General features: G+C 39.2%; 1 protein-coding gene and 1 pseudogene across 1 annotated transcript; one reads left to right on the top strand and one right to left on the bottom strand.

The window, feature by feature from the left end:
* Window positions 1-5,099: 5,099 nt before the first annotated feature.
* LOC130021117 (synaptojanin-2-binding protein-like) lies at window positions 5,100-5,375 on the top strand (annotated as a pseudogene).
* Window positions 5,376-26,951: 21,576 nt separating this feature from the next.
* On the bottom strand, window positions 26,952-52,450 carry WDR75 (WD repeat domain 75). The gene is made up of 21 exons (XM_056111752.1): window positions 52,364-52,450; window positions 49,972-50,101; window positions 48,031-48,096; window positions 47,016-47,106; window positions 46,306-46,430; window positions 44,277-44,347; window positions 43,966-44,085; window positions 42,118-42,206; window positions 40,896-41,054; window positions 40,004-40,063; window positions 39,786-39,901; window positions 38,140-38,315; window positions 36,495-36,652; window positions 35,319-35,499; window positions 34,440-34,534; window positions 33,552-33,647; window positions 31,617-31,786; window positions 30,956-31,015; window positions 28,434-28,580; window positions 28,053-28,144; window positions 26,952-27,561 (listed from the first exon to the last, which is right to left on the bottom strand). Exons 1-21 carry the CDS (start codon window positions 52,447-52,449, stop codon window positions 27,357-27,359), a joined length of 2,493 nt encoding a protein of 830 aa, XP_055967727.1. The 5' UTR covers window position 52,450; the 3' UTR covers window positions 26,952-27,356.
* Between the last annotated feature and the right edge of the window lie 19,639 nt (window positions 52,451-72,089).

Genomic DNA, 72,089 nt, shown 5'->3' with positions numbered 1-72,089 from the left:
AATGAGAACACGAGGAGGAAGACAGGATTGGAAGGGAACGCAAACTGCTGGAAGACCCAAAATGGAAAGGAGGTTCTGAGAGGGACCCATCTGCTGAAATCATAATGGCAGAGGATCTGAAGAAAGACAGGTGAAGAGAGAGACAGGTGAAGACACTGCATTGAGAACTTGCCAGCCAGGAAACAACCCAGACTTCTATGAAAGAGAACTTAATAACCATAGTGCTGGCACCAAGACACTATTTGTGCTGATGTTGTCCTATTCTGCAATTCAGAACTTTCCTGTCTGTACCAAGTTGTCACCAGCTGACTGACTAGCACAAGGCGATGCCCATGCACCTGTCTTTATCTGCCACTGCACGCTACACACTGTAGACTTCTCCTTGCAATATTCTTAGGGTTAGCTCAAGGGGACTGTTGGGTATGGTAGTGTGAGAGTGGTTGAAAACAGATTGTTCTGAGGATCCTAAGCTGCAGCAAGGGGTGGGGAAAAGTGGACCTATGATTCATTCTGAAGACATAGGATAGGTCTGGAGGAAAATATACCAAATTACTCTAAGACATATTGAGCAATCTGTAGGACAATTTGTTTCTTATGTTTTTATATGTATTGATTTGGTTTGGTTGGTTTGGGGGGGATGCATATGGCTGAGCTCAGTGCTTACTCCTAGCTCTGTGTTCAGGGCTTACATCCTTGTGGGGACTCCAGACCAATTTAAATAATGATAAACCATTTTAATAATAATACAATTATTTCTTAACAATGAAAAATAATTTTTAAAATTCAAAGGTTCTCACCTCCAATCCCACCAACCCACTTCTCCATCTATCCACTGCTTACCCAATTCCCTCCTACCCACCAACTTGGTGTTTTGATAGTTACATATTTACTCTTTAATTGTTATAGTTTTGGCCCCATACTTATGATAGTACTGGATTTAATGGTTTAGTTATATAGAGTTACTTTTCACAGCCATTGCCACACTCCAGGACACTTTCTGGACATCATAAGACACTAAATACCCATCTTCTGGAATTGTCGTACCGTATTTGATAGGGTTCAAATATGGTAACACCTACAAGGGGGATTAGAGTTCGCTCCAAAAGCCTCTATCCCTCTCGGAAAGACTGGCAAGCTACCGACAGTATTCCGCCCGCACGGAAGAACCTGGGAAGCTATCCGTTGTGTATTCGATATGCCAAAACCAGTAACTACAACTGGTCTCATTCACCTGACCCTGAAGGCTTCACCGACATGGCAGCACTGAGAATGATGAGAAAGGAGAGGCCGACAAAATCTCAAGGCCGAACTAGGCTGCCACAATGAAGGAAGACAAAAATGATCATCTGTAATTTCAATGCACGTATGCTAGCATCAGATACATCCATCGAGGACCTGATGGTACAAGCGAGAATGATCAAGTACGACATCATTGGTCTGACCGAGACAAGAAGGCACGAATCTCACCATGCCGTTTTCGACACTGGAGAAGAATTGTTCCTCGGAACATGCGATAAAAGAGGTGTCAAGGGGCGTTGGTGTCCTTGTCAACACAAATTTGGCCATGAGCATTGATTCATTCGAATGCCTAACAACCCGAATCGGACATTTATATTTGAATAGATGTGGCTCACTGCCTGCAGTTTCTATCTTCGTTGTCTACACACCAACATCTCATTATGATGAAAGAGAAATCGAGAAGTTCTACATGGAGCTGGAGAAGTTCTATAAAGAAGACCACACCTTCTACAAGATCATTGTGGGTGATTTTAATGCCAAGATAGGACAAGAAGATCAGCTGAAGAACTTCACATCGGAACCCATGGCCTAGAATGGAACGAACAGGGTGAGAGACTGTCTGAGTTCATCATGTCAACCAGGACCATCTATGGTAACTCACATTTCCAGAAGGCAGAATCTAAACGTTGGACATGGGAGTCTCCCGGTGGACGATTCCACAATGAAATAGACCACATCATATTCAATCGACGGTTTTGCCTGACCGATGTCACTGTTGTCCCAAAATTTCAAACGGGATCAGACCACCATCTCCTTCGTGCAAAATTCTACTTCACAGAGCGGGGAGAAAAGGCTGCAAAGTTCAAAAAGAGAACTCCCATAATGACCACCAACTGGGAACTCTTTGGTACTATTGCGGCAACATGGGAAGATGCCATTGTTGACAACATTGACGAGGAATACGATCGACTGGTTCAGCACCTCCATGAATGTGCGAGGAACGCCAAGAGAGAGATAGCCACAAAAAAGAGAGATAGCCACAAAAAATCGCCTGTCTTCGAAAACTCTTGAGCTAATTCGCCAGCGTGGTTTGGTGCATGCCTCAGGCAACCACAAGCTAACGTCTGAGCTCGCAAAGCAGTGCAGAGATGCGATCAAGGAAGACCTCAAAGAGAGAAGAGAAGAAGTACTGGTAGATGCGGCAGAAGTGGGAAAAGTATTCGTTACGCCTGCCTGTCCTTTGCCAACTACAAGACCAAGATGACTGCCCTCCGACGTCCTGATGGATCCATCACATCCTCCAGAACGGCAATGGAGAAGATTATCCATGACTTCTACTCAAATCTCTTCGATAGCCGTGTCCACTTGCTGACATACCAAATTCCACAGGATGGATATGTCGTTCCCAACGTTCTCCCTTCTGAAATTTGACATACCATTTCGTCGGTAAAGAAACAAACAGCACCCAGCCCAGACAAGGTCAGACCTGAACACCTGAAGAACCTGCCATCAGTACTCATCAATACACTGGCTCGGCTCTTCACTCGCTACCTGTCTGAATACAAGGTTCCGTCCCAATGGAAAACCAGCAGGACCGTACTACTGTTCAAGAAGGGAGACATCCATGACATTGGCAACTATCGCCCAATCTGCCTATTGTCTGTCATCTACAAGTTGTTCACTTGAGTCATCCTAAATAGGATTGGCAGAACACTAGATGAAGGACAACCATGCGAGCAAGCCGGGTTCCGCAAAGGATTCAGCACCATCGACCATATCCACACAATAACCAAACTCATTGAGGTTTCTCAGGAGTTCAAGATGCTGCTCTGTTTAACGTTCATTGATTTAAAGAAGGTCTTTGATTCTGTTGAGACGGAAGCGGTCATTGAAGCCCTAGCCAATCAGGGCATTCAAGCCCAATACATCAAGATCCTCCGTGAGCTGTATTGCGGATTCACTACCAGGATCTCACCATTCTACAAAGAAGTGATCATTGATGTCAAGAGAGGGGTTCGGCAGGGTGATACCATTTCACCGAAACTCTTCAGTGCCACCCTCGAGAACATCATGCGACGACTGGAATGGGAAGGAATGGGAGTGAAGATAGATGGTCGGCAATTACACCACCTCCGCTTTGCTGATGACATTGTTTTTAATAACACCAAACATCAGCCAAGCGGCACAAATGCTGGCCGACTTTGACTGTGAGTGTGGAAAGGTAGGACTACAGCTGAATCTTACGAAGACAATGTTTATGAGAAACAGCCTTGTTCCTGATGCCCCATTCGCTCTCAACGGAACGACCATCTCCGAATGCAACAGCTATGTGTACCTAGGTCGAGAAGTCAACATGACAAATGACCTGGCACCCAAGCTGCGCAGGAGGAAGAGAGCAGCTTGGAACGCCTTCAAGAACGTCGAAGAAATAGCTAAGAGGACGAAGAACCTCCGTCTCCGGGCACATCTCTTTGATTCCACTGTTCTTCCTGAATTAACATATGCCCCAGAGATCTGGGCTCTACGCAAGCAGGAGGAGAACGCTATTCAGGTCTCCCAAAGAAGAATAGAAAGAGCTATGCTTGGAATATCACGTTTCACTCAAATGAGAGAAAAAATCCAGAGTTCCAACATCTGTCGACGATCAAGAATCAGGCACACTGTCTCATTTGCCAAGGTGTCAAAAATCAGATGGGCTGGTCACTTAATGAGATTTAAAGATGACCGCTGGACTAGAGCTGTTACTGACTGGATTCCACGGGATGTCAAAAGACCGTGTGGCCGCCCACCTATCAGATGGTCAGACTTCTTCATCAAGATCATGAACGATCGGTTTGAGGCTCTTCATGTTCCCAGAGCGAACAGATGCCATTGGGCTACACTAGCACGCGACAGGGACAAATGGAGACGTTACTGGTGCCCACTTGAACAAATCAACGACTAACGGGAAGTTAAGTGATTTAATTGAAGTGATATTTACTCTTTAATTGTTATAGTTTTGGCCCCATACTTATGATAGTACTGGATTTAATGGTTTAGTTATATAGAGTTACTTTTCTTCTGTACTGAAGATGGGTCCATATGCCATTGAAAAGTATGCCATATATATACATATATATATACATGTATATATATATATCTTACATCTGGAGTCCTTATCACTCAATGGGCTCTGAGTTTCTTTACTATTGTAAATAATGGTGCTAAAACCTGAGAACACATACAATACATATCTCTTTGAGTTTGTGTTTTTATCTATGGGTGTAAGTAAACAAAAGTGGCACAACTGGCTCATATTATCATATCAATTTCCTTGCTTGAAAATTCAGTGGGCATCTCGAGGCTTTAAATTGAAAGGCATAATGAAAAGCTATGGCTGATGGAGGAAACAGAGTTCATATTTCTGATAACAGTTTAGTGGTTGAAATCTATACTTATTATTTTGTCATATTTTCTATAGCTTGCTTCTTAAGACTTTCCTAACCCTACATGCTTACTATGTCAGTATAGTCATCCTGACAAATTGTTTCTCTAGGGTATTAAAATAAAAAGCGTAAAATAAGTGGTGTGAACACAACTCTTGTCATGGGTCCTAGGAAATGTATGTATTAGGTTATTAGAGCTTTGTGTGCAGATTTTTAAAACGTTCTTTTGTGTGTGCGTGGTCTTACTCTCAGTCAAAATGTTTCTAAGTCTCTGAAGCAATTATCTATGGTTGCCTTGAGCCCCAAATGTGGTAGGGGTTAGGATGGGGGGAAGCCACTGAAACCAAACCTCTTGCACTCTGGGCAGCCCACCAATATTGACTCACCTTCACCAGCCCTGCTTGACGTCGGTGGCAGCCAGACAAGCAGTGAAACATGAATGGAAGAGTGGACTCTTTGGCCAATGAAGAAGAGATCAATATGACCCGAGGACCTTCAGGTGAACCTATTGCATTGGGAAGCTGTGGACCTTTTTCGTAATGCAGGCTATGTGTGTCCTTGAGAGTGCAGCATAAATTACAGAATGGGCCAATAGGAAATTGAGGTGGAGGAGAACCAACTGGCATTTCTATCTCTGTAGTGCTGTTGCCAGTGTTTGCCTTCACCATGGTAGTAGCCTGCGTCTTCATGAGATATCGGGCACAACTTTGAAAAGCTTGCATTCTTCCAGGGATCCCAATAAAGTTACAGCTATCCTTTTACCCTCCTCCCCTGCCATTCTCAACCTTTCCTCTTTCTGCAAAGCCAACTCAAAATTTAAAGAGATTACCCCAAGAACCTTACTTTTGAAGTTTTTCAAATCCTCACATCCTAGTGGGAAAGTAAAGGCATTGTTTGAAGGAAAGCTTTGGAGAAAAGACTTGCTTAAAACAAATGAGGAATTTTCGGCTTTACTAATTAGCAGTGGAAATTCAGCTACGATCCAAATAAAAGATCCAACCTTTTCATGACCATGGTTGACACCTTTCTTAACTGGCAAACCTCAGAGGCCAGCTGTAGGCTATCAGAGAAAATCTTCTTTTTAATTCTCTTCCTCGAGAAGTTCTATGGCTTTTATTAAATTTCAAACAACATGCTTGGGTGCTTATATCAAAGATTAGAAAAGCATTTATACATTTTTAAACAAGTATGTAGAGTTGGAAAAGCTCTTTGGTTTCTATGATTGATCCTAATTGAATTTCTATGTGGTGAGGGTGAAAAAAATGAGCTTAATTTAAATGAGGAAGCCAAATTTGGGTCATTCAAAAGAAAAGAACATTGAAAAGCATATTTTAAAAAAAAGTGGTGGGGACCAATTTCAAAAAACACACGTGCATCCTGGCAAACACCAGAGACTACTCTGAAATGATGATTTCTGAGGGGAAACTGAGTCAGCCATGGAGACACAGTAAGAACATTTCTCAGACACTTATTAGGATGTGAGTTCAGGAAATGTGTGATGTGGGAGATTACCATCATTCTCAACTTGTACTTAGTGTGTTACTGCTGTGAATTTAGTTTGTGTGTGGATTACTACCAGATGAAGAAGGAAAAATGCCAATAGAATGCTGTTTACAAGACTTTTCCTTGGCAGGGTTTTCCTTAGAAAGTCATATTCATGAACTAGGGAAGTTGATGCCAATACAGATAATTCTTGGAAAAGCTCTCTATGATGTTGGAGGATGTTTGTTTTGTAAGAGCGAAATGTGGAATAAAAGCAAATTGTCTCTGTTCAAACAGGTAATTCAAGATTTTTTTTAAGCCAGTCTCAAAACAAAACATAAAACAGACTTCCGTAATTGGCGCAAAACTTACTCTTGAGCTGTGTTTCCTCAGAATCCCTCATTGCTGGAACCAGCAGTTGCGGGTGTGGGAGCAATCTCCAAAACCGCCAACAACATGATCTGATTACACAGTCAGCACTTTTCCATAAATGCGCTGGCTTAATCTGGAGGAATGTCAACGAAGAAACCAACAGAAAATGGGCTTAAGAATTCCAAAAGTCTTTGTTGACATTTCTGTTTCTTTGGTAGAAAATAAGAGTCCCATGATTTATATAAGAACCTCAAGGATGATGAGTAAACTAATATTTCTGATAGGCCTCTTTCCTGGCTGTGTGATCATTGTTTGCTGTGCTTGCAAGATCCAAACAAGAGCAACTGGAATGTATTAGGGAGTACTGAAAACAAGATTGTCTGGACTGCATGATAAACCGAACACTGAAATTTTGGAAACTGGAATCCTTCAACGAAGAGTTTGGTGGGTATGAAGCTGATCAAGTTCACTGTAAAAATATCTTCATCTGTTTGGGTTGCTATAACAAAATACCACAGACTGTAGAGCTTAAAACACAGGACATGTGATGTAGCTCAGTTGTTGAGCACTTTCATTTGTGAGGTTCTGAGTTTGATCCCTTGGATAAGGGGTGGGGCAGTATACATTTGTTTCTTAGTCTTTCAGGATGAGAAGTTCAAGATACCAATACATTTGGTATCTGGTGAGGGTCTGCTTTTTGCTTTACAGGTATTCTTGCTGAGTCATCACAAGGTGAGAGGGGGCATGACAACTAATGGGGCTTCTTTCTAAGCACATTAATTCCTTGCATGGGATTCTACTTTGACATCTAATTAACTTTCAAAGACCTCACTTCTAAATACCATCATTTTGTGGATTAGGTTTCAACATATGAATTTGGGGGAAGACAAATATTCATTCTATTGAAAGAGCCACCAGAATCATCACAAAAATCACAATAGGAGACTTCTGGTATGTATTTGAGGATATTACAAATATCTTGAAAAATGTAAAATTACCTATGCTGAAACTTTAAAAGGTTGACTATCAGAGAAAATAATAAAGACATTTCTTCCACATCTGCTGGCCAACAATGCATTGATTAAATAGACAAGGTACATTGCTTAAGTAGACAAACTGAATTTTGTGTCATGGTTGCCAAACTACTTTGATTGGATCAGTATTTCCTGAGACGTATTAGGCCTCAGGGTTAATTACTCTAGAAGATAAAAGACAATGAAAATGTCTTTAATGAGCCTTATCTGATGCAACTAATAATATGGTCTGTGTAAATATTGCCTAATGACAGCATGACAAAGAAAAAAATCCTTAAAACTGCCAAAGATGAAAAACATATGAACTCACAATAAATTAATTTACTGAAGGAAAAAAGAGGCCAGGATATTTCTGATACATGATACTTAGACACAAAGAACCTGTGAAAAAGTCTTATCTTTTTAAAAAATTTTATTTTGGAGCTGGAGCTATAACACAGAGGGTAGGGCGTTTGCCTTGCACGCAGCAAAACCGAGTTCGATTCCCAGCATCCCATATGGTCTCCCAAGCACTGCCAGGAGTAATTCCTGAGTGCATGAGCCAGGAGTAACCCCTGTGCAATGCCAGGTGTGACCCAAAAAGCAAAATAAATAAATAATAAAAATAAAAATTTTATTTTCATAAGATTGTTCACATTAATTGATTATACTTAATATTTTAACACCAATCCCACCACCATTATACCCTCCCACCATCATTTAAGCCTGCCTGCCAGGGGCAGATGCTAGATAATTTATTTTCTATTGATTATTATGAATATCAGAGGTCATATGGTCATGCAAGCGGCCACATGCTTCTGGAATCCTAAAATTGTAAATGGTTAGGTTTCAGAGACATCTCTGTAGGGAGCTAATCCATTCTGAGATTAATTTGGGACTCTCTGGATTGATGTGCTGAGATGGTACCTAGAGGCAGTTTGTGGGCGTGACAGCCAGGACCCTGAGCAGGGAGGAGAGGGGAAGGGCCTGCCCTTCTTCGCTGCTGCCACGTGGCATGGAGTCTTAGTCCCTGAACCCTTGTACCTGGGTTTTTCTTCTGGAAACTCGTGGCCACCAGGCCACTCGTGGGGTGGGCAGAGAAAAAGCCATATGACCTCATCAATGATCTGCACTGGCTTTCAGATAGATTGGATTGTTAAGAAAGGATCTTTAGCAAGAGTATGGAGTCGAGTACTGGGTTTATATATAGTTTATATATAGTTTCTCAGAGATATACTATGTATCCAGAAGGATTTCCATATCAAAGATACATCTTACACACACACACACACACACACACACACATACACACACACACACACACACAATCAGATTTTGTTTCTCCAGAATATGTTAAAGAAAGTCAGTAGCTTACTCAGGAATTCTGTTGTCTGTTACAGATTATACCATTAATGAAAATAAATTATGGCTGAAGAATATTATCTACTATGCAGTAAAAGATGCAGCTACTGTACTGAAATCTGGTGAATTTTGTGTGGGCAAAATTCCTCCCCATTGCCCAAGATATAGTTCAGCCCTTGACAGATTGCTGAAAATTTCAGGTACACCATTATTTTTTTTTGGCTGAGAACTCTGGGGTCTTCTGGGAGTACCCATCCCCTTACTTCCCAAGGCCCAGGCAGCCACATCCACAACCCACAGCTGCTGTCGTGTAGCTCACTGCTCAATTAAATCTGGAGTTTTCTGAAGTGTATCTCTAAACTCTGGGATACTGACATCCCAATAGGAGCACACCAGATTACAAGGGAAAGTAGCATAAAAGTCAACTAAGTTTAATAAACAAAAACATTAACACAGAAGTCTCAACTAGAAACAACAATTAAGTAAACCCTCAGACAAAGACTTAATATCTCCATAGTATGATATGCACTTTTCACAAATTTTCTTTCATTAAGGTATTTTTAATAACTCCATTAACCGTTTAATTGTAACAAGCAATATAAAATCAATTATTTTGAACCTGCTGGGGGGCAGACTCGAGGAGTGTTAGGAAAATGGGAAAAATGGTAGAGGAAGATGACAATGGTGGTGGGATTGGTGTTGAAAAACTGAAGGCCTATAATAAAATGCATCATGAACAATTTTTTAAACCATGGTGTCTAAATATGTAGTGTAGCACTGTCCTCCCATTGTTCATTGATTTGCTTGAGCAGGCACTAGTAACATTTCCATTGTGAGACTTGTTGTTACTGTTTTTTTTTTTTTTTGCATATTGAATACACCATGGGAGCTCCCCAGGCTCTACTGTGAGGGATACTCTCGGTAGCTTGCAGGGCTCTCCCAGAGGGACGGAGGAATCGAACCCGGGTTGGCTGTGTGCCCTACCCGCTGTGCTATCACTCCAGCCCAGTGTATCTAAATAAAGTGGAAAAAATTTAATTGAAAACAAAGAATAAAATTACAGACTTTTGTAAATCTTTCATAAATATAGATGCAAAAATTCTGAACAAAGCATTTGAAAATCGTATCAAAGACTATAATTACATAGTACCATGAAGTGTGATTCATCCCAGGTATGCATGACTGGTTTAATATTTGAAATAAATTAATCCATGGTACCAATAGTCTCAAAGAAAAATTAAATTATCTTATCCATATGTACAAAAATTAAGTAAAATTCATTCATAATGAAAACACTCTCAGAAGCTAGAAATAGGCAAGCTTTTCTTAATTTAGTGAATAATATGTGCAAAAATCCATAACTAATATTTTATTTAATGGTAAGAATCTAAAACCATTCCCACTAAAATCATGTACAGGGAAGAATTTTTCCTCTCATTAGTCCTTTCACAATCATACTAAAATCTCTAGCAAATGCAACAATAATGAAAAACCAGAACAAAATCAAATCCCCCAATAATGTAGAACAGCAAATCTCAGGAAATTCCAAGTTGGCCTCAGTCCTATAAATGGGTCCTGGCACAAGATTAGAGGCCGAATTGGTGGTGGTGGTGGGGGGCACAGAAAGGAAACAAGAACAGAAGGGGGTCAGAAAAAGGTTGAGAAAGATTGATCTAGATGAACGCAGACTTAATCCCTGGTAAAATATATATACAAAATAAATCACAAACCTAAGTGTAAAATGCAAAAAAATCCGCGAAGACCTGGGATATGTCAATGATTATTTTTATAAAGACCATTAAAAGCACAACTTATGAAAGAAATAATAAACTTGACATAATTAGGTCATCAAAATGAGAAGATAGCCATGGGATGAGAAGTATTTGTAAAAGACATATTTGCTATAATAAACAATGTACAAAGGGTGGGGAGAGAAAATAAACAACTCTTAAAAATTTTCTGCAATGAAACAAGTAGTTTTATCAACAAGTGGTGCTGAGGCATATCCACATGCAAAAATAAGAACTCTTAAAAAATCAATTATAAGATAACCTGATTTAAAATATGAACCAAAAACACAGAGACCTCACCAAAAATGAGATACAGATAACAAACAAGTCTGCTAAATGATATTTCAAAATTTATCTGAGAAATAAAAATTGAAACAAGACACAACTGCATTCCTATTAGAAGTACCAAAAGCCAGAACACTTACTCAAATGCTGGTGGTGATTCCGAGCAACAGGAACTGGTGGAAAGTCAATTTGGCAATCTTTTACAAAACAGAACATATACCTTCCACACTATTCAATAATCATGCTCTTGCTATTTACTCAAAGGAGTAAAAAAATTACAAAGTCTCTATACAGATGTTCATAGCAGCTTTATTTATAATTACAATAACTTGGAAGCAAACAGATGGATGAATAAACTAACATTTGGCAATATCTTATGCATTGCTAAAAAAAAGTACGTGTTAGAAACTTAAATTCAAATTACGATGTGAAAGAAGTTAATCTGAAAAAGGAAACGTACTATGATTCCACCTAGGTGAAACGACTTTTTGTATTAAAAGATCCTAGGACCTGGGGATATAGATCAGTGCCTGCCTTGTATGTTCAAGTGAGGCTGAGGGTCTGATCCCTGGTGAGCCCCAGATGTCAGGATGGTGATGATGTCCATAACAAAGGATGGGGGTGGGTGAGAGGGGAGATAAAAGACCGTAATATATATATATATATATATATATATATATATATGTGTGTGTGTGTGTGTGTATGTGTGTGTATGTATATATATTTATTAGTGAGACATCATGAGGTACAGTTGTAGACTTACAAATTTTTGTGCTTGGGTTTCAATTATACAATGATCAAATACCCATCCCTTCACCAGGCAACAACAAACAGTGGCAAAGGATCGTTATATATATATAACGATTTTTGGGTCACACCCGGCAATGCACCAGGGTTTCTCCTGGCTCTGCACTCAGGAATTACCCCTGGTGGTGCTCAGGGGACCATATGGGATGCTGGGAATCGAACCCGGGTCGGCTGCTTGCAAGGCAAACGCCTTACCTGCTGTGATATTGCTCCAGCCCCAGGATCGTAATATATTTTGATGTTCCTTCTTTTCTCATAAATATCATGGACAATTTTGATGGGTCAGAAAGTATTTCCTTGGTTTTTATGTAATGGTGTAAAATGAGTGATTAGTCATTGAACCTTAGTAGTAGTAGAAAACAGCATGGAGTGGAGTGGTAGTACAATGGGGAGGGTGTTTACCTTGCACATGGCCAACCTGGGATGATCCCTGCCATCCTGTATGATCCTCCGAGCACTACCAGGAAGAATTCTTGAGTGCAGAGTCAGGAGTAGCCCCTGAACTTTTCAGGGTGTCATCCAGAAAGAAAAAAAAAAGAAGAAAAGAAAACCGCATCTGAATTTGCAGTAGCAAAAAAAGTAGAAAAAAAGTCAATCAAATTGTTACCCAGTATGTCTAAGAGAAATAGGCATTTAAAAGTACACAACTTTATCACTTATTTTCATGCTTTTTAAAAAAAACTTAATATTTGGGTTGAAATATTATAGAATGTCAAAAGGTTTGTGTCTTACACCTATGTGTATACAATACTCACAACACCCACCACCAAAATTCCAATGCCTTTCCACCATCAGTGAATCCTCAACTTAGTCCCCTCTCCTCTCCTCTCCCTCCAGTAACCTCTGTGGTTTTTACCAAGTCACAGAGTTAATTTTGCTTTTGCCAGTTATTCACTTTGGTTATTCACATTCCAAATATGACCGAAGATTTTTTTGGCCATAGTATTTCACATCATTACTTACTGCACTAGGTATAATCACCTCAAGATACAACCACTTTTTTTTTGTTCCAAAAGTCATGGTTCTATTTATTCTTGTGTGACTGTGTAGGATAGCACAGAGGGTAGGGATTTTGCCTTGCACGTGGCCGACCCGGGTTCGATTCCTCCACCCCTCTTGGAGAGCCTAGAAAGCTACCGAGAGTATCCTGCCCATTGGCAGAGCCTGACAAACTCCCCGTGGCATATTAGATATGCCAAAAACACTAACAAATCTCGCAATGGAGATGTTACTGGTGCCCGCTCAAGCAAATTGATGAACAATGGGAGGACAGTGCTACAGTACTACATATAATACAACTTCATTATCCAATTCATCTATTGATGACATTTAGGTTGACTCCATGTTATGACCATTGTGAATAATGCTGCTATAAACATTGAGGTTCAAATATCCCTGTTTTCATATCCTTGGGAGAAATGTAAAGGCAAAACTATGGAAACAGGAAACAGTCAATGGTTACCAGAAATTTCTTGGGTATCATGTCATTAATAGCATTCAATTGAAGCTGTATGGCAGTAAGAAAGGGTGCCAATACATTCTTAAAAATAAATATTATCGAAGAACATGTGTCTAAAGGAAATGTGGTACATATACACAATGTAACATTTCTAAGCTATAAAAAAGGATAAAATTCTGCAATTCACTGCAACGTGGATGGAACTGGAGGTTATCATATAAAGTGGGTCATAGGAAGCACAAATGCTGAAATGATCTCATTTATGGAATATAGGAAAACTGAGCAAGGCCATAAAAATGGCCAATGATATCAGATCCGGAGAGTCTGTTACAGAGCTAAATTTCCTAAATGGAGGTGGGAGGGAGTGCATGGGATGAACAGACAGTGGTGGAGAGATGTTAATATTCTGGTGGTGGTGTGTTTTCTTGTTTGAATGCTCTTCATCCCTTATCTAATTGCTATGGTTAGAATTTCTTGGACTATTTTGCTTGAGCGGGCCCAGTAACGTCTCCATTGGAGATTTTGTTGTTACTGTGTTTGGCATATCGAATACGTCACGGGGAGCTTGCCAGGCTCTGCCGTGCGGGCGAGATACTCTCGGTAGCTTGCCGGGCTCTCCGAGAGGGGCGGAGGAATCGAACTCGGGTCGGCCATGCTGACTGCGTGCAGGGCAAACGCCCTACCGCTGTGCTATGTTAAACATTAACGAAGAGTGGACATTCTCTTCTCTTCCCCCCGAATTCCTGATCTTAGGGGAAAGGTTTCAGTTTTTCCTTATTTGGTATGTCAGTTGTGGGTTTGACATACACAACCTTTACTATCTTGAGCTATATTATGTGGATTTGGAATATATAACCTTTATTATGTTTTTACCATTTAGTAGGATATTATTTTTGCCCTTTTGTCCATGTGGTGTAGCATATTATCATGCTGATACATCCTTGCATAAATTCCAACTTTTTATATCTTATTATTAAACTCAATTTTTCAAGATTGTTAAGAATTTTGGCATGTATAGTCTTCAGATACATCGGTCATATAAGCAAGTGTGATTTTTTTTTGGAATTAGGATTATGTTGGCCTCATAAAATGTATAAGAAAATCTTCAATTGTTTTACACCATCTTTGAAAATTTGATTTGATTAGTGAAGCATTTACTTCTAGGCTTTTATTCTTTAGAACTTTGATTACTGTTTAAATTTCTGCACTTGTATTTGATCTGTTCACATTACCTTTTCTTGATTCATTCTTGGAAGGTAGCATTATCCTCCCACATTTGTCATTGTTTCCTAGATTGCCCAATTTGTAGCATATAGATACTTACAGTAGTATCTATGATTCTTTGTATTTGTGTGCTATTTGCTGTTAACACCACCTTTTATTTTTTTTATTCCTTTTTATTAGAGTTTTCTCTATTTTTCTTTTTCCCCTAATGAACTGAACCGAGTATGTGTCAAATTATTTCTTCCCCTATATCCGGTTATGGGTTCAATTGATCATTTAGATTATCTTTTAAATTTCTGGGCTGGAGCGATAGCAAAGTGGGTAGGGCGTTTGCCTTTCACACAACCAACATGGCCGACCCGAGTTTGATTCTTCCGCCCCTCTCGGAGAGCCTGGCAAGCTACCGAGAATATCTCGCCCGCACGGTAAAGCCTGGCAAGGTACCCGTGAGGTATTTGATATGCCAAACAAAGTAACAAAGTCTCACAATGGAGATGTTACTGGGCCCGCTCGAGAAAATCAATGAACCAGGGGTGGACAGTGACAGTGATCTCTTTAAATTTCTATTATATTCCTGATGTAATTTTTATTATGTCCTACTTTGAGACTTTTATCTTTTATGTAAACTTAGGTGACATTCTCAATACTAGAATGCTTTTTGCTGCTTGCCATGGATTCTTTTTGTCTCTAGCTAATTATTTACCACCACAGCAATTTTATTATTTTTCTCTATCTTTTTTTTTTTTTGATGTTGATGTGCACTCTCACATTTTGAGGGCAGTACTAGCGCATAGCTTTGGTGCTTATCAAAGGTTTTCTTTTTTGTTGTGGTGGGATTTGGGATTACTGGGATTTGCTCTTTAGTTGTGATGCACGAGCATATTCTAGTTGTTGAGTTCACTAGGAGTGAGGCCATTAAAAAGAAATCTCTCCTTTGATTTTCTTGTTGACCTAGAAATTGTTTGTAAATGTTTATTCTCACCTTTGAGATTTTTCCAATTTTTGTGGTTTTTAACTTCACGTCATTGATTGAAAAATATGCCTATTTTAATTTCCATATTTTATTAAAACATAGTTTGTGTGCCAACACATAATCTATACTTTTTAGGAATGTTCTATGTACTTCAGAAGAATGTGCTTAGTGTTACATATGTTCAGCATATATATATATATATATATAGATATAGATATAGATATATTCGCCCAGTTGTTCTATGATCTATACATTGATATGAATGGGGTGATAATAATAAGCCCCTCGTAGGATGCTGCTGCCAATCTTTTCCTTTAGGTCTATTAGCATTTGTTTTGTAGTCAGATATCTGAGTCTATGTTGGGTGCATAGATATTAATGACATTTCATTATTGACTGATTCCTTGACCATTATGAACTACATTTACTACTTTTATTTTGTTCAATGACTAATTTATCTGATGAGAATAGCAACTCCTGTCTTCCTTTTTCTGCTATTAGCTTGATATATCTTACCTCAAATTTATAAGTCTGTGTTTGTCTTCAGAACCAATTGGGGTTTCATGTAAACATAATATAGATCCTTTTTAAAATCCAGCCAAACATTGTTTTCATAGGCAAGTTCAGTATATTCACACTTATGGTAACTTTTGTTATAGTTTTATTCTTGTAATTTTATCTTCTATTTTCTGGTTGCTTATTTGTTGTTTATGTGTTTCTATTTGACTTTTCATTTAGGTTTCTATGGTATTTCCCTCAGTTACTTTATCTTCCCTGTTAGATGTCTTTTGTTCATATTTGTGTTTAGTAGATACCATGAAATTTGTGTTCAAATATTCATATTAATTTCCATTAATACTGATACTGACTCATTGTAATTATTCTGTACTGACTATGTACTCTCCCCCATCACTGTTTCTTACTGACTTCTAAAATTAGGTTTAATGAAACCCAGTCCTCTTTTGAGATGAAGAAAAAACTTAAGGCTTCAAAGAACATAAACACAAAGGTAGTATGTTGAGAGAGATTTAGTGGGACTTTTTCAGACATTAGCTATGGCTTGGTCTTTTGGAATAAATTTCAGAATAGCAACAAGAATTTCTGAGGGATCAAGGAGTTTAAATTTACCTTCCTATGTAAGTTAGAATCTAGTATCAATATTTGTATTTAAAATTTTGTTTTTAGAGTGCTTATGTTGGTCCTTCCGTTGGGATATGCAACAACTGAGTAACAAGAATGATCAAAACTTCGCAAAACAATGAGAGGAACTGGTGTACTTTCATGTCTGATTATTTCATTTAATGAACTAAGTGCTCTGATCTCCCAAGGAATTTCCAAGCCAGATCTATGTCAGTAGTGGATGGAAAACTAAAATATTATATATATATGCATCACAAATTTAGTAAGAGTATTTCTTGGCTTGGGTTGGCTGCAGGTGTTCTAAAACCATGCTTGTCTTTAGTTTTGTATCAGACAGAGCTGAGGCATTTTATTTAGTCTAATTATGAAATGCAGATTAAGGAATTCATAATTTGCGTAGCTTACTCAGGATTTTGGAAAAAACAAAGTAATACTTTGAACATTTCTGGCTGATTCTATTTTAGTTAGTCACATTCCCTGCACCATGATATCCTATCAAACACCAGTATTTCCATTTTTATTTCTTTTTATCTTAAATCTCAGTTATAATCTGTCTTAAGAATGTTTTCCTGGGTCCTATTTTTTACCATTTCATGTTTTATTTGCTCTCTCTAGAGTGAGTTTCATCATTTGTGAAGTCGGTGTAAGCACCAACATATGCAATTATCCTGGAGAATGATGTGACATGCACAGCATGTACAATGTGTCGAGCCATGCCTCAGAGAGGCTGGAATTTTAAGTTTCCTGAAGTACAGGTTGCAGGAATCAGAGAACCACTTAACAGGTTCCTGCCTTGGCAGATAAATTAGCAAAAGGAAGACAGAGGATAAGAGAGTCCATTTATGGGTTCACTTTCTATGACGAAAGCAAAATTCTAAAGGACAACAATATACAAACCAGATTTTATTATTTTTCATCTATAGCAGACTATTTTATTTTTTAATATTAATTTTTATTTTATTGAATCACCATGAAGTCCAGATTTTAACAAACAAAAATGATCATGTCTCTTTGATCTACAGTTTTCAGGAAAAAAAATAATATTAGGGCAGGATGTAGAGTAACTTCCTCCTCCAACATGGATATCATGTGATTGTCTAAAAAATATATATATGTACATATATATATATACATACATACACTGAAGAAAATTAAACCGACTTAGAAAATTTAGAATAATGACAATTTTTTAAAAGGCAAGTTCCAAATTTAGTAATCTGATTTGAAAGTATCATACCAGCAAAACAGTATTTCTTAAAACATGTTGGTAAATATCACTTGATCACTTGATATCCCGTTTCTCATCAATTTGCTTGAGCGGGTGCCAGAAATATCTCTACTTGTCCCTGTTGCATGCTAGTGTAGCCGAATGGCGTCTGCTCGCTCCAGGAACACGAAGAGCCTCAAACTGATCGTTCAGGGTCTTTGTTTTTTCTTAATTTTTTATAATTTATTTATTGAATCACCGTGAGAACAGTTACAAAGCTTTCGGGTTTAAGTCTCGGTCAAACAAAGAAACACACGTACCTTCACCAGTGCCAATTCTCCACCACCAAAAACCCCAGTATACCCCCACCCCACATCCTCTTCCTGTGGGGCAGATGATTTCCACATTACTCTCTCTCTACTTTGATCACATTCAATATTTAGAAACCAGACCCACCATTATTATTTGGGATTTTACCCCAACACTCAGATCTGCTGAAAGGGCAACAATAGACAATTTGTTTTCTATTGCTGGTTATAAATAACATATGATGGCACGTGGCTGCACTGGTGGCTGTGTGATTTTGAAATTCTGAAATTTTATTTTTTTTTATTTATTTTTTTTTTTATAATTTATTTATTTATTGAATCACTGTGGGAAAAGTTACAGAGCTTTCGGGTTTAGGTCTCAGTCATGTAGATACCAAACACATTTCCCTTTACCAATACTCATTTTTAACCCCGAACCCCAATAGACCCCCACCTCCCACCCCTCCCAATTCTTTGTGAGGCAGATGAGTTCTAGTTAATACTCTATCTACTTTGTCTAGATAGATTATTTCGATAGAAGATGCACAATTATTGTTTAGAGTTTACGACCCCCCCCCCCCCCAATCAGACATGCTGAAACAGCGTTGTGAAATGATTTGCTTTCTACAACTTGGTTTAAGAATAAAATGATGTCGGCCGCGCGGTTTTGAATTTCTACTATTTTACTTATTGACCCTGGAAGAATTTCTATTAAAAGTTAGCTAGTTAAGAGATTGGTTTCTGTGCCCTGGAGTCATGGTCGTGCCGGAGAGCCGCTCGTGGGGGGCAGCTGGCGACCTTGGTGGGGCGTGGGGGACGGTCCACAAAGCCCCCCTTCCCATGAGGTCCCCGCCGCTCCCCCGAGCCCGGCTCAAACCCGCTTTCCACAAGGCTCCCGTGCGGCCGCCATCTTTCTTTCCAGACGAAATTCTGAAATTTTAACAATTAAATCTGGAGGTAAAAAGTAAAGTAAAGGCCCTCCCGTTGATCATCGATTTGCTCGAGCGGGCCCAGTAACGTCTCCATTGGAGACTTTGTTGTTACTGTGTCTGGCATATCGAATACTCTCGGTAGCTTGCCGGGCTCTCTGAGGATTTCTATCAAAACCTGTGGGTTCCAAGATCTGTTCCTGAATCTCTGGGATCGTGGCTGTTAAGTAGCTTGATCAAGAGCCAGAGAGGCTGTTCGTGGGCGGCAACTTGGGCTCTAGCTGGGGTGGGGAGGAAAGGGCCAGCTCCATCCCCATCCCACGAGGCCCCATGTGTCTTGTCACTGCGAGCCCAAACCTGACTGTCCAATGGTTTCTGGAGGATGTCAGCCACTGAACTGCCAAGGGGGAGCAGGTGGAGGGACAGCACCCTTTCTCCCCTGGGGTGGTCTGGTGACAGTAACCTACTGTGGGGTCCAGACTCATTTCTGCCAAAAGCCACTGTGTTCCAAGATTTGTTTATGAGTCTCTGGGATCATGGCCATTAACAGCTTGATCAGGAGCCAGAAAGGCCATTCGTGGGTGATCACTTGGGGTCTTGTTGGGGTGGGGAGGAAAGGGCCGGCTCCACCCCCATCCCATGTGGCCCCACATGTCTAGTCACTGTGAGCCCAAACTTGACTGTCCAGTGGCCTCTGGAGGATGGTAGCCACCAAGCCGCCAAGGGGGAGCAAGCGGAGGGAGAGCACCCTTTCCCCCTGGAGGTGGCCTGCCGACAGTAATCTACTGTGGGTTTGGACGCATTTCTGCCAAAAGCCACTGGGTTTCGAGATTTGTTTCTGAGTCTCTGGGATCATGGCCATTAAGCAGTTTGATCAGGAACCAGAAATGACATGCCTCTAATTATATAGCTGAACCGAGGTGGTTTGTGGGTGTGTCTCCCACATACCTAACTTTTGGCCGTTTAATTTCTTGGTAAACTTTGCCCCAAGTTTTTGGGGTCTAGTCAAAGGCACAGCAGCAATTTTGGGGTATCTGGAAGTCCGAAGGCACCATCAGGCTGCTGATGCACTTGCCTCACAGGTACAGACTGACCTGCTGGTAGCACCATACCCCCATGGTTATGGGTCTTGGCGAAGAAGTATGACCATCTTGTAGGTGGGCAGCCACATGATCTTTAGATGTCCCATGGAATCCAGTCGGTAATGGTTCTAGTCCAGGGGTCATCTCCAAATATTATCTGTCCAGCCCATCTGATTTTCGATGCCTTGGCAAATGAGACAGCGTCCCTTATTCTTGATCATCGTCGGAGGTTGGAACTCTGGATTCTTACTTGAATGAAGCATGATATTCTGAGCATAGCTCTTTTGATTCCTCTTTGGGAGACCCAAATAGTGTTCTCATCCTGTTTTCGTAGGGCCCAGGTCTCTGAGGCATATATTAATGCGGGAAGAACAGTAGAATCAAAGAGATGTGCTCAGATCCGGAGGTTCTTCGTCCTCTTAGCTATTTCTTCTATGTTCTTGAAGGCGTTCCAAGCTGCTCTCTTCCTCCTGCACAACTCTGGTGCCAAGTCGTTCATCATGTTGACTTCTCGACCTAGGTACACATAACTGTTGCATTTGGAGTTGTTCGTCCCATAGGGGTGAATGAAACATCAGGAATGAGATCGTTTCTTGTAAACACTGTCTTCATGAGATTCAGCTGTAGTTCGACCTTTCCACACTCACGGTTGAAGTCAGCCAGCATTTTGCCGCTTGGCTAATGTTTGGTGTTATTAGAACAACGTCATCAGCAAAGTGGAGGTGGTGTAGTTGCTGACCGTCTCTTTACTCCCATTCCTTCCCATTCCAGTTGTCGCATGGCATTCTCGAGGGTGGCACTGAAGAGTTTTTGTGAAATGGTATCACCCTGCTGAACCTCTCTCTTGACATGATCACTTCCTTGTAGAATGGTGAGATCCTGCTAGTGAATCTATAATACAGGTCACGAAGGATCCTGATGGAGATTGAACGCCCTGTTTGGCTAGGGCTCTGATGACCACTTCTGTCTCAAAAGAATCAAAGACCTTCTTTAAATCAATGAACGTTAGACAGAGCGGCATCTTGAACTCCCGAGAAACCTCAATGAGCTTGGTTATCATGTGGATATGGTCAATCGTGCTGAATCCTTTTCGGAACCCGGCTTGCTTGAAATGGTTGTCCTTCATCTAGTGTTCTGCCAATCCTATTCAGGATGACTCGAGCGAACAGCTTGGAGACGACAGACAATAGGCAGATTGAGTGATAGTTGCCAATGTCGTGGATGTCTCCCTTCTTGTACAGTAGAACAGTCCAGCTGGTTTTCCATTGGGATGGAACCTTGCATTCAGACAGGTAGCCTGAAGAGCCGAGCCAGTGTATTGATGAGTACTGACAGCTGATTCTTCAGGTGTTCGGGTCTGACCTTGTCTGGGCCAAGTGCTGTTCACTTCTTTACCAATGAAATGGCGCATTGGATTTCAGAAGGGAGATTGCTGGGAACAATATATCCATCCTGCAGAATTTATATGTGGGCAGGTGGATGTGGCTATGGAAGAGATCCAAGAGATCTGAGTAGAAGTCATAGGTAATCTTCTTCATTGCCCTTCTGGAAGATGTGATAGATCCATCAGGACGTCAGAGTGCAATGATCTTGGTCTTATAGTTGGCAAAGGACAGGTGGGCGTTGCGAATACTTTTCCCAGCCTCTGCAGTATCTGCCAGCACTGCTGCTCTTCTCTCTTTGAGGTCTCCCTTTATCACTTCTCTGCACTGCTTAGCGAGCTCAGATGTTCACTTTCAATTGCCTGAGGCTTGAGCCAAGCGTTCGAGAATGAGCTCGAGAGTTTTCTAAGACAGATGTCTTTTTGTGGCTATCTCTCTCTTAGCGTTCCTCGCACAATCATGGAGGTGCTGAACCAGTCAATCATATTCCTCGTCAACGTTGTCAACGACGCCATCTTCCCATGTTGCCACAAAAGTGTAAAAGAGCTCAGATAGTCTCTCACACTGTTTGTTCCATTCTAGAACTCCTGATGTGGAGTTCTTTGGCTGATCTTCTTGGTCCTATCTTGGCATTAAAATCACCAACAATGATCTTGTAGAAGGTGTGGTGTTCTTTATAGAACTTCTCCAGATCCATGTAGTACTTCTCAATTTCTTCATCATAATTGGATGTTGTGTAGACAACAAAGATAGAAGCTGCCGGCAGTGAGCCACATCTATTCAAGTGTAATCGTCTGATTCGGGTTGTTAGGCATTCAAATGAATCAATGCTCATGGCCAAGTTCATGTTGACAAGGATATTGACACCACTGACACCTCTTTTGTCGCATGTTTTGAAGAACAGTTCTAATCTCGTGTTGAAAATGGCGTGATGAGGTTGATGCCTTCTCGTCTTGGTCTGTCCAATAATGTTGTACTTGATATTTCGCGCTTGCACCATCAGGTCCCCGATGGATGCATCCGATGCCAGTGTATGTGTATTGAAAGTACAGACAGTCATTTTTGTCATTTTTTGTTTTGGCACCCTAGTTCAGCCTTGAGATTTTATCAGTCTCTCTTTCCTCATCCTTCTTAACGCTGTCATATTGGTGGCTCTTTCAGGGTCAGGGGAATAAGACCCATTGTATTTACTGGTTTGGCATATCAAATACGCCACAGATAGTTTGCTAGGCTCTGCTGTGCGGGCAGGATACTCTCGGTAGCTTGCCAGGCTCTCCAAGATGGATAGATGCTTTTGGGGCGGCCTCTAATTGCCCTTGCAGGTGTTCCCATGGTTCAAACCATATCTGAACCCCATCAAACATGGTGTAGTAATCTTGGAAGATGGGTATTAAGTTGGTGAATATGACAAAATAAAACGAAATTAGTGATTACGTCACTATGTGACAGAGGTACAGAAGAAGCAGATTCAGACTAAAATGAATACTTGACCAAAACTTTAATATTTTCTTCTCCTCTGTTTTCTTTGCTGTTACCAAGAGCCAGGGGTGGGGTGGGTCACCAAGTTGCAGTGCTCACTCACACTTTGGCTGCAGTGCAGATATACTTGGTTGCAGTGTGCTAGCCCACACACGGTCACAAAATTGGGGATCACAAATGGCCATCCAATGGCATCTAGATGGCATTGCAGTACCACCCAATGGCACTTGCATGGCACTGTAGTACCACCCAGTGGCACCTGCATGAAATTGCAGTACCACCAATGGCACCTGTATGGCATTGTAGTACCACCCAATAGCACCTGCATGGGGATGGTACTGGGGACTAAATTCTGCCTTAGAGCAGATGCTCTAACATCAAGCTACAAACCTGGTCTCAGGTAAACTTTTCCCCTCCAGTTAAATTTTTCAAATTCATCTAGCCGCTAGACTTGGGCTGTTCAAAATGGTAACCACTAGCCATGTGGAACTATTAAGTACTGGAGATATTGCTGTTTAAAATTATGATGTGCCTTATATATATGAAACTTAACAGGTTTTGAAGACAATAGTGGGGGGAATAGTATAAATCATTTTTAACTGAAAATACATGTTCAAATAATATTTGCTATATGGGACTTAATAAAATGTCACTAGTATCAAATTCATCTGACTTTCAAAACTTGGAACTATTAGAATATTTACAATTGTAAAGATCTTGCAGTCCAGTATTTCTATGATTGCCACTACCAACATACAAGATTCACAAAGGGCAGAGGATCAAGTTAAAAACTATCCATATTGATGTAGAGCATTTTCTCATGTGCCTTTTTGTCATTCAGATTTCTTCTTTGAGAAAGTTTCTATGTAGATCAAAACAAAAATGAGTTATCATCTCACACCACAGAGACTGGCCCACATTCAAAAGAACAAAAGCAACTGGTGTTGGTGCAGATGTGGCAAGAAAGGAAACTTCCTTCACTGCTGGTGGGAATGCAGACTGGTTCAGCCCTTTTGGAAAACAGTATGGACAATTCTCAAAAAATTAGAAATTGAGCTCCCATTTGACCCAGAATACCACTCCTGGGAATATATCCTGGGGAGGCAAAAAAGTACAGTCGAAATGACATCTGCACTTCTATGTTCATTGCTGCACTGTTCACAATAGCCAAAATTTTGAAAAAACCTGAGTGCCTGAGAACAGATGACTAATTAAAAAAACTTTGGTACATCTACACAATAGAATACTATGCAGTTGTTAGAAAAAAATGAAGTCATGAAATTTACATATAAGTGGTTCTACATGGAAAGTATCATGCTAAGTGAAATAAGCCAGAAAGAGAGGGACAGACATAGAAAGACTGCACTCATCTGGGGAATATGAAGAAACAGAATGGGAGTCGAACACCCAAGAATAGTTGAGATAAGTACCAGGATGTCTGCTCCATGGCTTGGAAACTGGCAGCACATGCTGGGGGGAAAAGGCAGCTCAGAGAAGGGAACACCAAGTAAAGGATGTTTGGAGGACTCGCGTGGGATGTGAGATGCGTGCTGAAAGTAGACTACAGATCAAACACGATGCCTACTCAATACCTCTACTGCAAACTACAACACCCTAAAGGAAAGAGAGCAAAAGGGAATGCCCTGTCACAGAGGTCGAGTTGGGGGGGGGGGGGTGCGGGGAGGGCTACTGGGATCATTGGTGGTGGAGAATGGGCACTGGTGGAGGGATGGGTACTCGATCATTGTATAACTGAAACCCAAGCACAAAAGTTTGTAAGTCTACAACTGTACCTCATGGTGTTTCACTAATAAAAAACAAAAACAAAACCTATCCATATTAATCTGTAAGATCAGTGAGAAACTTGGCAGGACAAATTTGATTTCTTCAAATTGTGGCGAGGGTGAGGGAAGGAAATGAAAAAGAATGTATAGGAGGCAACCTCTATTTTGGAATGAAGTATAAGGAAACAACAGGATCCTGCTTCTTAGAACCATGGTACTTCAAAGTACCAAAAACAATATTGTTGTGAGGGCATACAGATGATAATCAGAAAATTTAATTTGAGAATCCCAGATTTAATTGAGAAAAGTGGCACAAATCCTATAGATATACAGCTCCTTCTCCAACCCATTCCAGTTAGACAGTTGTCCACCTCAGGAGGCATGGCCAAGAGAAGCCTCCTCCTCCTCCTCTCAGCCTCTAGGACAGCAACTAGTCTTTCTTACTGCCTCACTCTACAGTGCAGAAGCTAAAATCCACATAAGTACAGTTGAAAGACTTTGGTCTTCCATCCTATAAACGAACTCCTACTGGAGCTTCTATTTCAAGAACAGCAGGTGGACAATACTCGAGATCTGATAACCTCTGCACCTCAGTTTGTTCAAAGAAGTAAAACTTGTTAGAAAAGATTAGCAAAGCAGAGGCTACTGCATTTCTTCATTCTTTCCTAAGGGGGTATCACTCAGAGAAGGGACCAAAGTGCCTCCAGTTTATGTACTGTGAGATTTTGCCCAACAGCAAGAAAAGACAGTCCATAAGAATAGAGCTGACTTACTTGAAACAGGAATTCAAGCTTCAGGGCATTCTTTAAAAACAAGAGATTATATAGGTGAGCAATTAAGAGGTTAATAGTTCCACCACAGCAAGTTAAACCACAAAGCAAAATAGCAGAAAGAAAAAATCTCAAAGGCTAATTCTTCAAAGGGAAAACCTGATTTGTAAAATGTCAAGGTTCTTTTAAGAGATTAAATTTAGTTATTAGGTGACTCAGTATATCCACCTTTAAGAAATGAAAGCAAAAGGAATGAGTAATAACTGATATGTGCTAAGGCAACACATATTAAGGGATTCCTTACATACAAAGTTCAGAATAGACAAATCTCAAGAGATAGATACATTAGTGGTTACTTAAGTTGTGAGAAATGGGAAGTGGTTGCTAATTCAACATTTTCTTTCTTTTTTGGGCCACACCTAGTAGTGCTTGGGGGACCATGGTGGGACAGTGCCAGGGCTTGGAGTGAGACTCTCAAATGACTTTTGAACCATTTTCCAAACTCTGATGAGCTTTGAGATGATGAAATAGTCTAAAATTGTGATGACAGACCTAACTTGAATACTCCCTTGAACACAAAAAAGCATTTGTAACAACTGTGAATATTCATTAAGATGCGCTCTTATGATTTGTGTATTTAACTTTTTTGATGTTAACTTTTATATTAATTTTTTATTTGAGAACTTTAACATACCACTTTAACATAACACATAGATTTGGATTCTTTTCAACCAGTAATGTAAAACTGATTTAAAAGCAGTTCTCTCATTGTGGTACATCTACACAATGGAATACTATGCAGCTGTGTTAGAGTGAAGCCAGGAGATCTGCAAATGGATGGACATGGAGAGTATCATACTAAGTGAAGTGAGTCAGTATGAGAGGGACAGACATAAAGTGACTGCACTCATTTGTGGAATATAAAATAATATGAGATTAACACCCAAGGACAGTAGAGATAAAGGCCAGGAGGATTACTCCATGATTTGGAAGCTGGCCTCATGTGCTGGCAGAGAAGATAATTTTAAAGTAGATAAAGGACCAAACATGATGGCCTCTTAGTATCTGTACTACAAACCATACTGCTCAAGTACAGAGAAAGAAGGAAGGTGCCTGCCACAGACGCAGGAGGTAGGATGGGTTGGAGGTGGCAGGAGAGATACTGGGGACATTGGTGGTGGAAAATGCAGACTGGTGGAGGGATGGGTACGCCATCATTATATGACTGAAACTCAATCATGAAAGCTTTGTGACTGTATCTCATGGTGATATAATAAAAAAAAAAGCAGTTCTTTCACTCAACATACTTAAATATAACTGGCTGATTATAATATCTTCCAAGATTATCATGAATTTTTAAAATAAATATTGTAGGCAAGCCCTTCTCTGGAAAAAAAAAGGGCTAAGGCCTAGATGACTTGAATTTAGCATTTTTCACATTATAGTGGGATACATTAGGGAAAATAAGAAAAGATCACTTAACAGAAGTAAACGAATTACGAGGGCTCATATAAGTTTAACTAATATTTGGCAACTAAATAAAATTTCAATGTTAAATTTAATCAGCAAGTTTCTATCTCTGAATTTCAGGTAAAGGAACACAAGCTGCCTCACCTACAAAGGAAACATTTACTTAATAAGGCAGATGTGTGACTCAAAATCAAAATGAGGCGATGTACATGTGAATATGTACCCAGAAAACACAAGCACGGTGAGAATATAACTTTATATTAAAGAAAAGTAAAGCAATTTAATATTTTTAGAAAAGAAATAACTTTAAAATAGATGTTTCTGGAGTATCAATATACAATAAAAAGTGCGACAACCTTTTTCGCCTCCCAGTTTTAAATAGCAGCAATCCAGCTATAGTCTATTTTCCTAAATTTTCTCAGTTCTTTTTCTTCAGATTTTGACAATTGATGTATGATGTCTTCTCTCAAGTCTGTGTTTTCTGTGTCCTGAACACTTTCAGTAAAATGATTTTCTTCATCAGAATCATCACTTTCTTTTTCTTCATCCATGTCTACGTCACCAGACATTTCTTCAACACTTAAGTTAAAGAAGAAAAATTAAAAATGACTAAAAATGTATTTCTAAACAATTTTCTTACTCAATACACTCACGCAGAAATGCAACAAAACAAAAAAATGTAAGCTGGCAGGCTCAGAGCAATAGTAAGGCAGGTAGACTGCTTGCCTTGCACTCAGTTGACCTGGGTTCAATCTCTGGTACCCCACGCTCTTCCCCAAGCCTCACTAGGAATGATTCCTGAGAGCAGGAGTAAGCCCTGAGCACTGCTGGGTGTGGCCCCCAAACAAAAACAAAAACCTAAGTTAGATTAGATACCAAATCCTTAAAATGTATAAAAGATCTGTTTCTGACACTAATTTTCACTGTTACTTTATTTGGTTGAGTTAATAACCCTTTATCCTTTACATGTTAGCACTGAAATAAAATCAATGGCAAAACAATCTAAACAAGTAATACTGATCATCCTATTGCCCCAGAGTATTATAAACTCAGCTGAAGAACTACTTTACCTCTTAGTCTCCTTAGACAGCAGCAATGAATTAACAAACATGGAGCACAGGAAAGAGGCTGAAGGCAGCACATGTGCAGGAGTGTGGAGAAGCTAGAGCAAAAAGAGAAAAATGAAATTTCATTGAAAAAGATCGGGAGCCAACCAAAGGACAAGTGCTTCTTGCCTTCCTATATTTATGAAACCACCATCCTCTCCTCCCCACCCCTCTAGGTCAGGTAACACTAACCTGAAATCTTAAATTTACAGTTTGATTTGGGTACTTGAGTTACACAGTATACAAATAATTATTCAAAATTAATTTGTTAAACTGGATTAAAAACTACTAATTTATAGAACTTGAATTCGTTTATGTTCTTTGTTTGCTTTATTAAGTACTTACCTCACTAATTGCAGGTATATTTTCTGTTAAAGGTAGCTGTACTAGTTGATTTTCCGAAGTGTCATTTAATTTTTCCTCCTGCTGCTGCCTGTGCTTTCCCAATATAAAATAGAATGGGGTGGTTGGAAGACTTTCCTCTGCTAGTAGCTGTAAGAATTCAAGACAAAGAGAAGTAAATAACTTGAATTAGAAGGACCAGTGAGCAGAGCTTTAGGCATTATCTGGCCTGATTTGTTTTATAGGTAAAATAACTGAGGTTCAGATGCCCACTTCCTGTGGGAAAAGTTAACAGGAGATACTGAGATTCATAGATTCACATACTGCCAAGATGCAATCCAAACTGTAATAGTTAAATTTTTTAAATGAGCTTGCTAAGAAATTGGGGGTTAGGAGTGGAAGGAGACCTTGGGATATTGGTGGAAGGACACTGATAACTGGTGGAAGAGTTAAAACACTAAATGCCTGAGTGTTGTTATTATTAACTCTGTCAATCCCGGTGCCTAAAAGCTGAGAAGGTATCTTTAACGGGACTGCAGGGGTGAAGAAGGGGGTAGTGTCTTAAGACTGGAGACACTTGTACTTCCTAAAAGAGTGCTTTTTATAATACAGCTAGTTCAGGTGATGCCCTTGAGGTAAAAACCAGGACTAGGAAGTCTAACCAGTCTAGGAGAAAAAAGTACACAAATACAACATTGGCAACTTTTTAAAAAAAACTCAGCCAAATACTGAAGCCATTTTCATACCTCCGCAAAAAACTTCAAAATGAGTTATTTGTCCCCACCCCCCCAACATTAAGAACTGAAAGCCAAGAATCACTAGACTTGTATGAAAATCTCAAAAATGAAAAAAAAAAAGACTTAAGAAAAATGATAGAAATTAATAAAAAAAAAAAACAAACAAACCCTACACCAACCCACCAACAACAAATAATGAGAAAAAGAGAGGAGGAAATCAGCAATTATTAGAGCACCATTCTAGAAGGTCCAACACTAAGTAAAAATTGTCAGAAAAGAACAGAAAATAAAGACAAAGGTATTTCTTTGTTCCCTGATCACCCCCCAACTCCAACCCCCACCAATGGAAAAAGCTGAAGTCTTCATTAAGGTTGATTTTGACTGACAGTTCTATTGAGAATGTCAAGACACATTCCATCTACCATCCTTTTTCCTTTGTTCCCCCCCGGAACCCCCCCACCTGCCCGGCACCATTATTACCTTCTAAAATACTATACGCTTCAGTTATTTAATATGCTTATTGATAAATCCTAAATATCTAGAACAGTCTCTGGAATACAGCAGATGAACAACAAAAAAATGTTAAATGGGGGTTGGTGGGAGACACACACACACACACACACACACACACACACACACACACACACACACACAAACCCTGTTCAATATAATTAGTTTTCAGAGGAAACAGGTCAGGCTATAAATTAGGATCAAGACTAAGAACAGTATCAAACTTTCAGTAACATCAAAAACTATCGCAAAATGCTATTTTCAAAGATCTAAAAAAAAAATTAATTTTCAATCTAGAACACTTTTTCTAGTTCTTCAATCAAGTGAAGGAGGAAAAATATACTACAAACATGTAAGATCTTATATTTGTCTCCAGGCACTGTTTTGTGCTTTACCAAAGGAAGGGAGATCATCCATCCCTTGCCACCAAAAAAAAATTACAACAAAAAGATGTTCTATCTGAGATGAAATAAATCTTTAGGATGATGGGGAATACAGACCTTAATATGACTAATGTGCTTAATGTGCTGTAGATTTATAGAGTAGTCATAAGTATTAAAGAAAGTTAGAGGTACCAAGAAATATTTCTCAAAACACACAGAAGAATCTCTAATGTGTATGAAAATATGGAGAGGTTTAGACAGGTTGAGTGGAGTTTGGGGATGATCAGGTGAGAAGTAAATAAAGAAAACAAACAAAAACTGAGGCAAACATTAACTCTAAAGAAAACAAAAGTAGGTCACAAAAGGATAAACAACTTATTTATTGCCACATTGGCTTGGCTATGAATTGCGTTTACATAGTTATAATGAATGCTGACCTAATTTAAGACTGATCTATGCTGGGAAAATGGGAATAGTGGTGTTAAGAAAACCAATTAAAACTTTAACTTCAACAGATCAGAGTTAACTCATTGTACCAAAATGTGAAAAATCCAGAATGCAATAAAAGTATGTCACTGATACTGGCAGGGAGAAAAACAACTCCAGCCAACAATTTAGAGTAATTATCTTTGTGGTAAGGACAGTGGTATCTGAAATGTTTTCCCTGAAGTCTTATAGAAATTATTTGACTCTCTAAATCGTATTTTAAGTCCATGTTGATACTACAAACGAAAACTACATTTTTAAAAGAGCAACTTCACCAGGCAAGTAGTTTATAACTGTATGGTTTTAAATTTCATCTTAGGGCAGATGAAACGTTGCTCTTACATCTGAGTTTAAATAAATCACCTTATTTTTGTAGGATGGGTTTTATCAACGAGTGGTTAAAACACACCTGTTTGCTAGTTGGTGTCAGTTTCTCTTCTGGAGACTTTGTACTGAATGTCAACAAACTCTGAAAAAGAGAAATCAATGAATGATGCAAAAGAGAAAGTATAGAGTGCAAATAAAAAAAACTAAAAAATGAGATCAAATTTTTCATCTTGGTATTTTCTATGGGACAATAACATATGCTTTAAAGCATATTTAGTTTATTGTGACAGGTATAAGATTATAGTGAGACATCATATTTAAAAACTATTAGTAAATTTTCTAATGCAAAATAAAATACATTTAAAAAACAGCTAACAATTCTAATAGTATAAGAAATAAAACTTTAAAATATTTTGTCTTCTGATTTTTCACTATTAAGGAGTTAATGTAAACAATAAATGTCTTTGAAGACTTTTAATGGAGAAATTAATGTGAAGTCAACACACATGAGTAATACTTCTGTATTGGGCTCACAAAAAGAAGTTTCAATTTCTAACTTTCACACTGATTGATACCTGTCAGAGGTATAAAAAGGTTGAATACCACTGACAGAAATGCTTCTTTTAGGAAGGAAACCTCTAATGAAACCATTTTGTCACAGGTTGATTATTACTCTCAAATAGTGAAGCAACTGAAAAAAACACATGTAAAGTGACAGTCTTTTCTTGAGGGGCAAAGGTTACCTGTGATTTTGTTAGGAAGTAAAACTGTGATCTGTTGAGCCATTGGTAAGCTTCTGAGGTAAAAGATTCAGGAACATCACGTGGAACAAACACTCCCCACTGAACTTCCTCTCTAGAGATGTTCTTTTGAATATACAATGGCCTTGGTTCACTAGGCTTAAATACAAACACTAGAAAAAAAAGACAGACAACATTTTATCTCAAAAGATAAGTTCTGTTTCAAATTAGTAGATTACACCAATCCTCAACATATCATTGGGTAAATGGCTAAGGTCATGATTACTTTAGGCTTTAATTTAACAGATATCTACTAGGTGCCTACCGCATACTAAGCAGTTTATAAACAATGGTTTTGAAGAAGAAGGAAGGGCAGAGCTTGAGCAAACACAAATACATCATGAAAGCAGCATCAAAAGAGTTTGTCTTAAACACTGGAATAAAGATATATGTGGAAAGTGCCTTAAGAACATTGCAGAGGAATGATCAAAACTTCTTTTTTTTTTTCCTGCGCTTTGGGTCACATGCAGCGATGCACAGGGGTTACTCCTGGCTCAAGCACTCTCAGGAATTACTCCTGGCAGTGCTTGAGGGACTATATGGGATGCTGGGAATCGAACCCGCGTCGGCTATGTGCAAGGCAAATGCCCTACCCACTGTGCTATCACTCTAGCCCCTGATCAAACCTTCTTAGGGAAGTTGAGAATATTGGAAAAGGGGTGAAATCTATCTTGACAAGAGGTTAAGTTAAGAACTAGTATATTGAGAAACAGCGGGTGTACTGGAGTTTCCCTAGATCTAAGTATAAATGCAGATGTAAGTTATTATACCTAATAAGAATTCAAGAAAGGAAAGGATCTGATAAAATGGCTTCAATGAACATCTGATCTGATGGTAGATAAGAAGAAAATTTGGGTGATAGACTTCTAAATCTCAAAACATGGTTTAGGAATGTGGGTTCAAGACAGCAGTGTGGGGCAGGAGAGATAGTACAGGGGTTAAGGTGCAAGTCTTGCATTCAGCCAAGTCCAGTTCAATCTTCAACATACAGTGCAGCTCTTAGGAGATTCTCCAGCACTGCGGGGCCTGAGCAGTTTGAGCCCTAGCCTTTAATCACCAGCCAGCTTGACTGAGAAACAGCAGGAGAGTCCCCTGGACATTCTGAGAGCACATAGGAGTCCCCTGAACCCCGAAAGATGTGCATGGAAGAATAATCTATAGTGTACTTATTATGTGGCCTGTAGTTTAATCTATGTGGGACAAATTCTTTTTTGAAAAAATCAAAAGGTTTGCTAAGTAGTTCTTATACATCAGGCAAATCAGAAAACCACATAGTAGGAGTAAAATAAAAAATGTAGCAATGACTCAGCAACAAAGAGGCAATTTGTTGATTGGAAAGAAGCATTTTTGCAAATCATTTACCTGACAAGGGATGAATATCCAAAATATATAAAGAATTTAATAAAGAACAGACAACCCAATTAAATAAGGGCACAAAGATGCGAATTGATACATTCCTTAAAAAAAAAAAAGCTGCTCACTATTATTTTAACCATCAGGAAAATGCACCTAGGTTTCTAATTATACTCTAGGGCATTCACATAATGATGTAACTGCCTAAAGATACAATTTCTCAGAATGTATCTCCATTGTTAAGCAACCCATAACTATAATGGAGTATTATTCAGCAATTAAAAAACATTTGCCCATTTGTGAATAGGATGGACCTTGTTAAGTAAAATGTCCTGTTAAATGAAATGTGAAGTGAATTAAGTCAGAAAAAAACCCCAAAATTTCAAGCTATCAAATAACATAGTAAACAGCCTGGTGGTTGCCAGGGGTAAGAGTTGAAGACAAGAGAAATGGCCAGAGAGAATTGGAACAAACAAACTAAAAACCCCAAACTATGTCTAAAGAGAAAGTATGGTCTGTACTTACAGTCTGAACCCACCGAGGACTTCGAGATTGCCGCAATATTCTCTGAATTAGGATCAGACTCCATGACTCTTATGTTTAATTTTGCACTCCATTCCACTGGGAAACATACAAACAAAAAAGCAACTTCTTGTTAAAGAAAAGATTTACCAAAACTCTTTAAAAACTATCAAAATAATGCTCTTCATCTTAGCGAACAATTCTATTGTTTCCAGGCAGAGAGATTTTATGCTTCCAAGGAATACATGGCAACACACTGAAATAAACTGTAGGAGGCTACACTAAAGTGAGGAGCAAGGCCCCAAGGAACAACAAACATCTCCATCCATACATTATGCAATGGTTACTATTTTAGTGCAACCACTTTTCTGCTGCTAAAAGTTAATAAATAATGGTTGCAGGAAATAAAAAAAAAAGGAAAAAAGAAAAGAAAGCAAGCTAGCAGGCACACATTTATTATTATGCAGTCAATATGCTTGTCAATCATATATTTCAGTGAGTAAAATGTTACCAAATCAACATTTGTTAGGAGAATAAGATGTTGAGACAAACTACAAGTTAATGTGAATTACAAATAAGCAAAAAAATTCCTCAAATTGTAATGAAGACAGAGAACGTGAAAGGCAACCAAAAGTCATATCCATCAAAAACAAGGAAAAATAAGAATAACAGAAGTCAAATTTACTTTAGGCAGCTTATACCTATTTTCTTCCAGTATTCCAAATTTTTAATACTGCGAAGTGATATTTAAAAACCATGTACTTTAAAGGCAAAGACAAAGACAGGACTCAGAAGTCTTAAAATGCAAAAATTAAAGGGCCACTTTCATATGCCTCACCAAGTTATTTTGTAGCAAAACCAACCAATCCCCCCCCCCCCCCCAAGCCTTACATGCACAACTGAGCAGATTCCAACAGCAAAGTATGCCACTTTCAGTAGCACCAAGAAGGTACTTTGAACAAGTCAATCTCCCAAAGCAAAGGTGCCTAGATTAAAACGAACATTAACAGTCAGTAAATTAGTTATAAAGAGCTGCTAATTTTAGAAACAGCATTAATTTTATGCAATGCAAATTTTGGATTGATGCATACTCTTATTCATGAGTATCTTACAAAAAAAGATATTGAAGGGTAAAAACTGAAAAGTTTAATTTTGTTTCTTTGGGGAAAATCTGATGATCAATTCTTTAACCTATTATGTGGTGTGTTATGACATTTCACATACAGAGTAAATGTATGTGAAGTGCACAAAGTTATTAAAACTCTGTTGGAAGCTCATTCCTCTAGAAAAAAAATTTCAGTATGAATCTGGAACTAAGTTGTATGAAGTAAATTTATAATCAGACATGTTGGGAACTAGAGAAATTTTCAACAGCCATTGGTCACTTTGTCATCATACTCATTTATCTTCAAGTAAGATGGAGAACTTTCCTTTGGCATTCAGAAAACAATGTGATTTGAGCATAGTATGCTTTAATGGGAATATGCTGAGATAAGCACTATTTAGATCCATTATGTGTAGCTTCTATTATGCAGCACACCCATGAAAATGTTTTACAAATTGGCAAGTCAAAAAATTAAGTATAATCTGGATTTCAGAAATGGCTTAACCATGAACATATTTCATGTCAAGAACATTTAGCTTCCCAGTACTCTGGGTAGCTATCAAGTCCACAGATCTATATGTTTTTAAAGAAATCATAAATTTCTAGCACTTACTTAGTCATATGTATTAGAATATTTTTCCAAATTCACCAAACTATTTACCTACCTTATCTTCCCAGCTCGTTGACAAAATGTACATTTAAGCTCCCATGTCTCCGAATCCCATATTGTAACTATTTCTTCAAAACTAACAGCTAGTAGAGAGTCATCTTCCGAGAAACAGCAATTGGTTGCTTGGTATTTGTGATAACTACCCACAAAGTCACAGGTCCAACCAACAGCATTTTCTAGGGTAATAAAAGGCCACAGAGCTTAGAAATGATATAAACACTAGCCATTACTGAGAAATTATAATAAATATTAAAAAACAAAGAGACACACACACAAAACAAAAACAAACAAAACAGTAACAAAATCCACTTCCTCAAACTTTACAGAGATCTATCTACGGAGATCTGTCTCTTCCCAGGGACATTTACTCCCCCCTAGTGGAAGACTGAAAATTCTTTTTCCTTGATTCTCACAAAGATGAACCAGAATAATATACCAGTATAGATTTTGAAGGAAAGGTGTGTTACAATATGATAAAAATTGTTGTTGCTGTTATTGTTGGTTCCTAAGCCACATCCGGAAACCAGGGGCTACTCTGGTTCTGTGCTCAGGGGTCACTCCTGGCTGTTCTTGCAGGACCACGTGGCACTGTGGATTGAACTGGGACCTCCTGAAAAGAACACCTGCACTCCAGCTTTTTTGGGCTATTTCTCTGGCCCATAATCTTAAGTCATTTAAAATTAGGCAATACTTCATAAAACTCATCAACTGAGAATATGTATGACCAAAATAATTTTTTTCTGGGATCTTTCGGTAATGCTCAGGGGATGTAGGGGTCTCTTGGAAATATGACCAACTGGGTTGATGACTATGCAAATGTTTGAGGATTCGATGTCAGGGATTACCCCAGTGGTGTGTGGGGGACCATGCAGTGCTGTAGCTCAAAGTGTAGAGTAGGCCACATTCAGGGCAGGCAGCTTAGCTCTGTACTATTTTCCTGGCTCCTATATGTCCTCCTTGAAAACTATACGTGTTCTGGACCAGAGATTCCCAAATTAATCTGGCCAAACCCGCATTTGCAAAAAGAAAACAAAATTACTAAGATACACCTTCTTTAAGCAGACAAATAAAAAGTACCTGCAACTGCGCCCAAGGTTACTACCATACCCCGAAACCATTCCCGTGTATCACCCACTTTGAGAAAGACTATTTTAGACATTATTTAACTTACTGTATATATCAGAGTCATCTGTCAGTATCCATACTTTGAAGTTGCCATCTTTACTTGCTGTGACTAAGGTGGGGGTTTCCAATTTTTCTGCATTACAGAAACAGAGAGCTGTAATGCAGTCCTCATGTGGCATGTTAACTTTTGTATTAAGAACAAACCTGGTAAGAAGGAAATCACCGATTTATTCTTATACCAGTATAGGATAGTCTTAAATATTGTACATTTTACAATGGCATTTTAAGACTAGCCAATTGATATCATCTAGAATGACAAGAGTGACCCTTCTAGAATGGCCAAAGGATGCAAGCATTCTAATATACATTATCCTGGTGTAACTTATATAATATGGAGATGATTATATAGCATCCACCTACTGGTACAAAATGCATATAAAATGGCTCATTAAACAACAGCAACAAAAATCCTAAAAATGTATTGTACTAAAACTACAAAAGTTCCCTAACTTGTTTGGCTTACCATACATCCCCTTACAAAGGGGAAAATTTTTTTTTTTTATCAAGTACTCCTCAGAAATCTGAAATCCTTTTAAAATCCTTTTAAAGCAAACAAATAGAAAGTTGACCCCCTATTGCACCACAGGTTACTACTGCCCCTCACAGTCTAGGCCAGTGCCTCCTACTGGATGGTATCACTTTTGGGAAAGACTGCTTGAGGAACACTCAGTACAGAACTGAGGTGTTCTTGTTATATAAATAAGGAAAACATAGACTGGCCAAGAAGCCCCTTGCTTGTGGTAAGAAATCACAAAGAGAAAAGTACCTGCTCAATATTAGTGACTGAAAACTGCCTCTCACCACTGTGAATTAAAGATAACCTACACAAGCATTGTGCTATTCATCAGGCCAAAAAATAATTTTAAATTTTAAAGGTCAAGGTTATAAGAGCAGGAACCTGAGGGAAATCACACTTAATCTTTCCGGACCTGTTTCCTTTTTTCACCTGTAAAATGTAGACAGAAGGCTTATCTAATAGCGGTTGTGTGTGTGTGTGTGTGTGTGTGTGTGTGTGTGTGTGTGTGTGTGAATTCAAGCAAGGACTAGATGAATAACTATTATAGGAAGAGATACTAAGAGTCTTCTATCTAATCAAAACGTACAAGCTTCCACTGGTTTTCAACTGTCAGTCTGCAGAACTGGTGTCAGTCCACAGAACTTCCTGCTGACCTGCAAAATAACAGTGCCACTTAACTGACAGCAGTTTTTAAGTAATAGTCTGCAGAGTGATGCTGCCCCATGGGTGTAAAAAGGTGCCAAACCACCATACCATACCACTTCTTGGAGACCTACTTACTACTGCACCCTTATTCCTCAAGAAAGTAGTTTAAAGTTAATAAAGGAGCAAAGGAACTAAGACATTAGCACTCTAAAATTGGACTTGCATTCCATCAGGTACTGTCCTTGCGGTGTTACTTTTTTATGTTTCCTCGTCCGTGCAGTAAGATGACATTATAATTTGGCTGTCACCAATGCATTCTCACAGCTGAAAGCTTAAACGCTAGGATAGCACGGCCTTTATTTTTCTAAAGGTAAAACTTACCAAAACATATCAAACACTGGTTACTGAAACCATAGAAAAGTCAGATAGAGTCTATTGAGAGATTCAACAGTTGAATAGGAAGCATTACCCTTGTGTTTTCTTGTTATAGTTCCACAGTTTCATTTGCAACTCAAGCTCAATTTCCTTTTCTTGACGTTGTTCCACAGTTGCAAGCCAGCTACCGTAACAGCCAAATGCAGCCTTCGTTAGCTCAATTTGTGCTAGACCATAGTCATTGATATATTCTTGCTGTATAATATCTAACTGATGGGTTTTAAAAAAATTCAAAATGATTATATTTTATATTTATCACACACATACAGAAATGATAGTTTTAAGGAATATAACTACATTCATATGATATAGTGACTAGAACCTACAGTAACAAATTTTTAAGTGAAAAAAAAAAAGGGGGGCATTGTTTTAAGTAATGAGAATTTTTGTTTGTTCTTAGGCCACATTGGGCAGTCCTCTGGGTAACTCCCGGTTTTGAACTCAGGAATCACTTCTGGTGGGCTTGGGGACCACACGGGGTAAGGGGGATTGAACCTGAGCTGGTCACATGCAAAGCGTGCAAACACCCTACCTGTTGTACTATCACTCTGGCCCCAGCAGCCAGTATTTTATTTATGGTTGTTTCTCTTCTCCAATTTCCGTGTGTGTGTGTGTGTTTGTGAAGTGAATACTATTATCTGGCTTTGCTTTAGCAATATGAGAAGATAAATGTTTATTTCTTTTAAAATTTTGTAGAGAGGAAGATATAGGGAAGGAAGGGATAGTGTTGTTAAGTTGCTATGCTAAAAACCTTTTAAGGCTATTAAAGGAGATAAGGAAAAAAATGGGAATCTGGATTGCATTTATCAGGAATTAGGAAGTGTTTCTCTTTAATCTCCACTAAAACTTTAACTTCAGCTTATAGAGACGATTGTAAAGCAGAGGCATATTTGCACCTTCAAGCCACATATTCTCATTTCCTATCTTTGTGATTCTATGGCATAATTATGTAAGGTAAAGGCCCTCCCGTTGATCGTCGATTTGCTCGAGCGGGCCCAGTAACGTCTCCATTGGAGACTTTGTTGTTACTGTGTTTGGCATATCGAATACTCTCGGTAGCTTGCCGGGCTCTCCGAGAGGGGCGGAGGAATCGAACTCGGGTCGGCCATGTTGGCCGCTTGTAAGGCGAATGCCCTACCGCTGTATGTATCAGCTAATTAAAGTCTGAAACAAGACAGACAAAAAGAGCCAACAGGAATAGCAATGTGGACTTAAATCTGCAACTGCATTAGAAATAAGCAGTAAACAGGGTTGGGTGATAGTCCAGCATGGCTAAGTGAGTGCCCAAACCTGGTTCAATCCTGGCACCACATAGTTTCCTGAGCATCACCAGGAACAGCCCCAGAGCCCACAAACATCAAGAGGTACGTCCTGGAGCCCACCAGCAGCACCCAGCGAGGCTCTCCCTGGCACCTGCAGCATCACACCTTCTGGTCATTGAACTGTATCACCTGGAGAGACCTTGGGTCCTGAGCAGTACTCGGGAGTCTCTATCCCCACCACTCCTCCTGCTGCCAAACTTAACAAATAAGGTAAGTAATGACAGATTATACTGACTAAGGTTCGCATATCACCACAAGGATATTCTCATAAAGGCACTGAAACACATTATTTAAAGCCAGACATGTTGCAAAGAAATTTCACAAATTTTAAGGCTAATAAATGGGTCAAAAAACTTACATTGTACAGCTGTTTGTCATTTTGGAGAGAATAAAACTGCAAGTGACCAGGTTTTCCATTTAAAACCAAAGCTTTAGTTCTTGGATCAACCATCAAACCAGTTAAAATACTTTTATCTGAAAAGGAGTGAAAAACAAAAGTTAGAATCAGATACATGTCCAATTTCAGAATGTACAGGAGTAATTCTAAAATTACTAAATCTATTGGGATGTGCATACCTTTCACTAGACCTTGAATCACTGCAGATACCTCAAGGTTTCGATGAATGATCATTATCTCTGTCAGTTAAAAAAAAAAGTTTTAAATAGAAATAGGGCAGAGTGTCAAGATTCCTATTATTCTGAAATATACTCAAAAGGCAAAACCACTAAGCTAAATGTACTTGTTACTTTAAGTCTTAATATTATGTTAAAATAATTTTAAAGTCTAGTTGGTACTAATTGTTACCAATAATTTGTTAGGAATATATTTTTGCATTTAAGCTAAACAAAACAAAACAAAAAACCAGGGTTTGAGACTAGGGGCTTTCTATTGGCATCAAGATTTGTTTGCTGTATCTATGCCTATGAATGTTAATTGTTAATATTTTCAGTGTCAATTCACAAACATAGATCCTAAGAGATGATTTAATTTGAAATAAAGTATGCCACTACTGAATTGTATAGTTTAGTTCTGCTCTTTCTTTCTCTTTCTCTCTCTCAGAAAAAGCAGGCAATAAACAGGCTGGATCTTATCTATGTGAGTAATGAACGTACAAGCAAAAAGTGTTGTAGGATATAAGACTTCTCATTTTCTGCCAGAATCTCAGCCATTGCATAGAGAATAACAGTATAGAATCTCATAGCACTCTTACGGCAATTCAGTTACACATGTGAAAGCGCAAGGGCCTATGTCAAAATCCATAACCAAATACATTTAGACCTACATTTTTATAAAAGAAATTCTGAAAATGTTGGATTCCAATGGCTTCAAAGAGTAGAATGGGGACAGAGAAATAAAAGAAAAATACAAGTCGCTTACACCTAATCAGAAATTAGGTTTCTGATTTTCCATTTGCCACAGGTGCTAATTTATGACACCATACAAATTTCCTCAGAATTCAAAACTTACTATTGTCAGAATGAGAAGTACAGAACAAATCCCCTCCTGGCGAGACTGAGATATGTTCAATAGTTGCTCCTAAACGGGGAAGGAACTCCTTGTTCTTTTCTGTTACGTCTCGCCACTCCACAAGGACAGATTCACGACCACCACTCAGCAGACTGCTGCCTTCTCATCCACCCATGGAAAGAACAAGGACAGTGGGAAAGAAATGATACATTTACCTCTTAAGGGCCAAGGTTTATTAAAACATTGGGTGTGAAGCATCAGCCATCTGCACCTTATTTGTAACATTTAAGAATAAAATGTTTGAGTTATATCAAGCTTCCATTAAAAATACAGCTCATCTACATGGAGTCGTGAATGGGCAACCTCCCCCCAATTCTCTGTGTTTCCAGTAACTGGCTGTCATGCCCACGAACTGCCTCTAGTGCCATTTATGCTCATTAACGTCCATGATCCAGAGACTCACTAATAAACCTCAGAAGAAGAGAGCAACATGATACAGAGATGCCTCTGGACTCCAGATTCACCATCCAGTTAAAATTTAATTATAGCTGTATCACCTTATTTAAAATTTTAGAATTCTTAGACATCTCATACTCTATACAAGGGCTTAATGGCTCCAGGTGATACAATAATCAATAATTTCACACACTTTCCTCAAAGGAAATGTTTTTCATTCATCCTTCATTTCTTTCATTCATCTTGATTATTCATAACAAGAAATACAAGATAAACAATTATTTTCTGCTTGGGAGCAGGCTTTGGGGATCCAGTTGGAATAATTCGAAATATGGTGATGGGAAGGTATAATGGTGGTGGGATTGGTGTTGTAATATTGAATGTAATCAATTATTGTGAAAAACTTTATAAAAATAAATTTTTAAAAATGTTTAAAAAAATATAGCTCATATTGGGTATGTGTGCTAAGCATAAAAGCCCTTCACCTATGATGAAGGGCTTTTACACTGTAAGAATATGGCTTTGTGCAGAGCAAAAGCAAACAGGTGAAGTGAGCACAATTCATTTGGCCCATACAATGCAAACCATTCAAGTTACAGAGTGAGCCAAAAGATTAGCTAGCTTAATTTGCATGCTTCACATGTTCATTTTAATTATTAAACTTGCAGGGCTGAGGACTTAGCTCAGCAGCAGAGCACTTGCTGTGCATGTGTGAATCACTGGATTCAATCCTCAGCACCACAGAAAACACTGGATTTACACTTACCCGTTACTGAAAAAGCCAAATCCATAACCATATCATGGTGCCAATGTAAGGTGGTGTATGTGTAGTTCTTATCATCATCAAAATTCCTCCTATCAGGAAGAAAGCAGAATTGATTAAAAAAAGTAGGAGAACCGTCCCCAGACCAGGAAGAAACTGAATATAGAGGTCTACAAACCTAAGAAAACAGCTGGTAATCTAAATACGAGGAAGCATAAACACAGATTGGTGCAATTACCAAGAGTTCAAGACAATGAAAAATATTAAATGGGTCTAGTGGGCAGGGGAAGCAAGTAACAAAGAGCAGTACCACCAGATTTCTCAGTGAAAACTATAAAGGCTAGATAAAACTGGAGTAACATATTCAAATTATTCAAAGATAAAATCTTTAAAAGCTAAAAGAATACCTTAGCCCACAAAACTATCTTTAGCAGCTAGAGAGAAATAAAGCCTTCTCCATTAAAAGCTGAAGTTCACAACAATGAAATTTCCCTTACAAAAAATGCTGAATGGAGATCTTCTAAACTGGAAAAGAGGACTGAAGAGATAATACACAGACAAGGTGCCCACACTGCATGTTTGGGTCCCTGGCACCATCTTCTGTTCCCTGATTACTGCCAGGAAGCAACCATTGAGTGCAGTGTAAGGAAAAGTCCTGAGTACTTTAGGGTGTGGTCAAAAAAGCAACAAGACAATAAAGTGAATCCAAGACAGCCCACCCCAAACTGACCAAGGCAAGACAAAGAATTAGAAAATGTAAGATAAAATAATAGTAGCCAAGCTCTCATATAAGAATCACCTTTAATAACAATGGACTTAGAGCCAAGAGATATAATACAGCAGGTTGGGCACCTTGCCCTACACTTGCCAGACCTGGGCTTGATTCTTGGCACCCTGTATAGTCCCGGAAGTCACCAGGAGCGATCCCTGAGTGCACAGCCCTGTGTAAGCCCTGAGCACTAGTGGCTTTAGCTCAAAACACCAGGAGAAAAAAAAAAAAAAAAAGGACCGAACTTACCAATCAAAAGGCAGAGGGAGGTGATGTATTAATGAATAAAGCCCAGATATATGGTACCCACAAGAACACATTTAAACTATATAGGTAAATATAGACAAGTGAGGGAGTGGAAATCATTTCCCAAGTAAATGGAAAATTAAAAAAAAAAAAGCAGAAACGGTTACACACTAGATGAGGACATCCAATTAAAAAGAGAGAAGTTGAGGGAAGGATAGATTGGGTTAAAGAAATCAAATGTTTGATGAGACAAAATCAGATTTTCGAGGTGAGTATACTGTAAAATATAGTATATACTGATGCCGATTTACAATGATGTACACTTGAAACAGGTCATAAAACAATAGTACTTAAAAAAATTCTCTTACTGAAGTCAAATTCGTAATTTGACAAAGACATACTAAGGAAAATAATGGCATATCACAGAGCACACACGAACACAGCTTATGCCAAACACAATAAATCATGATACCAAGGTTGTTGAGTCTTAATGGGCAAAAAAGGGCTTTTTCTACTTCCAATTGGTCACTTATACAAACAATATGCCATTATGGTATCCTCTAAGTTCAATATTCACTATTGTCACTGTTGCCTGTAGATGGAAAGGCTGACAAAGCTCTTTTCAGTACAGTTTTTAATAGGCAACAAGGAATTTTTCAAGCCCAACCAAGCAAGTCAATGTAATGTAAAGCACAGAAAAGAAGTCAAAAATGTTAATTTCTTTTACTGCAATGGCTTTTTAATACCATTCCATTCCTTGGACCCAGCAGCAGCTGCATTCTGAAAGGCTAACATAAAACCTATGAACGATCACCATGCTCTATGAATTAACAGACCAAAGACGAATTTTGCCATCCTTGTGACCAGTTGCTATGCAGTCTTCTTTTGGGTGGCAGACTACGCATGTAAAATTATTCTTAGAATGTTTCTTATTTCTTGATGATGATAAAGAAAACCTAAAAAAAAGAATAACACATTTTCCGTTGGTTACTGAAGTCTTTGGTAAGAAATGATAGTTAAAGGAAGTTTCTACCTTTATCATAACTAAAACTGAAATACTCTCAGATTGCTTGATCACTTGTGTAAGAATAAAATTGCAACAAAAAACTGAGAATATAAAGTTAAGCTAATGGAAACGAGCTCTTACCTTGATGTTTTTTTCTTTTTGAAAAAATAAACAGATAAGTAAAAGTCCCGTACTGCAGCAACATATTCTCCCTGGTGGTTCAAAGAAAAGAAAACATTTTTTAAAAAAAATCCTCAATACTCTTTAAGGAGAAATATAAGCACAAAAGTCAATATAAGGGGCCAGCGATAGAACAGGGATTAAAAAAATACTTGTTTTGCATCCCATTGGACCCCAGTTCAAATCTGGCAATTGTGTATACACACACCCACACCCACACCCACCCTAGTTCAAATCTGGCCAGCATGTACACACACACACACACACACACACACACACACACACACAAACCCTGAACACAGACATGGGTCACTCCTGAGTACTGAACCAGGGATATCCCTTAAATACTGTGGGGTGTAATCCCCCAAAAACGAAAGTTAACATAGTAATGATTTTGCAGGAGACAGGTTAGAAGGGTATTAACAGAAAATGCTTTATTATTTTAGCTAAAGAAAGGATTATCTTTTAAAAAATAATTAAGGTTCTGGGCTGCAGCAATAGCACAGCGGGTAGGGCATATGCCTTGCACGCGGCTGACCTGGTCGGCCCAGGTTTGATTCTCGGAGAGCTCGGCAAGCTACCGAGAGTATCTCGCCCGCATGGCAAAGCCTGGCAAGCTACCCGTGACGTATTCAATATGCCAAACATAGTAACAATAAGTCTCACGATGGAGACGTTACTGGGCGCGCTCGAGCAAATCGATGAACAACGGGAGGACAGTGCAATTACGGTTCTAAACCCCAAAATTAATCACTTTTTGAATAGTTAAACTTTTTTAAAATCAAGACATAGTTTACATACAATGAATTATCATGCTCAACAAATGCATATTTGCTTATAAGATTCAGAACTTTTTATTGGCCTTGGGAAATATTTTTTATTTCCTTTTGCAGTGATTCCCCAATATTCCTACTCCTCCCAGACACTATCAACATGTATAACACAGTTTACTTTTCTTCATGCCTTAGAACATCACATAAGCTGAATGATACAGTATATATTTTTGTGTCTGGATTCTTAAGCTCAAAAATCACCTTTCTGAACTTCATCCATGCTCCTACGAGCATCATTATTTCATTTTTATTATGAAGTAGCATTCAAACAAATTAGTTATCACAATCTGTTTCTTCTCTTTTTGACAAACATTTGGGCTATTTCCACTTTTGAGCTTAGTGGACCATTTGGTTCTTGTTGTGGTTTTAATTTGTACCTAACCTGATGACTTTGATGGTAAAGAATTATAATGCTGAGACACTGAAAGTTTTCTCTAGTCTAAGAAATTAACTCTTTCCAGGAAAAAATCAAAATGATATTAGAAAACTTAATTTTAAAGATACGCTTCATCACAATGTTTCAGGACTGATACTTCATATTAAAATAATTATTAATAGAATGACAAAATGATGGCATGAACATCAGTTATTATTTCTAACATTTAGATATGCAATCATGCCACAACATTAAATAGGATAAGTAGTCTTCAGATACTAATTCAGTTTGAAAAAAGCTACTTTACGTACACTTAGGAAAAAATTAAAAAAGATTCCATCAATTTTTAATCACCAGAGGGACTTAACTTTCTTTACTATAATTTTTTGCATTTTCTATGTTGAAAAACATCCCCTATATTCTGCATATTATCAATAGAAAGGTCCTATTCTACAAACACAAAGTCTAAAAGTAAAAGGACAAGCAATTTTTTCCCAAAGTACAAATTAAGTAAACCAGCAGAAATGCCAAAACACTGTTATTTTGATAACTCTTAGGTATATCAGAACAATGAAATGCAATATACAATAAGAATAGCCCTAAAATTTGAACCATGAATACATACTATAACAATGAAAAAGACGATTCTAACAAAAATACTGTAATTCAAAAGGTAAACTTAAAATCATCACTGTGATATAAAATGCTCAAAGGAAATACTGTAGGAAAGAGATTTTGGGGCAAACAAAACAAAACGAAAACTGAGCAAAATAAATTTTACCTCATTTCCAAAGGCAGTGCATTTTGGTGACTGGTTAATGTAATCCAAAACAACAGAGACTTCCTTAGCTTCAATTTCCTGGCTTGCTGATTTTGGCAATTTCACTGAAACCAGCTGAAAAAGATCTAGCCAAAGGAGGCTATCTTAATATTAATCTTCTCAATAAAAAGTAAGAGTATGCACATATTCATGACAGAAACCTATTTCAACAGGGCTTATAAAGTTTTTTATCAGGAAATCTGGTTTGGAACAAAGAGAAAACAAAGAAAGGTACATAGGATATAAAACAGATGCCTCAAAAATATTTTCCAGGCTGATTCACGTTTTTATGCAGTGGATTTTCATATGCTGAAACATTAAAAAATAAATTAAACCCTGAAACGTTTCCGTGATAAAAGAGTTGCTTATTAAAAACTAAGTTCAGTAAGAAGAAAAACTATATCCCATGTCTGCAAAAATAACTGTAAATTTAAATCCTGCAATCTATTTTTATAATCACCTATAAAGAATCATAGTTTCCTTACTGCATATTTCAGAACTGATATGAAGTATTCCCAAAATAAATGCAAGTAAAAAGTTAAGATAAAATTTAAATGCCAATTCCAAAACCTATTTACACTTCAGTCTAAAACTGTATAATGAGAAACTGTACAATGGAAAGTAAAAAGAGCCAGTCAATACTTTGTTAAATCAGACTAATTATACTATACCTGGTTTTTCATGGCTTATAATAACAAAAACAGAATCTTCCACTTGGGCAAGAGCAAAGAGGGCATGAAGGTTCTGTCCAATTATGAAAGTCTGAAAGATTTAAAAAATAAAAACCAACTGATTTCTTGTCTCCCCACCTCCAATCCCCTGAAAAAAGAACCATATAGCAGTCTAAGTTCTATTAATGGCAGTGATTTCTATCAACCTTTCTCCCTGCTGTATCCTACAGCATCAGATATCTGGTCTATTTCAATGTGAGTGAAGGGAATAGAAAGGCACAAATTCCAGTCACAAAAAAACCTTAAATTTTGGCAATGTAACATACTGCATTGTGACTACAGTTAGTAAGACTGTAGCTCAAAGGTGCTGGGAATAGATACTGAGCTTTGTTCCAGAAAGACATTACTATGTATTGTGATTAAAAGACTTTACCTAGGTACTGGGAAGACCATTCTTTATTATATAAGATACTATATGTTGTACACACTGTAACTAGTATGTAAACTTACAAAAATGAAAGGATACCCTATATACTTTTGAATAATCTCTCAAATTAATATGTACAGCTCTACATATTTCTTCCTAATGGTTGTATGGGATTCTATTAGATTTTACCTGATAGCAAGGCTACATTTAGTTTTTTTTCCTGTCATGTTACAAAGACCAAAAGAGGTTAGACTGCTATAGAAAAAGTTATTATTTTCAATCTTATTCTAATTGTGCATAAGATCACTTGAATATCTACTCCATTTCTTTACTTATCAATTATACAATTTTTCCTCATTGGTAGTAGAAACATCCTACATTGAAAAAAAAAGTTCATTTGCAAATATTTCTTCCAGTTTAATTGGACATATTTTACCAGAAGCTATTTTCATATGCAAAAATTTGCCTTGTTTTAATGGTGTGCAACTTTGATGTTTTTGAAGCTTATATAGAAACTAGGTTTCACATGAGAACAATGTCACTATTTCACCATTCATGTCACCAAATGCAAATAGAAGATTCACTTACCTTTATTAAAATGCCATCTACGTAGTCCCACAGTTTAATTGTGCCATCAAAGGAACAAGAATACAACTAAAAGGGTAGAAACAGCACAAAACTGATTTTACAAATCCATCAAGTAGCAAATTAATAATTATTGATTACAGAAAACATTTTCTATTCATTAATTTCTTAAAAGGCTGAATCAGTTTTTTAAAATAGATAATTTTTGTCACAACTCTCTAATGGAATCAAATTAATCAATTTCTAATTTTGAATAAAACAAGGAAGACAGTATTCAAGAGGGAATTGGTGAGGCATTAACTTATAAAAAGCAACCAAGAACCCAACCCTTTTAATTGGCAGTAATGTATTTATCTTCACAAAAAATATTAAAATGCTTTTCCTCAGGGCTAGAGCAATAATACTGTAGGTAAGGTGCAAGCCTTGTACATGCTAACCCAGGTCTGATCCGCAGCATCCAATTTGGTTCCTAGAGCACTGCCAGGAGTAATTTCTGAGGCAAGAGCCAGGAGTAACCCTGAGCACAATGGGGTATAGCACCAAAACAACGTTTTCTCCAAAGTATCTGAAAAATATCTTGCTTTAAAAAAAACCTCCCATCACACCCAGGACTAAAAATCAAAATTATACATGTGGTTGCTGCGGTAAAGTCAAAGTGTGCTACAGCTCTGGAATATTCACCCTCTACTTGAACCTCAGTGCAGGAGACCCCCCAACAGTTGATGAAACATGTATCTTAACACCCCAGAGTGCCTTAAAACATGTCCTTTCATTTCTGTCCCAATGGGCTTCTTGGGAGAGAGGGTAAGGGAGAGAGGGAGAAAGAGAGAGAGCTGCTGTTGCCATTACGGTGACATTATTTTGCTTATCATAAGGAATGTTAAGTATTTTGGGGAAAAGTGACTATGGGGACATAAATTCAGAGAACAAAAATTTAAATAAGAAAGACATGAAGACATTATCTAACCAAATAAAATTACCCCAAATGCACACTACAATGACTATGCATCAGAACCATGGATGCTTTGAACTGCATCCCTCTAATAAAACAAGCATCTTTTTGTGTGCTCCTTGCCTGCTGGCCATCTACATGTCTTCCTGGGAGAAGTGCCAATTGAAGAGATCTGCTCATTTTTCAATTGAGCTGTATACTGCTGAGTTGTATGAGTTCTTTGCATATTTTATCAACCCCTTTCAGAAGAATGCTGCAGAAGAATTTTCTCCCATTTGGTACTGTCTTTCACTTTGATTAACTTTTTTTTTGTTATACAGAAACGTTTCAGGATTTATTTTTCAATGTTTCAGTTTGATCTAGTCACGTTTTTATTGGTTTCCCCTGATGTTGGAGTAGAGTCCCACAAAACATTAATAAATGAAGTCAAAGAGCATTAATGCCTATGTTTTCTTCATATATTAATTTCAGAACTGACACCAAAGTCTAAAAATAATAGCAATGATAATAATACAAAGTAACCTGGATTAACCTGAAAGAGCCCAACCACTAACAGCTAACCAACAAAATTAATGTTGGCTGCCAACCTTTGAAAAAAATGTCCTGCTGAAATAAAAACATTCAGAGACCAAGTAAGTTTGCAAAACACAAAATAGTTTAATTTCATTTGGATATTCAGATTGCATAAAATGGAACCTAAGATCTACATACATTTAATTGCTCCTAATGCTTAATTTCAGAAACTACACATTAACCAAGAACCCCTTGTTCCAACAAACACCCACTTATAGCCAATGGTTCACAAAGCATATTATACTGAAGACAGTCCTAGGCTGGACCCGTATTTAATGGGTAATACAACATGAATTAGAAAATCAATAGAGTGTTTCCATGATTATAACCTGGCAAGCGTCCCAGCCAAACCCAATTCAATTTTTTTTTCTGGCAAGAGTAAGGACAATACTAAAATTCTCAATATGAATGTTTGATACCTGTAAATGATTGTTGGGGTTGAGATGGATTCCTGTCACAACATCTCTGTGTCCTTGCAGTATATGCACACATTCTTCTGTAGTTGTGCTATAAACCTTAACAAAGTCTCCAGAAACACAGAAGATAAACCTGAAAAGAAATAAGAATACTAAGTCTCATGTACTTTATAGCTGGTAGGATCTTTTTATTGTCCTTGAAAACTGTTACCAGAGGGTCCTTTCAAAACAAGTTTAAAAATCGTATATTCAAAGTATGTGTGTGTTTTTACATCTTTAGGATTGAGCTAAGTTTTCCCCTCCAAGGACATCCTTCCTTCATCTTTTTAATATAAATAGGGCCAGTCCAGGACCGTGGGTGGATTTATTTAGCTCAATCCTTGCCCTCAGCACACAGCATAAGACTTTGCCCTGTCAAACTGAGTTCCTGGAGAGCAAGATTTGTGTATACTTGGCACAAACAGATATGAAAGTCTGAGATGAAAAAAAAAAGTCTTTTTAAGAAGTCAAACTCAGTCGCTAGAGAAAGGGTTCAGCATGTGTGTACATTCTGGATGCCTGATTCTGATTCCGGGCCTCCAACAGTTCTTGAGCAAGGCCCCTGTGCACCGCTGGATATGGTACCAAATCAAAATACAAGCACAAGTAGGTTTGGGATGCTGGGATCACAATGTATTACTGGAGAATGTACAAAACTGCTCACTGTTTTGTACATTGCAAATCTCACTGTTTACCACAGTAAAATGAAGACAGTACTTACTAAGGGGCTATTCTAAGACTTAAATGAATCTTAGTTTTTGCCATGTATGCTTGCAATGTTAATCAACGGGCTCGAGCGATAGCACAGAGGTAGGGAGTTTGCCTTGTGTACAGCCAGCCTGGCCGAGCCGGGTTCGATTTCTCTGCCCCTCTTGGAGCCCGGCAAGCTACGGGGAGTATCTCGCCCGCACGGCAAAGCCTGGCAAGCTACCTGTGACGTATTCAATTTGCCAAACACAGTAACAACACGTCTCAAAATGGAGACATTACTGGGTCCGCCTGAGTTAATCGAACAATGGGAGGACAGTGACAGTGACAGTTATGCTTGCAATACATAAAACAGGACTGATGAGAGTGGCAGGCATAGTAAACAATGAACTTGCTATCTCAATAGAATGAACAAGGGTAGAAACAGTCCATAGTAGGAAGAACCCCAACATCTAATAGGTCTTGGACAAAACCGATAGATATTAGGGACCTCTTAACCAAAACCTCATTTTTTCCCCATGTGATTCATTAGATGCTTATCAACAAAGTCTTTCCTAGTTCCAGCAAACACCCACTAATAGCCAATGGAACTACTTGTTCACAAAGCATATTATACTGAAGATAGTCCTAGTCTGGACCCGTATTTAATGGGTAATACAACATGAATTATAAAATCAATAGTGATTCCATGATTATAACTTGGGAAGCTTCCCAGCCGATATAGGATTCATTTTCTTGCTTTTAATTCAATTTCTAAAATCGCTTTCAATTATGCATGCATTCAACAGCAACAACTCCCATTCATCCATACACCTATAAGAAAGATACCGTGGGGACACCTTTCTAAATGTATCATCTTTACTCCTCTAGGCTAGAATTGTTACTAAGTGTCACTCCATCACACCTAAGTGATTTGAAAACCTCTTTACAATGTGTCGCTTCCAGTGGATGCCAAGACGACGAGTGACATACACTGACATACATTCAGCTAGATGTGCCATCATTACGTTGCTGATATATTACAGGACGTTTAACTCTTGCAACAAATCGCTAAGATGGAATACTAAGCACCACTCCATCTACCTACAAAGCAGCAATGAGGCAGAAGACGGTACTTATACAGGTCGTACAATACAAAATTGGGGTTTTGAATTCTCGGAATAGTTTGATTCCCAACTGCATTAAATCCCGGGTTAAAGGTTTGTTTTTACCTCCCACAATATTTAAACAACACCAGGTTTCACGTAAAAAGGCTGCCAGAACGTCCCATCAGGGGGGTGGGTTGCAGAAAGTGGCGCCTCCAAAGGCTCATCAACACCACGTCTTCGTTCTATCTGAGCTTAGGCCTTCAGGAGCGCACACACCCACTCCAGGCCCACGCTTCTACACACGTGGGGCTCACCCGCAGGCGCCCGCAATGTGCCAGCGGGTGAACTGACCAGAAGGAAGAGCCCAGGCTGCAATGCCACCCCAATAAGGCCTTTGGCACGCTTCTCACTGCATCCACACCGTTCGCTCCCGCAAGCCCCATATCATCCGTACGCGCGCCCCTGCACCGAGCCCAGGTAAGGCTGCAGGCGAATCGAGTACGCCTGACAGTTCTTTGTCCTCACCCGCCCGCGACAAACAAAAAGCGGCGGGCCCCTACTTCGAATCCACAGAGAACACCGCTCTCCTAAAGTTCAACTGGCTGCCACCGCACCGAACCACGCGGACACTCTCCTCCTCCACCATCTTCGCGCAGACGCAGGGACTCGCTACAAGTCCCGCCCCTCACTTCCTCTACGGAAGCCGGGAGGGAAGGCGTGAGTCTCAGCCCACATTGCCCCTTCCTCCACCTCACAGTCCGCACGGGCCGCTCTAGGGCTTCAGCCTCTATGGTAAACCGCGGCCTCCATCTTTCATTTGGGCAACGTGAAGTTAGGAAGTGCGTGGAAAAGATAAAAAAGCAAGCAAGAACCTAGAAGTCTTACATCACCTTTATAGCAGATAACAATAAACTCTTATTTAGCAAAGATAAATGTCACTCCGTTTTTGTCAGTCCGACCTTATGACGTCTTCCATCAGAAAGAAAGGCGGCTAAGGCGGAGCACGTGACCGCCAGCCCTTCAGAGGTAGCCTTGAATTCTTTCACAGCGATTTTAATAGTCATCACCAAACTGGGCATCTACGCATCACATAAATTGTTAAAAGATTCCAAATCTTTCCCTCCCTTCCTTCCTTTGAGGTACAGTTAGAAGTGTTCATGTTTGAGTTTCAGTCATACCATAATCCAAGAACAGCCATCCTTCCACCAGTGCACATTTTCCACCACCAGTATCCCTAGTATACACCCCTCCCCCCATTCCAGCCCTCCCCCTGCCTCTATGGCAGACAATTTTCCCCATACTCTCTCTCTACTATGGGGTTTGCAATATAGCTACTGAGAGGCTATCACATTTGGTCCTTTATCTACTTCCAACACACATCTTTCATCCCAAAAGATCCCGCTAATCATCATTGACTTAGTGATCCCTTCTCTATTCCAGCTGCCTTCTCCCCCAGGTCAAGAGACAGGCTTTCTTGCTCCTCAGCAGTTGGCATCCACTCCAATTTCTGGGTGTGTCCCACAAGAACAAAAGTAAAACAGAAAGTCTTGAACATTTAGGAGAATGTTCAACAAACTATGGCTTGTAAACCAAATGTGGCCTATTTTCTGGATTGTAAATAAGGTTTTATTTACATATAGACACGTTCACTTGTTAAGATATTGTCTACAGCAGCTTTTGTACCGTAGTCTCATTGTTGTATAGTGGTAGAGAAATTAATTAATGAGGAATTGAAAATATTTGTTATCTTCCCCTTTTCAGAAGTATGCTGAGTTTTGATTTAGGTGAGTGGAGGGTATATGAAGACAACAGATTTTGTACGTTTTACACATTGAGGACATAACTTATTTGGGAAGTATCACTGAAGAACTTTGCCTTATGTTGATCATTGTTTTCTCATATATCAAAGATAAATCTCACATTAAAAAAATTCCAATTGGGGAGGTGGAGCTATGGCACAGCGGGTAGGGCGTTTGCTTTGTACGCGGCTGACCCGGGTTCAATTCCCAGCATCCCATATGGTCCACTGAGCACCGCCAGGGGTAATTCCTGAGTGCAGAGCCAGGAATAACCCTTGTGCATTGCCAAGTGTGACCCTAAAGGCAAAAAAAAATCCAATTGAACTCTTGAAATCTGTTTGAGAGAACAGAAAATAGGGAAATATGAAGAAAATTATCTTTTTAGTATAACTATTTAAACTAACCCTCTAGTTTTCTCTCAAACCCTCATAAAAACAAGTTATACAAAACCCATCCAAACCACAAACTTTTAATTTAATAATTTGCCATTCATGTGTGAGTGCTGAGGCCCTCACACATGAATGGCAAATCTTCACATTCTTTTTTTAACTTTTAAAAAATTTTATTGAATCACTGTGAGATATAGTTTCAAGCTTTCATGTTTGAGTTACAATCACACAATGATCAAACACCCATCCCTCCACCAGTGCACATTCCCCAACAACAAGTCTTCACATTCTTAAGTTATTTTCCTGACCCCAAATACTGTTAAGTACCGTGATGATCAACTGATATTTCACAGTGGATTGTAAATGTTACAGAATTTTAAAATTTGGTTGAACTGTTGTTCTCAAAAACCAAAACAGTGTGCTTTAACATTCTTCTGACCTTCACAGGATATGGCTCATGAACTGGTAGTTCTAACCACGGCTTTAGACCAGTAATTTTTAATTTTCAACACTTACAAACCAGCCCACAGACTGGTGGTTGAAGACCTTTGAATTGGCAGTGCTCACGGTTTACTCCTGCTCTGCACTCCTGGTGGTGTCTAGGGATATATGGGGTGCCAGGAATCTAATCAGGGTTGGCCATGTGCAAGGCGAGCACCTTGCCTGCTGTTCTCTCTCTCTCTGGTCCTATTGGCAAAGGTTTTTTAAGAGAAAGATAAACTTAAATACATTTTTGCTGAATTGAAGCTGAGGAAAAGAAAGAAAAGCTGGATTCCTTATTCAAACATGCTAGTGAGTGAGGAGGGAATAGAACGGCTAAAGATTAATATCTAACAAGATTTGATTGGGTCCAACAAATGTAGTATAAGAGGTATCCCCTAAGTCCCTTCTTTTAAGAATATTTAAATGAATTCGTGAATATACTATACGTGATAACTGCCTTAAAAATGATTACCTTTTTTTTTTCAATTCTAGAAAACATTTTTACAGTCTCAGTATTGTGATATCTTACACTCCATGGCATTTTGTAATTAATGACTTCTTAAGTTGCATCTTTGAGGGACAATTTGTAGTGTAATGCCATTGTCTCCATACCATTGATCTTGGTTAGTATTTTCGGAAATCTGACTTTTTTTTCAGACCCACAAATCTTTGATATTTTAGTTAAACCAGGCCATTTAGAGATGTATCTCAGTAACAAATTAGTTTTTTTTTTAATTTTAAACCTGTTCTGTCTTTTCCATCAGGTTTCTATTCTCTGTTGATGTTGCAATGAGCAGGAATTGTACCTAATGTTGTTGTGGTGCTCCTATAGGTATCTGTTGTACTTGCACACTCTAGGATTACTACTCCTTAATTACAGTGTTTGTGTACATTCTGGTTGAAGTTGATGGTGGTGGGGGGTCTGGGTGACTTATGATGAAGTGAGGAGGAGAGTGGTGGCAGCCTTGAGAAGAGAATCTGCCATTTGTTTTCTCTATCCACCTTTTCTGATCAGGAATGGCAGGGGAAATCTAGGCCTGCGAGTCTTGATCCTTGCAGGAAAGGAAAGTCAGTTCTAGACATTAGACCTTACTCCATGCATTTCAGGCTCTTGCCTTTGTCTCGCAGAAAAAATATTGGGGAGGAGATAGGCAGTGAAGATAACAGATTTTATTTGAAAGTTCTGAGGAAAGGGGTGGAGAAACAGACAGACAGACAGACACACACACACACACACAGAGAGAGAGAGAGAGAGAGAGAGAGAGAGAGAAAGAGAGAGAGAGAGAGAATAGCATGCTCAAGAGAGAATGTGTGCTTCTCCAGAGTGGAAAGGGAGCCCCAGTACCCAACCAGCATTAGTACACATCCAGTCAGTACTCATCCACATCCCAGCATTGAATATGAAGGTATGAATGGGATGGGAGATGTGGGTGACTCAGGTGCTTGGGCACCATATGTGCCCAGCAACAACACATGAGCACAGACAGCACATGGGCTGGGCAGCATATGTGCAGGCTTCCTTTGTTCAAGTTGGCTTTCATATATTTTTCCTTCCAAGCTGCCATAGGTAAGAGTCCATTGCTAGGGTGGTTCCCAAGGAGGTAGGGTAGGAATTGTTGATGGTCTTCTTTGGTATTTTTTTCCTGGCATTTCTTCCTGCCTGACTTTCTTGGAGTGTGTGTGTGGGGGGCGGGGGGGTGGGGGAAGCCTTCTCTGGGCTTGTGTTGGTGCCAGGTTTTATGAGGCCTTAGCTCCTGTGTCCACCAGGTAGGTTTTTTGGCCAGCTTTGGGGCTTTTGGTTTTATTAGTTTCCAGGAATTCATTGTCATGGGGGATCCTTCCCTATCTATCTGCCTGCCTGCTTCAAAGTGATCATTGTTAGTCTTACACTTGAGTTGTAATACTCATAAAAATTTGTTTGTGGTGTGGCTGGAAATTCATCATGTCAGTGGAGAGTCATAAAGAGCAGTTGCTAGGCTCATGTGCTTGGTACATGGGACTGGCACTGGGGTAGTCTTACACTTGCAAGGGCAATGTAAGTATTTGCCAGCTCCCAAAGAAGTTTTTATAATTAGTCAAGTCCCTTTGATAAACAATTTTAACCTTTATTTTTTAGTGAAGAAACATAATTTTTATTGAAACTAGTTTAGAAAGATGCGAGGGGATAGAAAAAGGAGAACTGTATTCAAGAGAACACAAGCAGCAAAGAAACAGAACCAAGCAAGCAAGGTACATGTCTAAGGGAGAAAATGGGATTAAAGAAGTCAAGAAAAAAGGCCAGGCAAGTCAAGAAAAAACGTCAGTCAAGGCAAGGCAAGGGTAGAAAATAAAGGGAAGGCAAGGCAAAGCAAGTTAAGGCATGCAAGGTAAGGCGATTAAAAAAAGGCAAGGAAAACAAGTCAAGATAAGAAAAAAACGGTCAAGGCTTGGGAAGGCAAGGTAAGGCAAGGCAAGGCCAGGTAAGGCAAGGAAAAATAGACAAGTTCAGGCAAGGCAATGCAGGCAAGGAAAGAAAAAATAGGCAAGACAATGCAGACAAGGCAAAAAAAAAAAGGCAAGAAAAGGCAAGTGAAGAAAAAATCAAGGCAAGGCAAGTTAAAAAAAAGGCAAGGCAAGGCAAGGTAGGAAAAAAACAAAAGAAAGAAAAAAGAAAAAGAAGAAAAAAGAAAATAAAGGAGAAACAGAAAAGAAAGAAAAACAATAGACAAAGTAAAAAAAGGAAAAAGGAAAAAAGAAAGAAAAGAATAGAAAAAAAGCAAAGAAGAAAAAAGAAAAAAAGAAAAAGAAGTGCTCGACTTGGAAATGCTACAAAACAAAGGCCAGGCAAGGCAAGGCTAGCAAGACAGTAAGAAAAAAAGGAAAGGCAGAGCAAGGCAATAAAAAAGGCCAGGCCAGGCAAGGCATTACAAGGTAAGGGAGGGAGAAAAGACAACACACAAGGCAAGGTAAGGCATGGCAAGATAAGGCAAGACAAGGCTAGAAAACAAAGGCAAGGGAAGACAAGGCAAAGTAAGGCAAGAAAAAAAGGCAAGCTAAGGCAACCAATGCAAGGCAAGAGAGGGTCAAAAACACAGGGCAAGTCAAGGCAAGTCAAGACAAGAACAAACTGTCAAGATGGCAGGGCAGGGCAGGGCAAAATAGGCAAGGCAAGGCAGGTATGGTAAAAGAGCAAGCCTACAGTTAAGTAAATTTCATACCTCTCCCTTTAGTCCCTCCCTCCTTCTTCCCCATTCCCCCTCTCTATTTTTCCCTCCCCCTTTCTCTCTCTCTCTCTCTCTCTCTCTCTCTCTCTCACACACACACACACACACACACATATTACCTTAAGCATTGTAATTTGACCCTTTCTTTCTCAGAAAACCCCTGACCTGTACACTTTTCTCTGTTCTCACCTGATTGATTTATTTCTTACTGGAGGTTTAGACCTACTTCCTTTGCTTCCCAGTTCTGCATTCTGGGAATACATACCAGCTCATTGTTTTTGATCTAAAATGGTCTTTTGAGAACAGCCTTTGGGGTGACAGTAGGAGTATTTATTTGTATTAGTTTATTTCTTTAGCTTTTGCCATTTCTTTGGAAAAATGTAGTATTTTAGTGAATTTTCTTTTTGTCCCGCACGGCGGAGCCTGGCAAGCTCCCCGTGACGTATTCAATATGCCAAACACAGTAACAACAAGGTCTCCAATGGAGACGTTACTGGGCCCGCTCGAGCAAATCGATGATCAACGGGAGGGCCTTTACTTTACTTTACTTCTTTTTGTCAATTCCATATTAAAAGGATCTGATACATATGAATGGCAATATCTTAAATGTGATGCCTTGTGATTATTGCTGTATAACAAATTATCTCATATTTTGTTGGTAAAAAAACAGTTTTATTTTAGTGTTATTTGTTTTCTGGGCCATACCAGGTGGTGATGGTCAGAGCTTACTCCTGGCTCTGCGTTCAGGGGTCACTTCTGGCAGGTTTGGGGGGCCATCTAAGGTTCCTGGGATTGAACGGGGTTACAGGTGTGCAAAGCAAGTGCTCTACTTCTGTCCTATGGCACCAACCCCAAAACATTTGTTTTGCTCACAATTTGGGGGGGACAGGAATTTAGGACGGGCTTGAATAGGCAATTCTCATTTGCTATCTTCCATGCAGTTATAATTGTCTGTTGGCTGGGTTTTAGTCCTCTGAAAACTTGATTGAATATTCAAAACCAGCAACAACAACAACACCATCAACAACAACAACAACAACACTCACTTCTGTCTGGAAGCTGACACTGACTTGTATATCATCCAGGGCACCTAAGTGTGTCCTTTACAATCTGGCATTTAAAGATAGTTGAAAGTTTGACATGGTGGCTAACATTCCTTAGAATGAATGTCTCAAGAAAATCAAGCAGAAGCTTAGTGACTTTTTTATGACCTAGTATCAAAAGTCCTTAAGAAAGTCCTTAAGGGTTTCTTCAGCCATGTGAGTAGTAGTCACAATTTTAGTTCAATTTGTAAGGAGCCTTGTAATGGGAGAGAAAATATTTTTATGTTGTTAAAATTATTTATTGCATTAAAATATTATGAAGATACATTAAGAAGGACTGATGGAAGTTAAAGGAACAATTGGAAATCACGAGTTAGTTGATCAAATGGACAGGAAAGTAAAGCTGTAGACTTTGTCAACACAATGAGATGGATGATCTCATTTATATTTGTACCTAACAGGGAACCTGCTTTTCCCCAACACTGATTAGTCACCAGAATGGACCATTATTCATATTACAAAGATGATTTAAACAAATTTCAGAAACATATTATGCAAGTGATATTTTTTCTACAGTTTAATAAAATTAGAACTTAAAAACAAAGTAATTTGCAAGACAATGAAGAGGAAAACAAAATTGAATCATCCATTTAGAAATTAAAAATGTTTTATTTTAACTGAAGTTAAAATATTATCAAAATAGCATAAAACTGCTGAAAATAAATGAAGACTCTGACTTAACAGAAGTTTCAAAGAGAGACTGGAGAGATACTATAGGGGTTCAGGCCTTGGCATATTCTATGTACTGCCAACAGTTGCCCAAACACAAAACAAAAACTTTAAAGAAAAAAATGTTGAAGTAAATTTATATCTTTAATTTATTGGAACATAAAAAGACTGAAAATTTTAAGAGGCCAAAATGAGATTGGTAAGATTTTCAATAGCACTGTAGTAGTGTCCTCCCGTTGTTCATCAATCTGCTCAAGCGGGCACCAGTAACATCTCTGTTGTGAGACTTGTTACTGTTTTTGACATATCGAATACGCTATGGGGAACTTGCCAGGCTCTGCAGTGCAGGCGGAATACTCTTGGTAGCTTGCCAGGCTCTCCGAGAGGGACGGAGGAATCGAACCCAGGTCAGCTGCGTGCAAGACAAACACCCTACCCACTGTGCTATCACTCCAGCCCAAAATTAAAACAATTTAGAGCCAGAGGGATAGTAGAGTGGATAGGACACTTGCCTTGCATGTGGCCAATACTGGTTTGATCCTTGGCATCCCATGTAACCCCTTAGCCTGCCAGGACTGATTCTTGACTGCAGAGCCAGAGTAACTCCTGAGCATCGCCTGGTGTAACCCCAAAACTATCAAACTAAATCAAAGCAGTTTAGATTCTATTCCGGTCCAGTGAAGCTTTCTATACATAGAAAAAAGTATCATTCTTTTGTTTTTATTTATTCTTAATATGTAATCCTAATATTTGTTTAGATGCTTGCTTTGCATTTATTTCAGGCCGAGAAAGATAAAAGTAGAATAAATTGTACTTTTCTCTTGTGGCTAACCCGTAGGGGCAAAAAATCTCTGGAATATTTCTTTGGCATCTTTAAGCCTCAGACATCAGTTTTAAAGCTGGAAGAGAATAAAAGGAGACCATCTCCACTTTGCATATTAATGTAAAGAGATGTTTTTCAGTAAGCAGAACCATGTGTGCCTATTATGTTAAATGAAGAGCATGTTTTCATTTACAAGTTGACTTTTTTTTAAACTTGTAATTACTGTTTTCTTTGAGAGACCTGTATGTAAGTTTTGGTCATGATTTCATGCATGTCAAGACCGAGAAACTTATGTGACACTCACTTTATTTATTTTATTTATTTATTTATTTATTTATTTATTTTGTTGTTTGGGTCACATCCAGCGATGCACAGGGGTTACTCCTGGTTCATGCACTCAGGAACAACTCCTGGCCATGCTCGGAGGACCTTGTGGGATGCTGGGAATTGAATTCAGGTCGGGCCGCATGCAAGGCAAACTCCCTACCCGCTGTGCTATCACTCCAGCCCTGTGACACTCACTTTAGATAAAGGTAAAAAGGTAAAGGCCCTCCCGTTGATCATCGATTTGCTCGAGCGGGCCCAGTAACGTCTCCATTGGAGACTTTGTTGTTACTGTGTCTGGCATATCGAATACTCTTGGTAGCTTGCCGGGCTCTCCGAGAGGGGCAGAGGAATCCAACTCGGGTCGGCCATGTTGGCTGCTTCTAAGGTGAACGCCCTACCCGCTGTGCTATCGCTCCAGCCCTGTGATACTCACTTTAGATATTTATTATTATTCTCTTGAACCTCTTTGAATTTTTTTTTGTTTTTGCTTTTTGGGTCACATCAAGCTTACTCCTGGCTCTTAGTTCAGAGGTCACAGGGCAAGCACCCTACCTGTTGCACTATCTCTCCGGACCTAGAACTTCATTTTAAAGAATATATCACTGTAGCATCAATTAAATGCATAATAAATAGGCTTTGTTGTTATTTTCTATTTCACCATTTTAAGCATTTAGACTCAGTTCATGCTAGAGTTGTATCCTGTCCCTGGTCATCTGAGACTCCTCGCAACAGTCTCTGCCCTACATGGCTATGTCTGGTTGTGGCCAGCACACGTCTCCAGCATGCCCTTTATTTCATGCTGTGTGAAAGGGCCTAAATTTCTCTTTCCTTTGTTAAAGTTCTTCTCCTTCCCTACAGTATACCTATCTTCTCAGTAAAATATTAGGAAAATGCTTTTGTATCTCCTCAGACCAAATTACCATCCTTTTAAGTATTTATTTATTGCATTTTTCTCCTGGATGTTTAGTGTGATTTATTGGTTGACTCTGGTTTCAAGATCCTTGTCACCTCAGTGGTAAAAAATTAAGAGATCTCAGTTATTTGGTCATTATTAGTTTAGGAGATAAACTATTTTTATTTTATAAATTCATGGGTTTTCATGTGGCAGAAAGATTATGTTTACAATAGGAAAAAGTGTCTACAGTAAGGGCACCAAGAGTGATAGATAGTACAGCAGGTAGGCTAGCTTGGCTTGCCACCGATTTGGGTTCATTCCTGACACCACTGACTTTGGCCCAAAGACCAATAAATTAAAGACAAAATGAATCAATTTACTCTTATGATCTATAAGACTAAAATGCAGGTTTCTTAACCTAGCAATAAAGAAACTACTACAAATTGTTCTTTTTTTTTTCTTTTTAAAATTTTGGCCACATCAGGTGGTGCTAAGGGCTTACTTTGGCTTTATGTTCAGGGATCACTTCTGGTGGTACTCAGGAGACCGTATGAGATGCCAGGGATCGAACCAGGGTTAGCTGCATGCAAGCTGGGTACTACCTCCCGTATTATTGCTCTGGTCATACAATTATTTTTCTAAACTATCTTTGTATTTCCTCTATAGCCTTCACTATGTACATGGTCTGCCTCTCATTCCATGATGATTCTAAATCTTTATCTTTATTGAATATAACTTGGCAATGAGAGAGAAAAATGACTTCCTCCATATGGAGTAGGGTTCCCAGGGTGACTTCTGTGAAGTGGGGAGGAAAGAGGCCTCTAGAATAGAGTCTGCCACCCACGAGGAAGTCTACCACTTCCTCTCTGCCCAGTTCTATCAGACAGAGAAGCGCCTGGGGAATTGTAGGAGCCATAAAAATCTACTCTGAGCTCTTGCAGCATGGTGCAAAACTTACATCTCGCCAGCCCCATATGGCAGCCTTCTAAAGGCACTTATTGGGCCTGGGAAATGATCCCTGCCATGGGAGTTATACAGGTGCTGTGGCACCAAGGCTAAAGCTAGGAATTGCTCTTTGCAGGCAAGACAAATCAATCCTAAACCTTATTCATATTTTTTCCTCACAGAAAAGACTTTCAGGAGGAGACAGTACTAAAACAAAGCAAGTTTATTTGGATTATGAGGTGAGGGAAAGAGATAATGTGCTGGAGAGAACATGGGCTTCTGTGGTGTGGAAAAAGCAAAGTACACATCTTAGGCTGATGTGGTCCATTTTTCCCATAGGGAAAATGTACCCCAAGGTAAGGAAGTACATAGCACTGACAGAGATGCAGGCTAATGTGCACCTTTTCCTCTGCCAAGTTAATTTTAAATCTGGTTTTCCAAATTGCCTCCCCCAAAGGTCCCAAAGTGAGGGTGGTTGTGAAGGAGGTAATCCTGAAATGGATTCTTTGTTTTAAAATGTATTTTATTTTTGTACTTAAAAACTGTGATTTACATAGTTATTGGTAGTTGGGTTTTAAGCATATCATATTTAAACACCAATCCCACCACCAGTGTCAACTTCCCTCCACCGGTGTTTCCATATTCCTTCCATACCCCAATCCCCCACCCCACCCCCATCCTCCACCCCATCCCCACCAACTGTCAGTTTGACAGGCACATTACAAAGTTTCAGTGATTGCAGCTCAGATCTCATGTTTTCAGTTTTGTTAAGTCTGTGTTTTGGATATATTTCTATACCCCTCCCTTATATCACCAGTATAACTGAAGCCCTGATGCCTGTTCATCCACTACTTTCCGTTCTCCACCCTTGATTTCTTTCCTTACCACTCATTCTGCACACTGGGGTAAAGATTGGTCTAAGTGGTCTCCCTTTACTACAATACATTTTCTCATCCGATATATACCATAGAAATGTGAGATCATTCTGTGTTTGTCTCTCTTTTTCTGGCTCACTTCACTCAACAGGATATCTTCCAGTTCCAAGCAGTCTGCAGCAAATTGCATGAATGATTTCATTGTTCCTTGTAGCTGCAGAGTATTCTATTGTGTGTGTGTATATATATATATATATATACCATATATATATATATATATATATATACCATATCTTCGTAACCCATTCATCTGTCATTGAACACCTAGGTTGAGTCCATATCTTAGCTATTATATTGAGCACAGCAATGAACAGTGTTGTGAATATGTCCTTTATAGATTGTGTTTTTATATCCTGGGGATAGACACTCAAAAGTGGAATTGCTGAGTCTTAATTCAGTTCTAAGTTTACTGAGAACTCTTCATACTGTTTTCCAGAAGGGTTGTACCAGATAACATTCTCACAATCAGTAGATGAGTTAACTTTTTCACCACATGCCTAACAATACGAATTGTTCCTGCTATTTTTTATATACGCCATTCTCACTGGTGTGAGATGGAATCTCATTGTCATCTTGATTTGGATTTCTCTGATGAGAAGTTACGCTGAGCATTTTTTCATGCACCTACTGGCCATCCGCCTACCTTCCTGTGAGAAGTGTCTATCATTTCCTCTCCCAATTTGTTAATAAGTTTAAAAATTTTTTTTGTTTATCTCTCTGAGTACTTTATACATTATTGATAACAAACCTTTATCTAATGTGTTGAATACAAACATTCCCATTCAGTTAGCTTTCTTTTAGTTTTAGCCTGTGTTTCCTTTGCTATGCATTAGTTATTAATTTTATGTAGTCCCATTTGTTTATTTTTGATTGTGTTGCCTATACCAATGGAATCAGATCATTGAAGACACATTTCTTGAGGTCCAAATCTTGAAGTGTTCTGCCTGTATTTCTCTCATTATACTTTATAGTTTCTGGTTGAACCTGAAGGTCTTTGATATACTTTGAATTGACTTGTGTGAGGTTTAAGATATGGATCCAGCTTCATCAAGAATCTGAATGATCGAAAAAGACTCATGGTCTTTTCTTACACATAGTTACCAGATTTTTCCCAGCACCATTTTGTTGAAGAGGCTGTATTTACTCCATTTACTGTTCTCAGCTTCCTTATCAAAAATTAGCTGTTCATATATATGGGGTCTTGTCAGAGGGTATTGGATTCTGACCCACAGTTTTGGTCACTATAGCTTTATAATAGAGTTGGGTAATTAGGTAATGAAATACCTATAAATTTCTTACTTTTCGGTAGGCTTTGGATACTCATGGTCTTTTCTGATCCCATAAAAACTTTATTATTGACTCCTCTAGATCCTGGAAGAATATCCTTTGAATTTGTATGGTGATAGCATGGAATCTGAGGCAGGCAGTAGATAGGGAAGTACACAACATGACAATGGAAATCCTGGGAAATAATAAAACCAATACTCCGAAGGTTTCAAAAAGCTCACCTTATGAGCACAGAGATTCACTTGATCACTTGACTTCCCGTTAATCATCAGTTTGCTTGAGCAGGCACCAGTAACGTCTCCATTTGTCCCTGTTGTGTGCTAGTGTAGCCCAATGGCGTCTGTTCGTTCTAGGAACACGAAGAGCCTCAAACCGATCATTCAGGATCTTGATGAAGAAGTCTGACCATCTGGTAGGTGGCCGGCCACGCGGTCTTTTGACGTCCCGTGGAATCTAGTCGGTAACAACTCTAGTCCAGTGGTCGTCTCCAAATCTCATTACGTGTCCAGCCCATCTGATTTTTGACGCCTTGGCAAATGACAGTGTCCCTGATTCTTGATCATTGATGGAGGTCGGAACTCCGAATTCTTTCTCTCATTTGAGTGAAATGTAATACTTCAAGCATAGCTCTTTCGATTCCTTTTTTTTTTCCTTAATTTTTTATTAGTGAAACACCATGAGGTACAGTTGTAGGCTTACAAATTTTTGTGCTTGGGTTTCAGTTATACAATGATCGAATACCCATCCCTCCACCAGTGCCCATTATCCACCACCACCAGTCCCAGTATCCCTCCCTCCCCCCATCCCCCCATCCCACCCTACCTCTGTGGCAGGGCGTTCCCTTTTGTTATCTTTCTTCTTTTGAGTGCTGTGGTTTGAAAAAGGGACATTGACTGGCAGTCTTGTTCGGTCTATAGTCTACTCTCATCACGCATTTCCCATCCTGAGAGGAACCTCCCAACACCCTTTATTTGGTGCTCCCTTCTCTATCTGAGCTGCCTTTTCCCCTGGCATGTGCGGCTGTCCTCAAAGCCATGGAGTAATCTTCCTGGTACTTATCTCGGCTGTTCTTGGATGTTAGTCTCCTATTTTGTTACTTTATGTTCCCCAGATGAATGCAATCTTTCTATGTCTGTCCCTTTCTTTCTGAATAATTTCGCTTAACATGATTCTTTCCATGTAGTACCACTTGTATATGAGTTTCATGACTTCATCTTTTCTGACTGCTGCATAGTACTCCATTGTGTAGATGTACTACAGTTTTTTTTTTACCAGTCATCTGTTCTCGGGAACTCAGGTTTTTTCCAGATTCTAGCTATTGTTTGGGAGACCTGAATAGCGTTCTCATCCTGTTTGAATAGGGCCCAGGCCTCTGAGGCATATGTTAATGCAGGAAGAACAGTGGAATCAAAGAGATGTGCCCAGAACTGGAGGTTCTTCGTCCTCTTAACTATTTCTTCTATGCTCTTGAAGGCGTTCCAAGCTGCTCTCTTCCTCCTGTGCAACTCAGGTGCCAGATAATTCATCATGTTGACTTCTCAACCTAGGTACACATAACTGTTGCATTCGGAGATGGTCATTCCTTTGAGAGCGAATGGGGCATCAGGAACGAGGCTGTTTCTCATAAACATTGTCTTCGTAAGATTCAACTGTAGTCTGACCTTTCCACACTCACGGTTGAAGTCGGCCAGCATTTGTGCCGCTTGGCTAATGTTTGGTGTTATTAGAACAATGTCATCAGCAAAAGCAGAGGTGGTGTAGTTGCCGACCATCTATCTTCACTCTCATTCCTTCCCATTCCAGTTGTTGCATGATGTTCTCGAGGGTGACACCGAAGAGTTTCAGTGAAATGGTATCACCCTGCCTAATCCTTTCTTGACATCAATGATTACTTCTTTGTAGAATGGTGAGATCCTGATAGTGAATCCGTAATACAGCTCCCGGAGGATCCTGATGTATTGAGTTTGAATGCCTTGATTGGCTTGGGCTTCAATGATCGCTTCCATCTCAACAGAATCAAAGGCCTTCTTTAAATCAATTAGACAAAGCAGCATCTTGAACTCCCGAGAAACCTCAATGAACTTGGTTATCATGTGGATATGGTCAATGGTGCTGAATCCTTTGCGGAACCCCTCTTGCTTGCATGATTGTCCTTCATCTAGTGTTCTGCTAATCCTACTCAGGATGACTTGAGTGAACAGCTTGTAGATGACAGACAATTGGTAGATTGGGCGATAGTTGCCAGTGTCATGGATGTCTCCCTTCTTTTACAGTAGTACAGTCCTGATGGTTTTCCATTGGGACGGAACCTTGCATTCAGACAGGTAGCATGTGAAGAGCCGAGCCAGCGTATTGCTGAGTACTGACGGCAGGTTCTTCAGGTGTACAGGTCTGATCTTGTCTGGGCCGGGTGCTGTTTGTTTCTTTACCGACGAAATGGTGTGTCGGATTTTGAAAGGGAGAACATTGGGAACAACGTATCCATCCTGTGGAATTTGGTATGTTGGCAAGTGGACATGGCTATTGAAGAGATCTGAGTAGAAATCATGAATAATCTTCTCCATTGCCCTTCTGGAATATGTGATAGATCCATCAGGATGTCAGAGGGCAGTCATCTTGGTCTTGTAGTTGGTGAAGGACAGGCAGGCGTTATGAATGCTTTTCCTGGCTTCTGCCGCATATACCAGTACTTTTGCTCTTCTCTCTTTGAGGTCTTCCTTGATCGTATTTTGCATTGCTTTGTGAGCTCAGACGTTCACTTGTGGTTGCCTGAGGCATGCACGAAACCATGTTGTCGAATAAGATCAAGAGTTTTCGAAGACAGACATTTTTTTTGTGGCTAGCTATCTCTTGGCTTTCCTTGCCCAATCATGGAGGTGCTGAACCAGTTGATCGTATTCCTTGTCAATGTTGTCAACAATGGCATCTTCTCATGTTGCAGCAATAGTGCCAAAGAGCTCCCAGTTGGTGGTTTTTCTGGGAGTTCTCTTCTTAAACTTTGCAGCCCTTTCTCCCTGCTCTGTGAAGTAGAATTTTGCATGAAGGAGACAGTGGTCCGATCCCGTTTAGAATTTTGGAACAACAGCGACATTGGTCAGGCAAAACCATTGATTGAATATGATATGGTCTATTTCGTTCTGGAACTATCCCCCAGGAGACTCCCAAGTTTAACGTTTAGATTCGGCCTTCTGGAACTGTAAGTTACCATGGATCGTCTTGGTCGACATGATGAACTCAGACAGTCTCTCATCCTGTTCATTCCATTCTTGGCCATGAGTCCTGATGTAGAGTTCGTTGGCTAATCTTCTCGGTCCTATCTTGGCATTCAAATCACCTATAATGATCTTGTAGAAGGTGTGGTCTTCTTTATAGAACTTCTCCAGCTCCATGTAGAACTTCTCAATTTCTCTTTCATTATAATTGGATGTTGGTGCATAGACAATGAAGATAAAAACTGCCGTCAGTGAGCCACATCTATTCAAGTATAAAGGTCCGATTCAGGTTGTCAGGCATTTGAATGAATCAATACTCATGGCCAAGTTCATGTTGACAAGGACACCAATGTCTCCAATGCCTCTTTTATCGCATGTTCCGAGGAACAATTCTTCTTCAGTGTCGAAAATGGCGTGATGTGATTGATGCCTTCTTGTCTCGGTCAGACCAATGATGTCGTACTTAATCTTTTGCACTTGTACCATCAGGTCCTCGATGGATGCATCCAATGCTAGTGTACGTGCATTGAAAGTACAATAATTTTTGTCTTCCTTCATTTTGGCAGTCTAGTTCGGCCTTGAGTTTTTATCAGCCTGTCCTTCCTCATCCTTCTCAACGCTGCCATATTGGTGATGCCTTCAGGGTTAGGGGAATGAGACCCATTGTAATTACTGGTTTTGGCATATAGAATACACAGTGGATAGCATGCAAGGCTCTGCCATGCGAGCGGAATACGCTCAGTAGCTTGCCAGGCTCTCCGAGAGGGATAGAGGCTTTTGTGGTGGCCTCTAATCGCCCTTGTAGGGCACAGAGATCAAGGCCTGATAAAACATTCATCTGGCATCAGCAGCAGACTCCGAGGAGGCTGTTTCCTCTGCCCTCCTAACTGCCGCCCCTGGCCCCCACTGCAGAAAGGAAACATTTCAGTAGAGACATAGATGGTGATAAGGAGAAGGATCTGAAGGAAATTCTCTGAAAGCTTCAAATTCCTTCCTTTTATAACAGTACTTGATCAACCCTCATGTATGCAGAAAACCCCAGGTCAAGGCAACCACCCTAGTGACGGACTCTTACCTAGATAGAAAGTCCCATGTGGGGCAGCTTGGGAGAAAACCTAGAAAAGCCAATTTGAACAAAGAAAGCACATGCTTATGCTGCCCCAGCCCATGTGCTGCTTGTGTCCATGTCCTGTGGCCAGTGCATGTGGTTCCCAGGCACTTGTGTCACCTGCATCTCTCCTTTTGAGATGTGTACTTTTGTGCTTTCATACCTAAACTGGATATGTGGAGGGGCTCTCTTTGCCTTTGGAGAAGCCCACATTCTCTCTTGTGTACATTACTTTCTCTCCTTTTCTCCTTCCTTTTTCTTAAAAAGCTTCTGAATAAAATCTGTTTTTAATTAGCTGCTTATCTCTTGAAACTCTTTTCTGTGAGAAGGTAAAGGGCCCAAAAGATCTCGGTAAGGCCTAGGACAGACTTTTCTGCAAAAAGCAATTGCTTGCTCTGGTCTGAGTCCATAGATCCCTGAGACATCTGTAGTGATGATTAACTCCCATGCTGAGCAGAACAAGCAGAGCAGGTGAGATTTGGCTTGATGGTTACCTACTGGGACTGGTGGGGTTCGAGGTTTGGCTTGTTGGTTGCCTACTGGGACTGGTGGGGTTAGAGGTCATTGCCATGCAGCAGCTCATTTGGGTATGGTCCAAATATAAAAAGTAAAAAAAAAGAAAACCAATTAAGATCATAATAATCTAATAAAAATAGGAACTATTTCCTTTTTAATCTATAAATTGTTCAAATACAATTATTTTACTATGAAAACATAATATTGATTCTTTCAATCCATGGAAATGGGACTTTTTTCATTTCCTAAGGTCTTCTTCTATCTCTTTTTTTTTCTTTTTGGGTTACACCCGGTGATGCACAGGGGTTACTCCTGGCTCTGCACTCAGAAATTACTCCTGGTGGTGCTTGAGGGACCATAAAGGATGCTGGGAATCAAACCTGGTCAGTCACATGCAAGGCAAATGCTGTACCAGCGTGCTATCACTCCAGCCCCTATCTCTTTCTTAAGTTATTTAAAGTTATCATGGTATAGATCTCCCACATCTTTTATTAAACTGATTCCTAGATACTTCATTTTTTTCCTATTTGAAATGGGGTAGACTCTTTTATTACTTTTTCTCTGAATCATATTTTGTATATTAAAATGTGACTGATTTTTATGTATTATATTTGTTGCTGGGTAGTTTACTATATTGGTTTATTGTTTCTAGGAGGATTTTTGGGGACTCTTTAGGGTCTTCTATATCACCATGTTATCTGCAAATTGTAATAATTTGAGTTCTTTTCCAGTTTGCATCCCTTTAATTTTTTTTTCTTTTTGGGTCATACCTGGCAGTGCTTAGGGATTACTCCTGGCTCTGCACTCAGGAATTACTCCTGGCAGAGCTTGGGGGAACATATGGGATCCTGGGACTCAAACCTGGGTCAGCCATGTGCAAGGCAGACTCTCTACCCGCTGTACTATTGTTCCAGCTCTGCATCCCTTTAATTTAAAAAAAAAATTTTTTTTCTGCCTGATTGCTGTAGTCAGGACTTTTAATACTCTATTGAAGAAAAGTGGCACAAGACATCCTTGTCTTGTACCTGATCTCAGAGGGAATTCTTTAAGTTTTTCATCATTGACGATGATATTGGTTGTGGATTTGGTATAGATGAACATTATTATCTTGAGGAAGATTCCTTCCACCTAGTTTCTTGAAAGCTTATCTCAAGAATTGATGTTTGATCTCAACAAAGGTTTTCTCTGCATCAATTTATATGATAATATGATTTTGTCTTTCCTTCTCGGAGAGCCCGGCAAGCTACCGAGAGTATCTCGCCCGCACGGCAGAGCCTGGCAAGCCACCCGTGATGTATTCGATATGCCAAACACAGTAACAACAAAATCTCCAATGGAGATGTTACTGGGCCCGCTCGAGCAAATCGATGAACAACGGGAGGGCCTTTACTTTACTTTTAATATAGTATGTTATGTTAATTGATTTTCATATTTGAAGTTGACATTCTATTGATATGTTTAGCATGCACTTTCTTCCAGCAGTGGAGTATCTCCTCCCAGGAGGTTCTAACTCAGAATTCTGCATTTTACTCCTTTTAAATAAAGTTTTTCACAATAATTTTTGGATTGAGATTGGTTGCCTTCTACCTTAACCCCATCAAATGTGGTGTGCTACCCTGGTACATAAGTGGAATAGAATATGAAATCTCTTTAGAATCTTCAGGGGTTCTAAAATTTTAAATAGGATGATACAACTAGAGTTGGCTCTGGGATCCGGAAGTATCTCTGCAGCTTGTTGCACTCTTCCGAGATTTATTTGTGAGTCTCTTAATGGCCATTAATGAGTATGGCGTCAGAGGCAGTTTGTGGGCATGGCTGCCAGGCTCTGGGAAAGATGGAAATTGGGGGGAGGTCACCCATTTCCAATTCTGCGAGAGCCTGGAGATTTTGGTTACAAAAGCCGCACACCTGAGTTTTACAGCAGATTCGTTCTCATGTGTGAGGGGCTGATTCCGAGCCTGTGAAGATTGGCCATGAGCTTGGCAGTGATTGGGTTCTGAAGGTTTTTAGCTTCTGAGGCGCTATTGGGGCTGGTGCTGGGCTCACCAGCCTCCCAATGGGTTCCCCGGAAATGAGGTTCAGTCTGGTGCAGTGTCTGGAGACATCTCTGCAGCTTGTGGCTCTTTTCTTTTGTAATACAAAGAATTTTTCTTTTTTGGGTTCCTGGTTACTCTTTATTGTTTGATGATTCATTTAATATGTTAATTGTCATGGAGCAGCTCATATTTCTTGAGCTTGTAAATACTAATTGCATACCAGACATCTGAATTTATGTATTAGATAAGAAGCATTTATATCTAACACTGCAAATATACAGATTACCACACAGTGGCAGCAAAAGCACATCATTTTAAAAACAGGTTTTTATATTTTATACTTTGATCTATCAGAAATTATAGTTGTCCTATTAGCACACTGTAAAATATTTTAAATTTGCAACTGGCACATAAGCAAAACACTATAGAATGAACACTTCCTAGAAAAAAATTAAAGATAGCTACCAATTTTTGATTGTCTTTTTTTACAAAGTCACTTGAAAGCATGCTAGAACTCCATATTGTTTTGAGATCAGGTTTCTTTTCCCTTCCTGTT

Source organism: Sorex fumeus, unplaced genomic scaffold (genome assembly GCF_029834395.1).
Source record: "Sorex fumeus unplaced genomic scaffold, SorFum_2.1 ptg000014l, whole genome shotgun sequence".
Classification (NCBI taxonomy): Eukaryota; Metazoa; Chordata; class Mammalia; order Eulipotyphla; family Soricidae; genus Sorex; species Sorex fumeus.
The sequence above is the reverse complement of the archived record's forward strand: the minus strand, read 5'-3'. Positions and strand labels throughout refer to the sequence as shown.

What these genes read in the sequence shown, in the direction of transcription:
- WDR75 (XM_056111752.1), bottom strand. Translation starts at nt 52,449, where the DNA reads ATGGTGGAGGAGGAGAGTGTCCGCGTGGTTCGGTGCGGTGGCAGCCAG. An exon ending in TACTTCTCATTCTGACAATA is followed by an intron (nt 40,064 to 40,895) that starts GTAAGTTTTGAA and finishes TTTAACTGACAG; the next exon opens with AGATAATGATCATTCATCGA. An exon ending in TATAACAAGAAAACACAAGG is followed by an intron (nt 36,653 to 38,139) that starts GTAATGCTTCCT and finishes CCTTCTTACCAG; the next exon opens with GTTTGTTCTTAATACAAAAG.